Genomic DNA, 72,089 nt, shown 5'->3' on the forward strand with positions numbered 1-72,089 from the left:
GTTAAAGCCAACCACAGATCTGGCGATAATTTTCCAGGACTTCTGAGATCTAAAATTCTCACATTCTATGTGCAGGCAATTGGAAGTGTACGGTTATTCTTATTCCCTGGCCAGGCACTATTGTTACAGGATATCTGAAACAACTTTCTGCTTTCAATGTCATCTATTAGGTTACTTTCTGGATCAAGAGTCTGATGCCCAGTTGATCATAGGCATGACCACATATGCAACTTTTAATCCATATTAATTAATATTCCTCAATATTCTTCACAATATTAGTCTTTCTAAATAATATCTAGTTGAAAAGGTTAACGCCAAATCAAGTCATATGCATTTGATTCCACTCATTTAGTTAGCCTGAGAAGATAGCTCCTGACAGAAAAATGGGGAGGGGGGAACCATGAAATAAATCTTTGGGTAAGGGCTGCATGAGGCCAACAAGAGCCAGAGACAGGTGAGGGTAAGCCTCAAAAGCCCGTGGTTAGGAAAAATAGTCCCGTGTGTTGATACTCATTTGGCAATTCAGTCACTGAGGGATACCAGTGCTCACTGATGGCCATATTGGCCAGAAGAAACACCCAGAATGTATGTGGCAGCATATGGTATGCGTGACCCACGTGGGTGAGATGCTTTCAAGTTATGAGAAGTTCTCGGGACATAAAGGACAGCATGGTGACTGTAGTTACTATTTCTAGCACGGCATCGAGTACCTGAAGGGTGCTGAGGGACCTGCAGCGTTCTCACCGCACACTCACACAGAGTTAACTCCCTGAGGGGATCGGTGTGTTCATTATCTTGATGTTGGTAATCATTCCCTAAGTACAGATACCAAATCTTCACACTGTACATTGAAATATATACAATTATATTTGTCAATTACTCCTCAGTAAAGTTAAAAAAAAAAAGAAGAAGAATGAGCAAGTCCGATTATACCGGCTTTCTCAAGCCTCTGGTTGCTCCATATCTGTAATTATCACTTTGGCCAAATAAGCCACATGGCTGGACTGAGGAAGAGGGAGAGGCCACTCCAAGGTCCCATGGAAAAGTCTTGGGTCCAGGGAGGGGTAAATAACAGGGCAATTATGAACCCCAGGAGCTTTCACACAAGCCACGGGGCAGGTTAAGGAACTCAGTCTCAATCTCATTTGGTAACTCAGCCCCCGTAAGGCAGGCTCAATAAATGCTTTCTCCTTGTGTAAGTGAATACGTGAATGAAAGAACAGCCCCGCTCTAATGGAGGCTGCGCCATCTTCCTACTTTTTGAAGAAAACATCTGCGTACTTTAGTCTACAAACACAGGGAAGAATAACCATGCACTGCGCTACACAAAATGTTTGTTTTTTCTTTCAGTCCCTATGCTTAATAAAACAACATGATTTCTGGGCACTGTTTATGTGAGAAGGAGGCGGAAACACCCCCCAAACAAGACAGCACTAGAATATTCGGGGGAAGATAACAGATCAAACTGTGCCCAACCCAGCTTCCAGCCTCCACCCAGTGCGGCGCTGGATTAGCTATGCCCCTGTCAGGCAATTATATGGAACCCGTAACATGTCTTCAGTTCCACGCTCATTTTCATAATAAACCTCTGGTTTCACTTTCTCGAGCACTGTTTTCTCTAAGATTTACCATTTGAGAATAACGAACACTAAACAGAACAAGTATTTCTGCTGAGTTAAAGCTCAGCCACTCAGCCCGCATTTTCATGCTTCTATCTCGGTGTCTATAGCTTCCCAACTGAAATCTATGTTTCTTTCCAACAGTAGTTATAGCATCTGTCTGGCTCTAGTCTAATCCTATATTTTTTAGCAGCGCAGGATGGAGGTGGGAATAGAAGCGGCCGGTAAATTCGACTGGAAATGTGTCTTTCAGGGTGTTGCCTCCGTAGAAACAAAAAGAGTATTTTGAGCCTGTTATAAAACACAGGTACGACGGTCTGAAAAGGAGCCACGGAGGTGCGCTCTAATGGGAAGCTCCAACACGCCGCTAATGAAGGAACCACGAAGTTTTGACTTAAAAAAAAAAAAAAAGTATTCTTGTATTAGTGTCTTTCCAAGAATTAGGTGGCCTGGGTCACACTAATCCTACGCGTTTCGACGCCGGGGAGTAGCTGGAAACCCCTCTTCTGTGCCAACTTGTGCTGGAAGTTTTGACCCTTGGGAGCCGGCGGTAGCATGTGATAAACAGCAATCAGCGGCTTCACTCCGGGCCCTGTGGCTTGCCCGTGGGCTCTAATGCCGCCCACCGAGCTACTTTGGAGGTAAATGATGCATTTTTAAATAGCACATTAATATTAAAAAGAGTTCGGTGAGCAGATCAAGGACAAAGCCTGCCATCTCTTCCTAGGAATCGAAGCCTCGTGTAAAACGCATGTCGCTTCCTCATCTCTGTCCGATGGTCCGGCTCTTGAAACACAGACACTGCCCACATGCACGGAGATGAACCCACCGGTTAGTGCCGAACGGTGGCAACGCCGTGAAGATACAGACAGGTGTCTGGTTGTGGTGAGCAGTCTCACCATTTTTTTCCCCCGTGGCAAAAAACGTGTATATTTCCTTTAATATATAAATATTTTAGCCCTTTTCTTCAGAGACAATTTTGTCATCCTATATAAATCTCCTGATGCTTGAATTTCACTATGACTTTTCTCCTGGGGAGGTGGAGAGAAAAATGATCTCTATATTTCCATCCACCTCCCCTCCATAGTCCTTTACAATCTTCTCAGTATATTTTTTTTTTTTGAAGATTTTATTTACTTATTTGAGAGAGAGAGAGAAAGGACGATCAGGGGTGGAGGGGTAGAAGGAGTGAGAGAGAGAGAAGCAGGCTCCCCACTGAGCAGGGAGCCTGATGTGGGGCTGGATCCCAGGACCCTGAGATCATGACCCGAGCTGAAGGTAGATGCTTAACTGACTGAGCCACCCAGGCACCCCCAATCTTCTCAGTATTCTTGTTGTGTGTGTGTGTGTTGTTGTTGTTTTTTTTTTTTAAGCTTTTATTTATTTGTCAGAGAGAGAGAAAGAGAGAGAAATCACAAGCAGGGGGAGTGGCAGGCAGAAGGAGCTGAGAGCCCAATGTGGGACTCCATCCCAGGATGCTGGCATCACAACACGAGTCGAAGGCAGACGCTTAACTGACTGAGCCAACCAGGCGTCCCTCAATCCTCTCAGTATTCTGTTCTTCCTTGACCATGGTTGAGAAACAGAGTGGGCTCCAGCTTACATCTTGCCCTTTGGTATTTTAGGTAGAACCACTTAGAATCTATAAAACGGGCACTGGCCTGACTGTTGAGTGTTGGCTTTTTACCAACAGGAAGTATCTCTCACCCCCTCTGTGTTTGTTGATGGAATAAATATGAAAAAGAAAGTTACATGTGAAAGTCACATACATTTAAAAAATTCTATGCAAATTCGATATTAATTTGAGGGCTTTTACTAGATACTCTCTTTCCACTGCTTCAGGGAATGTGAGGAGGCGAGACAAGTCAGACTAAAGATGATCAGATAGAAAGAGAAGCTGCCACTGGGGAGGTTCTCTAGCAGATCTCGAATGGAAGTTTGTCTGTGTTTTAGGGCTTGAGAACTGTGAAAAGAAGACGGTAGAAGCAGGACTGGAAAAAGAAAGGAATCTAACTGCTTTGCTTTGCAGGCCCAACAAATCTGCGGTCCCCCAAGAGGGGGCTCTGGAGAGAAACCTGCCTGTCAGAATCCCCACTTTGGGCCAAAATGGCCAGGCCGTGATGCCTTCACCTCACTCAGACACCGACGTGGCTGTCACCAGAGGGGCAGCGTGTCCAGTGAATCTTGTCAGCAGAGCAGACCCTGAAGGAACTCACACTGGAGGCGGTCTGCCCACTGCACGAATCTGCCGCCCGTACTCCCTGCAGTGCCTCAGGAAGTCCCTCCCTGAAGGGCCACCCTCCATCTCCATGTCAACCACAGCCTCCGTGACTAAGCCTGAACACCCAAAGCTTGTTGAGTGTGTGCCACAGAACTGGGAGCTAAAGATGGCTATGTTGGTAGACAAAGATGGTCCTGGCTAGTCCCCTAGAAAGCGTCATCAACCATGATGTCTTGAGGAAAAATATTTGTGATGTACTTTGTTTCTGCATCTCAAAAGAAAATGGCAGTAAAGGCTGGGGTGGCAGTGAGAGGACATAACCGCCCTCCCCCCCAAGTCCAACTAGAGTCACTTTTGCCAAAAAGCAAAACCAAACCAAACAATGGAGTTTAAAGCATCTTAAAGCTGGGACTGAACGTGTCCATCACTGAAAGTTGAAAGCTGGAATCTCTCAGCCATGAATTCCATAAGTAATGATGAACATGAATGATGGTAGGTTAAGGAATCAGCCTGTTTCCTTTCAGAGCCTTGCAAAAGAACCTCCCATACATTTGATGTATATTTTATGAGCAATCAAACTTCTTATATCTATATAGATATCTTATATAGATATATCTATATAAGATATCTATATAGATATATCTATATAAGATATCTATATAGATATAAGAAGTTTGATATATCTATATCTATGTAGATATAGATATATAGGCACCTGGGTGGCTCAGTTGGTTAAGCCACTGACTCTTAATTTCAGCTTGGGTCATGATCTTAGGGTCTTGGGATCAAGCCCCGTGTCGAATCCCCTGCTCAGCTGCAGTCTGCTTGTCCCTCTCCCTCTGGACCTTCCCCTGCTGTCTCTCTCTCAAACAAATAAATAAATAAAATCTTTTAAAAAAAGAATATATGTATTTATGTCTGCACATGAATATGGTATATTATATATATCTCAGTGAATGTTAAGCTTGTTGGATTCTAATTAATAACTAAATGGCAAAAGGATTATTTAAAAATTTTCTCTCAAAAGCGATATTATTAGACATGATTGGGAAGCATTTTCTAATATCTCAACCTTGGATTTACTTGTTGCTTATATCCATGACATTGGATCTTCATGGAATTATCACACATCGTTAAACATAACCAGGAAACTCATCAGCTGGTTCATTTTGAGATATCAAGAACATGACATTTAAATATCTCCTATTCTAGATTACACACATCAATATTTGTTGTACCCATTGTTAAACTGAATTTCACCATCAATTCTACAAATGGTAACTTGCTTTTAGGGAGACTGCAGGATGATCTGGTGAATTTGAGGTACACAGAATGAAGGCTAACTAGCTTTCCTAGGTAATATTAGCATCTATGGTGTGTCAGTGGTCATCAGCTGTGTACCAGGGATGTTAATCATCACAGGAATTCCTAAAATCAGTGTTTGTAATGACAGTGTTCCATAAGCACTGTCCTAGCTTAGGAGTCTGGATTTTGATAAAATCTCTTCCCTAGCTCCCACACACATATTTTAAAAAACATTTTTGTGAATTTCACTATACATTGCATTTAATGGTATTTTGGAACATTTGCAGATTATATAGCCAGTATATCTGGAAATAACTCAGGAGAGCTTTGGTTAGTATCTGGGTCCTATGCCTACTGGGCACTAGCTTGGCAAGTTTGGGGACTCAATGGCTCTGACTAGAATATCTGCTGTCTTGGCCTCAGGTAAAGGGATGGTGGAACTGACCTAAGCCCATTTGTTTATTTGCAATTATTAGGGTCTTCTGATACGTATGTGGAGCCTCTAACAATTAAAGGAATGTTTGGGTTCTAAGTATCTATCATAGGCTAAATTGTGTCTCTTACTGCTTTCACATTCATAGGTTAAGGCCCCAAACTCAGTGCCTCAGAATGTGATCATGTTTAGAGACAAGGCCTTTGAAGAGGTGATGACATTAAAAATGAACTCACTAGGTTGGGGCCCTGGACCAGTGTGACTGGCATGGCATCTCCACAAGGAGAGGAGGAGACACCAGGGACAAAGGCACAGAGGAAAGACTATGTGAAGACATATCAAGAAGGTGGCCCTCTGCAGGACAAGGAGAGAGGTCTCAAACGAAGACTACCCTGACAGCTCCTTATTCTTGGACTTGAAACCTCCAGAACTATGAGAAACTTAACTTTGGGTGTTTAAACTACCCTATCTGTGGTATTTTGTTATGGCAGCCAGAGAAAACTCCTTCCCCCAAGGTGGTATAATACAGACAGTGTGTTCTATCGAAAGCCAGTCTCAAACCAAGTAAATATCAGACGTAGGCATAAGAACAGTCATTCAATGTATGTTATAAGCTCAGGTCTTACAGATTTCTTTATGTTGCTGCCTGAAGGGGTCCTAGATGTAGATGAGACATCTATTGGTTGGCACCTAACTTTCTAGTTGGAGGTAAGCAACAAAAAAACCCTACAGTGAGAGGCAGTTGTATGGACTTCTTTGGAATCCTAAGCTTGGGGTCCCCTCACAATGGATGAAGGCTTTAGACCTGGCCAGATTCTTACACTCTGTTCATGAAAGGATGAAAGTACTCTAGAGTATTTCCAGCCAATCCATATATCTTGAACACTACTTATATTAATTTTGATAAAACTTTTTAACATGGACTATGCTGATTAATTGTACCTCTGGGTTGATCAAAAATATAGTTACTGATGTGTAGCCATTTCTAGATACAAGTTTCTTATTTGGATTTTTCAAATGTGAACTCAGCATCTGATTTTGGTATTTAGATGTTAATCAACAGTCCTTAAGGCATAGAGTAAAAAATTGACAGATTTATATATATCACATACCCTATAGTTTATGATCAAGTATTTCTTGTTTTTAGTTTTCAAAAAAACTGACATGTTTCAGACATATAGAAAAAAGTTACAAAAATAAGGCAAAATTTCCTAGATACCCTAACCCTTCAGAGAGATGCATTCTTTCTTCTTTCTCTCTTTCTGTCTCATTCTCTCTTTCTCTCTCACCCCCACTGCCTAAAACACTGCACAGTATATTTTCTAAAAACAAGACATTATCTGCATAACCACAGTAAAATAACCAAAACCAGGAAGTTAACATTAACAAACTATGATTCCTAATTCCATCATTCCTTAAACAGGTGTTAGTTGGGTTTCTACTGCAAGGGAGAGTTTCCCTTTCCTCCAAATATGTCTGTATCAGGAACTCAGAAATGCTTATGTTATCCCATAAGTTATAATATCTTAATATCCTTATCTACCTACCTATCTATCTATCCTTATTTATGTGCCAATCGGCCAATGGAGGTCCCCTTCAAACTAGCTCCCACATTCTTTGAACATGTCCTCATCATTATTTATGCACTTCCTTCCTTTTTTGCATAAGACATTCCAGACTCATCTTGTATACACGTTGACCCCTACACATATTTGCATTTCTGAACCTATATGGAGAAGTATATTAAAGTAAATTGAAAACAATACAAAGTGCCACTTGCCTGTAGCAACCAAAGCAGAATACCTAACTGCTTTCTAAGACCTGCTAACTCCCAACCAGCCCTCTTTCAGTGTGTTACTATTTTATCACCTTTATCCTTTTGGACAAAAAGTTCTTCTCTCTCTCTTTCTCTTTTTTTAAATAAATCTGTAATATCGTTTGTGCCACAATATTAACAGGAGGAGAACTGGTCCACCTTTACCTGAGGGCATTGCCAATTAGTCTCCCAAAATTCCGTTTACGTGGTTGGAGTGATGGGAAGCAGGTCTCCACTGCCTCCCAAATGCTAGAATCTTTTTAATACAACAAATGAAAGGGGAGGGAGGAGCAGTTGCAGTTAGCTTTCCATCAAAAAGCAGATTCAACATTCACCTTCTGATATGTATTATCTGATATTACAGATGACAAGATGGAGAGGTTAACTAATTTCTTCACAGCCCCTCTGCTAGATATATATATATATATATATATATATATATATATATATATATTTATATTATATATATATAATCTGCTAGTTAGTATATCTCAGATGCAAACTCTGGGCATTGGTTCTTTAGCCCAGCAGTGCTCAAAAGCTGATCAGTTTGGGATGTTGTCAAGACCCATTTGGAGGGTCTGTAAGATCAAAACTATTTTACAAGTATACCAAAATGTTTTTTTGCCTTTTTACTCTCCTTCTCTAATGAGTGTGTGGTGGAATTTTCCAGAGGCCACATAAAGAGTAATGATGATGGTATCACTCTGATGATTAATTGAATGTGTGCCCATATATTCCAGAGTTTCCTAAAGTAGTAGTTTTACGGAATGATATTTGAGTTTTAGTGGAGAGATATTCCATGTTCATGGATAGGAAGACTCCATATTTTCAAGGTGTCAATTTTTCCCTGACCTGATCTATTGATTCAGTGCAATCCAATCAAAATCCCAGCAAGTTCTTTTGTAGATGTCAACAAACTGATTTGCAAAGTATATATGGAAGGCTAAAGAGCCAGAATAGCTAGTACAGTCTTAAAGGAGAAAAACAAAGTTGCAGGACCGATGCTATTTGATTTGAAGACTTATTATAAAGCTACTATAATTAAGACATTGGTGAAAGTATGGTGAAAGAATCAATAAGTAGATTAATGGGACAGAATAAAGGGCCCAGAAATAGACCCACATAAATACAGTCAACTGATATTTGATAAAGGTGTAAAATCAATAAAATAAAACAAATAGTTTTACATTTTCAACACATGGTGCTAGAACAACTACACATCCACATTAAAAAAAAAAAAAAGAGGGGCACCTGGGTGCCTCAGTGGGTTAAGCATCTGCCTTTGGCTCAGGTCGTGATCCCAGGGTCCTGGGATTGAGTCCCACATCAGGCTCCCTACTTGGCAGGGAGTCTGCTTCTCTTTCTCCCTCTGCCTGCCGCTCTGTCTACTTGTGCTCTCTCTGTATCTCTTTGTCAAATAAATAAATAAAAATCTTTAAAAATTAAAAAAAAAAAAGAATGTAGACACAGACTTTATATCCTTTACAGAAATTAACTCTAAAGGATCACAAAGCTAAATGTAAAATGCAAAACTATAAAACTTCCAGAGGGTAACATTGGAGAAACACTTGATGACCTTATGGTATGACAGTGCCTTTTTAGATACACCAAAGGCACATCTATGAAAAAATAGATGGGATTCTTTAAATTTAACAACTTCTGCTCTACAAAAGACCATGTCATGAGAGTGAGAAGAAAAGCCACAGGCTGGGAGAAAATATTTGCAAAAGACACATGACAAAGGACTGTTATCCCAAATATACAGAAACTCTTAAAACTCCACAATACAATTATAAAGTGGACCAAAGAGCTTAAACAGGCGCCTTGCCAAAAAAATATACAGACAGCAAATAAGTATCTGAAAAGATGTTCTACATTACATGTCATCGGGGAAATGCAAATCAAAACAAAGATGAGATACCACTACTTAACTAACCATTAGAAAGACCAAATTCTGGAACAGGGATGACACCAAATTCTGGAGAAAGTGTGGAGCAACAGGAACTCTCATTCATTACTAGTGAGAATGCAAAATGTACCGTCACTTTGGAAACAGCTTGGTCATTTTTGAGAAACTAAACATACTCTTATCATACGACCCAACAATTGTGCTCCTTGGTATTACCCAAAGGAATTGAAAACTTATGTGTACATAGAAAGGTTTTGTGGGTATTTAGATAATCAGGGATACACAGATATTTATAGCAGCTTTATTCATAATTGCCAAAATTTAGAAGTAACCAAGATGCTCTTGGTTAGTAGGCAAATAGGCAAATAGATAAATAAATTGTGGTACACCCAGACAATGGGATATTATTCAGCACTAAAAAGAAGCGAGCTATCAAGCCATGAAAAGGCAAGGGGGAAACTTAACTGCATATTACTAAGTCAAAGAAGGCAATCTGAAAAGGCTATATTCTGTATGATTCCAATAATATGGCATTTTGGAAAAAGCCAAACTATGGAGACAGTAAAAAGATCAATGGTTGCCAGGGGTTGTGGGGTGAAGAGGGGCCTGAAGAGGCGGGAGCTTGAGGATCTCCATTATACGTTTGCCCAGACCCATAGAATGTAAGGTTTCAAGACTGAATCCCAATATAAACGATGGATTTGGACCATTTTGATGTGTCAATAAAGATGTATTAATTATGAGGGTCTACCACTCTGGTGGAAGATGTTTATAAGGGGGGAGGCTATGCACGTGCGCAGCAGCTGGCATATGAGAAAGTGTCTCTTTAAAAATGAGAGTTTTCAGAGATAAACTCGGTTTTTTTTTTTATTACTTCTCCCGTAGTCTTACTAGCTATCTTTTTGTATACTAGCTATAAGGTTCCGTGAACCTTAATATTATCTAATATATCAGTATTTTGAAATCCAAAACTTGATTTTCTCTGGAAATCTCACCTTTTCTGGAAACACAAGAAGAAGTTTGTATATGTTGTGGTCTTGTTTCGCAATAATATATGTTTAAATTTCTCTATTTTATATGGAAGTATCACATATCACACCAAAGTTCTACGAGATCTTTGGTAATTGTTTTAGAGTATAAATGAGTCCTGATGGGCGCCTGGGTGCCTCAGTGGGTTAAAGCCTCTGCCTTCGGCTCAGGTCATGATCCCAGAGTCCTGGGATCAAGCCCCGCATCAAGCTCTCAGCTCAGCAGGAAGCCTGCTTCCCCGCTCGCTTAGCCTGACTCTTTGCCTACTTGTGATCTCTCTCTCTGTCAAATAAATAAGTAAAATCTTAAAAAAAAAAAAAATAAAGAAAAAGAAAAGAGTCCTGAAACCAAAAAGTTAAACAATCACTGTTCTAGGACACAAATATGCTTACTTCCAATGTCATATTTTCGTTCCTCTACCTCTTGCCAAAATCATAAAGCTGCCTTTGACTTAGAATTAAATTGTTTTCCAGGATGAAAATTATTCTGAGGAGAAAAATCAAGAGGAAAGAAGAACACTATCCGGGGGTAACATCAAGAAGCTGAAGGGAAATACTAGTTCAGCTAGTTTTCTAGTCTACTAGTAATAGACTGTGTAGCTGGTGGTAGACTTCTTGCTTCAAGCTGCTGGTCCCCGCTTCTCTCTGCTGATGGCAGGGAAGCCCTCTCGCCAACAGGACTGCCACACTAAGGGAAGGGGTAATCCAGTGCTCAATGCGTCCTCACCTGTTTTGCCAAGAGGCAAATGAGCCTCCCTTGCTCCTGTTGTGTGATCAAATGGTGCTAATAAGCCAAGAAACTCTGCAGGTGTTTCAACAAAGCAGCGGCATTTAGAAGATGGCAATGCAAGGTGTTAGGAGGCAGCTAAATGGCCAACTGCACGCAGTGTAACTGTTTGATAATGAGCAGAGGAGAATAGGCTTTGCCTTCAGCCAAACTTTGCAGATCTTAGCTTTGGGACCAATATCCTGAAAGCTCATCCTGTCACAGCTGGCCTATTCTCTAGGAAAAGGAATGTCCGTGGAAGCTCACTGCATTTTGCGCAGTAAAGAGCCCAATATCAACCCATTTTGATAGTTAAGTATAAACGGAGCAGACAGATCAGATTAAGTTCCCCCGACCTCTGAACAAGCAGTTCGTGCCTCTCTCCCTCTGTCTGTCTCTCTTTCTCACTCTTTCTCTCATTTTATCTTAAGAGAAAATGTTCTGGGCTCAGCAGCATTTTCCCAAGTGCCAAACATTTGCAGATACTTTCAGATGTGTGCTAAAGACAGAGCTGGATCTGCTAGCTCCGTAGCTGGGAGGCAAACACACTGCTAGTGGCCCTCTCACTTTCCAAATAATAGAGTGATTCTGCATGTTTTCTCCACTTCTTTCATTCCCAAACATCCAATAAATAGGAAAGTTCTCTTTACTTGCCTGTTTCCAAAATCCAGTCTTGGCTTCCCAAACTGCTATTGAGTTGGGGCACCAACACAGAATGGCTACAGAATTCCCAAGGAACATTAAATTCAAAATGACCTGAGCTACCAGCTTCTGCCAGCTTGGTTAAGAAACCAGATTTGATTCAGTTCCATTACACTCTCCCTGCCCCCCTTCCATCCCCAGCTTCCTGACTTCTGCCCTCTGGACTCCTCCTTACTTTTCCAAACAGACCATATTCATGTCAGCGTCTCCCTGGAAATACGGGGAGGGACAAGCAGGGCCTGTGAGGGGGAAACAGTCGACAGATTGAACCCTTCTTTACACAAACGCCGGCATCTATTCACTTAATTCTTCTGGGCAAGTTTGTTGTATTTGTGAAGCTCAAAAAGATTTCAATTAGTTTCCCCTCCTCTGTTCTTCTCGGGCCCTGCCTCCAGGATTGCTGTTGGAAAGGTGTTTATATTTGGTGAGAGGCCCTGAAGCTCTACTTACTTCCACTTCAGAGTGAAAGATATGTGACAATGTCCAACTTGGTTTGTATTTATTCCGTCCTTCTGCTCACACACCATTCAAGCCCCATCCAAGCCACACCAAATCTCTCAGAGATCTCCACAAGCTTCATCTGAGCTTGGTATTTCAAAGTGTGGTCCTTCCAGCTATCACATAACCAGGGACTCATGAACACATGAGCTACAACTCTGGGCTCCTGACTGAAGACAAACGTTTAAGAGTCAAATGCTTTTAAAGGCCCAGATACTAGTCATCAATGTCTTCTTCTTCTTCTTTTTTTTTTCTTTTTTTTTTAAGATGTTATTTATTTATTTGACAGACAGAGATCACAAGTAGGCCGAGAGGCAGACAGAGAGAGAGGGGAAAGAAGGCTCCCTGCTGAGCAGAGAGCCCGATGTGGGGCTTGATCCCAGGACCCCAGGATCATGACCTGAGCTGAAGGCAGAGGCTTTAACCCACTGAGCCACCCACACGCCCCAGTCATCAATGCCTTTGACAAAGGGCAACAGTGAGAATAAGCATGCTTATTTTCACCTTCAAATACTGACTTTCCTAGGCTTTCCTGCAATGAGGGGCTGCCATACAATGTATCTTTGACCCTTATCATGTAAAGAAAGTTTTCTGGGAAGTTAAGAAGCCCCCAGGAAAGCATTTTTTCCTTCATATAAAAAGACAATGAACAATCAGGCCCATTTGAAACTTTCTTCTTCTCACTGCCTTAAATGCTAACTTCTGGCCAGAAGTGAAGTGGCTATATTATGACCACAAAAGCAATTGTAAGAAAATGACAGCAGAGACAAACCTAATCTCATCAAGACGGAAAAACAATTCCAGTCACCACACAACTTTGCATTCCTTGTTAGGTGAGAAAAGCAAATCTTGACTTGTTTTTATCTGGTGGCCATCCTGAAGCTTGGCTTTCTTAGCTATGATATGCAAGATAAAGGTACATATTTCGTAGGGGTGTGGGCAGGTTTTTCTTTTGAAGTCTGTGAATCACATTGTAAACTACAGAATTCTACACAAATGTAAAAAAAAGGCATTGTTTGGTGAGGGTAGTAGATTGGATTTTTCATCCTTATTCCTAAGTGTTAATTGTGTGTCTATTAAGTCGCGGGGTAATCCTCTAGGTTTTGAAAGGGCACAAAGGACTCAGTCCTTAAGGAGTTTACAATTTATTAAGTGACTCCTTCATGAAATCATCAAATACCTGATATAACACCACAGAGAATAAAACATGGAATTATTAAACTACTAATTGCTAAATTACAAAAAAGTTGAGCTCTAGTTGTACCCGAATTCAACTAATAATCTTTCAGATAATATTACATGCTCACTATGTTCCAAGCATTACTCTAAATATTTTACACGAATTAAGTAACTAGATCCTAGGTTAACGTTGTGAAGAAATATATTACCTCCCACATTTTGCTCATAATAAAATTGAGGGGTACTGGGGTTCTATGTGTTGCCCAAGTTCTCAGGTGGTAAGTGGCAGCGCCAGGACTGACTCTGGCCAGCCTGGCTTAAACCACAGCTCTCGTGGAAAGACCAAAATGTAAGATCACTTGATACTGTAACCCTTGTTCTGTTGCTTACATGGTTTTGTGACCTCAGTCACAGCGCTTATATTTCCTCATCTTTAAAATGAAAATAATAGCTACCTAATGGGTTTGTTTTGAAGATTAAACCAATAATGTATATAAAGCACCGTATGAAGTAACTGGCCCATAATAGAGCATTGTAAATGGTTTCTATTATTGGCCTAGAAGAATAGACTGGAAGTCTCAGGGTCCTTTCCATTAGGGGCAAAGAGGGGAGCCATCCACTGTGAATGTGTTACAGATCTTGAAATTCAAATTAAGTTCATCTCCAAAAATAGTCAAAAGTTTGTAGAAAAATTATTTCTTGGTTACTGTTTCAAGATGGGTAAAGTAAAAATCCTGCTCTCTTATGAGACATTTTTTGAAAAAAATTATGATTTAGCTTGGTGTACGTGATTGTTGGGAAAATCAGTGAGGACATTAGCTGTACCTCATACAAGTAGAGGGACTGAATAGAAGAGGGATCATAATTCATTTATTTGACAAATATTTACTGAGTACATACCCTGTGCTGCATTTGTTTTAGATGCTCTCATCCCCAAACCCCACCTCCACTGCAGAGTTAACTAAGATGCTAGCTTATCAAGGTGTTCCCTTTAAGACTATGTAGAATTCTGCCACACAGAGGTGCATCATTGTTCTCCTAAAGCAGAGAGTGCTGGAGTAGGGGTGTGTGTGTGTGTGTGTGTGTGTGTGTGTGTGTGTGTGTGTGTGTTCATGCACGTGCACACACATGTGTGGTTAGGGATGTGGCAGATTTCATTAATTTACTTCTTTAGATTAGATAACTATTCATCCCAGAAAACCCTGACAGAGAGAGTGAGAGAAACAAACTGGATAGACTTGGACTAAGGGAACTAGTTTCTCAGTAGAGGTCCGAGATGTTTTCCAAGGACAGATAGAGATGGGTAATAAGCACCAGGTGATTCAGAACATCTACAAGGAATCAGAAGGAGAATGTGTTCTGGAGGAAAGATCCCCAGAATGACAAGCTCAGCTACTAATGGGAAATAGAGAGCATTTGAATAAACTACCTGCCTCCTCATGTTAACTATGGGCTATCTATATGGAGGGAGAGGTCTGAGGATGGCTCAATGCTACAATGCTATCCCATCAGAAAAAGACAGATTTCCTTGGAGCACCATGGTGAGAATAGTCTAGAACCAGCACTTGTCCACAGAGGGACAGAAAAAGAATAGCTAGAACCAGTGCTCCAGGTTCTCATTTGTATTTAATTAATTTATAACTTTTGCCTTCTTATGGCTAATGGGAAGGGGTTCTGCCAGAGCTTCCTTCTCTTAATCTTCACATTGGGGGAGCTTCAATTATTTATATAGCAATTAACTCTGAATGGAGAGGAACTCCACTTAATAGATTAACAGGAACTAAAATGGACCTTTTGGCAACAAGTCATAGTGCCAGATTAATAGAGGCCATCTTTGGGTTCTCCACCTCCACCTCTAGGAAGAGAAAAGTTGTTACATAATTAATTAGGACCTCTTTTTCTCAGAGGCCTCCCTCTTCTGTGTGAGCCCCCATATGACTCCTGGCTGAGTCCCTGATCTGAGGAACAAACTTCCAGGCTGTTTCTGTTGCTGAACTAAAGCTCTATCTGCCCTCTCTGCTATGGCCCAATCACATTCCTTCATTCAGGTCATGTGTTTAACTATCCTGGGGGCCACTGATCTAGCCTGTTTAGAGTTTTTGATTTGAACCTGTCAACAAATGTATAGCCAAACCTTGCAACTTGGTGTCACCCGTTCAAATGTAATATGCATTTTATTTTTTATCAACATGGAAACTTTTAATAGAAATGTTGGGGAGATCGGACAAGATGGCATAAGAACACAGTCCGTGTATTGGTACTGAATAAATTTCCAGTTGGAATCAATGTACTAATCAAAACACTATGACTAGTCAGCAAGGAATGAGCCAACCGAAATATAAAATCATTTTCTACACACTTCTTTGTCTTTTCCCCATAGAATATTACCAGAGATTTTGACAAACCTAGATTTAGACAAATCTGTTCCTCTGATTTATGCATTTAAGCGGCCATGCAACAATTGCTATTAAGCACCTACCATATATTAGATCCTTTCCTAGAACACAAGAATAACCCTTAGTGGTTTACTACTGCTACTAAAAATTACAATATCTCTTATCTGCTGTCACTTGTTTTTAATGAACCTGTGAAGGATTCAGTGCTCATGGATTTTTTATATTGTTTACAAGATGGAGATTTAAAAATTAATTTGCAAACTTCTAAGAAATGGATGTGAAAATTATTAACATGTAGTTTCCAGAATGCAAACTTCCTATTTTTTGGTTCTTGAACTTTTGTCTGTTTCCTATTTTCTTGTACCATTCCCATTCCTATATTTAATTTCCACAAAATTCCCCAAAGAATACTGAGAATTCCATAGTCATTTTATGCATGTTTTCTCTCTGTTCCCATATAGTTGCCTCAAAACCAAAGACCTGAGAGCCTTGATCATTGGCATATGCTCTCAGAATAATACTACAGAAATAACACTTTTACACATGCCATATCTCCTAAAAATGTATGGCATATGCTTCCTAATATCTCATGTATTAGTCTCAGATCTCACCGGCTGACTTACAAGAACTTCCAGAAATTAGTTTCTCCTTGACTCTCCAAATTATCCTCACTATTTCTCAATCCTCACTTCCAACATTATTAAGCTGGCTCACATTGTCTGTTTTTATTTCTATGCCTTCTCTCATGTTATTTTCCCACACTGAAATGTACACAAATCCATTCTCCTGTCTATTTAAATACCGACACGTCCTTCAAATTTTTTCTCCTTCATGAAGTCATCACCTGCTATTAACAATACACACTGATCTATCCCTTCCAATACTGATTAGTCACTCACTGTGTGGTTCAACAATTTTCTAATTGTTTCATCTATGCAAGACTCATTTTCTCAGTTACATGTAAATGCCTCAAAATATCTTTGTTTTGCCCCCTGTGCCTGGGAGGGGTTGAATTCTGCTTGCTACAATAGCTTAATTGATGTATAATCAGGTACCAAATATAAGCCATGAAATATAAAGGAAATTTGAAATGCAGCTTCTCAGGATCCCTGAATATTTTAAAGATAGTCTCGTGTAGATCACACCTTCAGATATTTGACTACAATTGTCAATTTCACCCAGCACTTTACATCACATTTGACAGAGTCATTTGCATAACCCATGGTATCCCTTTTCTGTCCTGGAATATGAAAACTCCCCTGGGGACACCTAATGAACCCTTTAATTCTAAAAGTCATATCCAAGCAGGAGGATAAGTTGTATAAGCCCCCAATAATTGTCTCAAAAATCAATACTTTCTTATAGTTTTTGAAATGCAAACAGGCAAAGATAATAGAAACATTTTTCATTGGATATTCAAGACCACTGTGTTCACTGGAATAAAAGATACATATATATATAGACTGGCACACTATGTTCGCTCAATGAGCTATTAATATAGAAAATAAATTGAACTTCTATGAACCATATAGACTGGAATCTGACAGTTACAAACCTATCTAATAAAAATAATTCCAAATTATTCAAAATGTCTCACCGTGGAGGGCTTGAGGTGACCTTGAATGAAAGCTCTAGGCTTGTGCTCCCTGCACAACACTATGTCATAGGTGATGATATGAGGTGACAGGAAGAAGAAAACTGCATTGTGCTGGTGGTCAAAAAAATCACTGAGTAGCTTTAGAGATGGAATAAGTTGAATTTAGATATTACAAACGCTTAAAGGCAGAAAAGTTCAGTGGTAGCAATGACTGAGGCAGAAACTCCTGGAGAGCATCTTAACCTTCAAATGCATTTTCAATCTCACTAGCTCCTTTGCTGAACTCTTGAAACCTCGAGTGAAACCCCAGGAACTTGCTTTCCACACCCTTAGACACAAACGGAGACGTCTGTTTTTCCTAGTCAATTGATGAACAATGGATTGATGTTCAGATATTAGATCTACTCTCTTAGTCTCCCTCACAGATCATTCTGGTTTTTGTTTGGTTGGTTGCTTGGTTATTTAGTCAAGGACAAGATTCAGGTTGACCTACTATGATAAGAGCTGATGAACTTGATCTCATTTCAAATCTTATTTGAAAATCTTGTTTCTGTTTAGCACTGTCAACCCTTTCTTCTCTCCTTTCCAGTGTGTTTTAGTACATTCTCTATAAAACTGTGCTCAATCTTCCACCAGTGGAAATTGAAGTTATACTTTTTACATTGTAGATTCAAAATTAGATGAGAATTCCAAATTTACAAAACCCAGTGGACAGACCTAACACTCATTCTCATGGCAAGTGAGATTTCCTGATGCATTAATATTAAAAAGAAAATAATGGAATGGGGTCAGATGGTATAATATGGAAATTTACACTTTTATGTGGAAACTAGGGATAGGTGAGTGTAGGTGGCAGGTCACTAAGGCCACACACACCTAAAAAACACAGATTTGACTTAAGGCAAGGAAGGATTTATGGGTATGTCTGTGTGTGTGTGTGTGTGTGTGTGTGTGTGTGTGTGTGTTCATGTGGTCTGTGGTAAGAATAGGGTCTGGAAGGTGGGAAAGAAACTAATATAGGTTAAGTACCCACTAAGTGAGAACTGTCAGTTACATACTCAGTATCAGTGCTCAGTGGGGTCAGTAATATATCCCCCACATTACAGAGGAGAAAACAAAGCTCAGAGAAGCTGATCGATTTTCCCAAGGTCAAAATAACTAGTGAATAGTAGAGTTACAGGTTTAACTTAGTTTCTAACAGACTAAAACCCACTCTTTCTAATTATATCATGGTGACCCTAAAGGTGACCCCCCAAAAGTAGAAATAAAAGGATGAAGCATGAATCTTTATAGAGGCAACAAAAATAAAGATAAGGGAGAGGACGTTCAGATGAAAAGAATATTTGGATCTGGAAATTTGTCTTAAAGTCTCAAGTAATGCTTATTTCTTATTTCTACATAAGCAAAGTAAAATAGATCAATTTTTTATTTAAACAACATTTATCCAATAGCTAATCTTAATAGAAGAATGAGGAGATGCTATTTTTCTTTTTTGGTATTTTTCTTAGAGTATTCTGGGATCTGTCTGTTCTAATGATTTAATTCACTTTGCCATTATAAGCAAAGTCTGTACTCATACATAGATTTGGTTTGCTTCTATATAGTTTTTTAAAAATCACATTAAACTCCAACAAATTTCTACATTTTTGTATCTTCAGAATGAATTTGACTAATGTCTTCACTTTTCAACTATTTCTCTTAGTATCAGGAATGCACTCCAACAGTCTTAAAATACGTTACCTGCATGTTTGCCCATCTAGAACCCTGCAAGATAAACTTCAGTTTTAGCCTTTCAAGTCCTTAAGGAGCTTAATGATATTTTAGGGATTTTGTTATTATCTAGGTACAGCCATGAAAAGTACTTTTAAACAGAGTACACAAACCTCCGTGAAGGCTATCATATTTGAAATATGAAGCTCCAAAAAATTAGCCTCTAAAAGGAATTAGACCTACCTGGAGTCCAGAAATCCTCCCTGGGGTTGATTTCAGAGCCTTTACTCAAGAAATATCTAAGCCCTTTGTGGGTGGGGGTAGGGGGGAAAATACTCAGGAATTCTCCTCCCCGGATTTAATGCCCCCAGATTTAAAATGTAAGTATTCGAAGCTGAGCCCTCGAACATCTCCCTTCATTTCTTGACATCTTTATGACCATGTATGGTGCAGTACCTCACTTTGCTGCAATTACTGAGCAGACAGCACTGTAGGCGATGTAAGGTGTTCTTAAGTGCAGCAATCCATTCTGAAGAGATGTACAAACATAAACTCTCAGTCGTGGCAGGCTTCTATGAAACCTGAGTATTATCTGTGAATTTTCTCTCTCTCATTTTTAATCATTCTGTTAGCTCACCTCTAGAACTCAGTGGCCTCATTTACTAATTAATAACCATTATTACTTAGTGGAATTGAAAACTGAAATTACTGCCTGCCTTAAACATAATAAAAATTGGCAATCCATTCAGAGTGTTTTGAGGGGCTGCTCCATTCACTGCACAGCCCTGGCAGCTGGGTAGATGTCATTGTCTGCTCGCTCCACGCCCTCCTCTCCAGATGGGATGGAAGGGACCAGGGGGATGGTCTCTGACACATTCAGTCTAGAAGGGAAACAGTATATATTATGGTATAGACCTGAAGGATCTGATAGACGATATTCCCTCAACCAATAATGACACAGAAACTGTCTCCTTTACTTCACTTGTGCTTGGCCCTCCAAACCCCAGCTTGTCTTCATATCTTCGCATGTGATTTCTAAACTCAAGTGACCCTTCTCAGAAATAGGTGATAAAAGTTCGTTGTCTCAAAATATAACCAAATCAGTTAGTGACCAAGTTAAATCCAGGCGAAATGAAGCAGAAATTATTACCATCAGCATTTTTTTCTTTTTGTATGTGCTTTCAGGGTTGGCCCAGTCAAACCTGTTTAAAGCAACAGTTTGTCCTTCAAACCTATCCTTCTTTTTCCTACTACAGTTTCCAGTAGATGTGCCAATATTACTTGTCATTGCCTTGATCTGGGTTAACGTTCAATCATCATTACAATATGTTTGCATGTTAATGCATAGTTGTTTAATCTGAAGTCTAGTATTCACATATGTCAGGAGAAGTTGAGTTAAGAGACATACAAAAATCCTGTTTCTGCTCTCAGGGAACCCATGACTTACCAGGGAACCCAAGATATGAAGCAACATGAGAAATACCATGAAAAAATACCTGAAGGTGCACAAGAGACCCTTCAAGAACTCAACACCCTTAAGAATTAAGGTCAAATCTGGAAAGTTTGTAACTATACAGAGAAAAGATCATGGCCCCTCAAACCACAAAATCTGATCCACATTTTCATAAGGACCAATCAGGAAGGCAGCCTCCCACAGGAAGACAGGAAGTCAGCAAGAACGCAGAAGCCAAGAGCTAGGAAGGTGTGCCTAAATATGCCACACGCTTAGTGCGGTCACTACTCAGTCAGCTTAGCAGATAATTGACGAGAATGTTAGCCAGTCCTCGAGGTTACCCCATCCTTTTCATACAACCAGGCTAAAGACTGGTGAGTTTGTTGAGAGGTTTTTCTTTGGACTTCCAACAGGTATTGTCATGTCTCTTAAACTCAATCTCATTCAAATGATCAATGAGTCATCTACTGAAGGCCCATAATTTCTCAGTGCACTGAGAGGCCCACCCATAGGGGACACTGCTCTGTTCTCCGTTCCCACTCTTGATCAGAAGTATTAGACAACACCCACTAAAAGAACAAATCCGTTCAAAGAAACGCTTCAGACTTGATCCATTAAAATCTTGCTCCATATCGTGAGAAAAAAACACAAATTCCCATGAACAACTGACGAGTTGTTTATTTGTTTTAGTCCAAAACTGTACACTTTTGTTTCTTTTTTCAGAGACTTATTTATTTTAGAGAGAGAGAGCACGAATGGGAGGGGCAGAGGGAGAGGAAGAGAGAATCTCAAGCAGACTCCCCAGTGAGTGTGGAGCCTGATGAGGGCTCGATCTCGCAACCCTGAGATCACGACCTGAGCTGAAACCAAGAGGCAGATGCTTAACCAACTGGGCCACCTATGTGCCCCCGTATACTTTTATTTCTAATGAAAGAAACACAAAGCTGAGCAAGTATGAATAGGAAGAGAACAAATGCTCAAGCTAATGTTTTCAGTCACAGAAAAGAAGTGAACAGAAGTTAATGACAAGCCTGGAAAACAACATTTTTTTTTTCCTGTTAATATCATTAATGTGACAATCACTAACACCACTAGACTCTAGCCACTCCTTATTTTCAAATGATACCATCACATAATATTCACCAGGAAGTCAATGACAAGTTACATTCTAATCCTACTAAGATCTAGGTACTAAGTACTATTCTAGACCTAAGTACTAATCTTGTATATTCTTTTCACTTGTGAAATTAAGAAGAGGTAACAGAATGGGTATGACAGGCAGTAGTGGTTGCTCAAAAAGTTCTCTCATTCTCCAAATGTTAATTCAAAGAAATTATCGCAAACTAGTCAGTGGATTTGATACTCAGGGTACAGAATTAACACAACGACTATTATATATGGATGAGGGGTTGGCAAACTATGACCCACAGGCCAAATCTGGTCCATAGCCTGTGCTTATAAATAGTTTTATTGGAATACGGCTACACCCATTATATCTAAGGGCCAACAGCAGAGCATGGTAGGAGACAGAGACAGCATACTCTGAAAAATCTAAAATATTTACTGTTTAGCCCTTTATGGAAAAAGTTTGCTGACCTCTGGTATAGATCAAAAATCCTATCTTTGCAATAGCCAAAATCTAAAGTTTTTTTTTTTTTAAATATTTTATTTATTTGACAGAGAGAAATCACAACTAGGCAGAGAGGCAGGCAGAGAGAGAGGAAAGGAAGCAGGCTCCCTGCGGAGCAGAGAACCCGATGTGGGGCTCGATCCCAGGACCCTGAGATCATGACCTGAGCTGAAGGCAGAGGCTTTAACCCACTGAGCCACCCAGGTGCCCCCAAAATCTAAAGTTTTAAAAAACACATTTGGTGGCAGAACTTGAACTTACTTAAAATCTTTTGGGAATAGGGGCACCTGGGTGGCTCAGTTGTTCAGCGTCTGCCTTCAGCTCAAGTCACGATCCCAGGGTTCTGGAATTGAGCCTTGCATCAGGCTCCCTGCTCAGCAGGAAGCCTGCTTCTCCCTCCCCCACTCCCCCTGCTTGTGTTCCCTCTCTTGCTGTGTCTCTCTGTCTGTCAGATGAATAAATAAAATCTTAATTAAAAAAAGAAATCTTTTGGTAATAATAAAGCAACCCTACCTAAAATGATATGAGACTATGGATAACTTTTATTTATCTACCGGGAATATTTATATGATTCACTGTAGAAATACTGATAGGTCTTATTTCAGGGAGTTGTCCCAAATCCCCCTCTCCTCCACCAGAGGGGTATTATAATATTCAGTATACATCTCTGTAAACTCCAGAATATTCTGAATCCTGAAAAATATCAGGCCCCAAGAATTTTGGATTAAATTTAGTGGATCAAAGATGCCAAAACTCTGGAATAAAAGAATATTTTTTAAAAAGGCTTCATTATTGAACATTATCAAGGATATCAGGTCTATCAGATGGGAATGGGAGGCGCGTGAGGGTAAGTGCTACTCAGCACTAAAGTTTGCAGGTGAAACACACAGGTGATCTGAATGGTGTGAATCTTAATACTGAAGCTTGTGGGCATTCATAGTGTGAAAGCGTAAACGGAATACCGCTGCCGTTAACAAGAGGCCTAAATGCTAAAAGAGATAGGAAATACTGCCTCTATTATTATCTAAGGAAAGTAGCATTCTTACTCTCAAGAGTCCTGCAATGTTAACTTCCAGTTCCTTTAAGAGCCTCCGTCCTCTAGGAACACTAATTTTATAATATGAGGAGGCAAACTTTCTACCTAAAGAACTCATGCATTTTGGGAAATGACCAGAGGACGGATTAAAAAGCTTTGCATTTAAATTGTGATTAAAATTTAGTCACTGTCCCAATGCCAACCTCAGGTGCATCTAGAGGGCATTGCGTTCGAGCAACCGAAGAGTTATCGCGGGTGCCTGTGTGTGTGTGTGTGTGTGTGTCCTCCTCATCACCTCAGAGACAAAAAGCTTAGCCAGCAGCACAGTGATGGTGCTTTATGGCAGGTAAACATATGTCCACAAACAGTGGACATAAAAACATAATACATCAATAGGTGCACAAAGTAAGTAGCAGCCTGCGTCATCAGAAAACCAAGAAGAAGGTATTTTCACACAGAATATTTGGATTCCAGAAAGATTATTTCATAGTGCCATGCAATGTTCAGAGGGCCCCGACGCAAACACTGGGGTTGGAGAAGCTCAGAAGCCTAGTCTCACTTTTAATTCACAGTGAAGTAAAAGGTGTTTAGACAAACAAAGCAAAACAACAAAAAAAGTCAACATCAAGAGTCTCTTCCTTGGATGGCCAAAATAAGTAAGACAAAACAAGGGTTAAATTCGGCTTGCTGGGGTCCATACCCCTCCATGTCTGACTGTGGGCAGAACAAAGGGGAATCTGGGTTGCCCCAGCAGTCTTACTGACTTTGGCGAGTGCTTCTACCAAGCGGTAATTTGGCACTACCAGCAGACATCACACCATTCCACATGGCTTCTGACTTGGTATTGTATTCATAGTCTTTCCAAATGTCTCCCTTTCTTTTTAGATCTCAAAGTAATTATGAGAAATGCAGACATAGGAGCATTCGACCTCCGACGGTACCACAGAGCCAAACTGAGAAGTTACGCAGAATCGACACAGGCTGCCAAATCCAGGGTCTCCTTTATTTGTCCAGTCTTCAAAGAAGTCGCGTGCCACACAGACTAATTTAATGAACCATCTGGGTATAGTATACTTTGAAATCTAAGATGAGGCCTTCATGCCAATGCAATTGCATCGATGTTATACAGACATAGGGACACAGGCAGAATTTTCCCCTTTGCTAGCACTCATGTATAAAATATCTCCTGATGGCATTGTCTTGCAATAATTAGCATGTCTACCAAATAGCTCTTTTGGTAGGTGTGTGGATGTAGTGTGTGGCTATGGGGTGTGTGTGTGTGTGTGTGTGTGTATACGTGGCAAAAAGACGATCGACATTAGGGCTCAGGATGATTTAGGGCAGGAATAGGCAAATCTTTTCACTAACGGGCCACATAGTAAACGTTCAAGGCTCTGTAGGCCCTAGTCTATAGTAACTAATCAAGTCAGGTCAAGGATGCAGAAAAGCATCCTTGGACAATATGTAAATGAATGGGTGTGGTCACAATTTGCTGACCTCAGATCTAGGACACAGAGCTCTCTTCGGTATGGGATTGAGGCCAGATCCTGACAGAGTTCAGCATTCCTAAACCCCCCCCCCCCCCCCCCCCCCCCCGCCCCGTTATCTATGTCTCCATAGATAGGGAATACTCTCTATGGGAATCCAATTTAGGGAATCCTAAAACCTCAGGGTAGGTATGATTATGGTACCAGTGCATGCCCTAAAGATTTACATAATTGCAAAAAAAAAAAAAAAGATTGAAAAGATCAAAACTCTGTCTGTAGGGTTTGCATTCATTTCCTATACATTTCCTGTGGAATGTTACTTAACTTTCCTGTACTCCTAATCCTAGATTTGTGAGGTCTGGTATTAACCTCCAGAATAAAAAGCCAGGAAGACACACTGGAAATGAAAGTTGAGCAGTTTTAACGAAGGGTTATTAAATCATAGATTTAGATAAAGGACTGTAAGTCAGGACCCTCATCATGACTTGAAATGAAGGTTTCAATATGTTTTAGAAGTACATAATCCATCTGGATAGAGACAGATAGATGAATGATAGATGGTGACCCATAGAGATGTATACATCCAAATGCCTATTTCCCAGCTCTCTGCTGAGAATCAGCTCTTCCTCAGCACCAGGGAACATTCCTAGAGGCCAGATCTTGTTGTTTCAAGGCCATTCTCCAGAAAAGGAAACCATGAATCCATGAAGGGATAGATAATGCCAAGAGTGAAATTGAGAAGGTGTAAACTTATCTCAGGACCTCTTGTGAGCTAGAAATTAAGAAACGGCTCAAGGAATAACAGGTGTTTGTCAAAAGGATTTAGAAGCAAATTGAAGCAGCCACCCCCTGGCCAAACTGAGAATGATCTGAAAAACAAAATAAACGTAGAATAAAATAAGAATCCATAGGCCTTCACTGATATAAGTGAATGAATAAGTAAATGAGGGAAGGAAGGATTTCTTACAAATGGTAGAATTGCGATTCATAGATAGAGAAAGAATGATCGAGCTGACATCGTAATCATTATTTTAGATAAAAATCGTCAGCGGATACAAAATTAGTAGGTAAAATTATGATGGGAAGGATATATGGATTGTCTCAATGTATTTCCCCACAAGACATTTATTAGTTTTGGAAATTAAAAATAGTGACTTTTGCAGTGGAGAAACCCGGCAGATAATAGCTCAACAAGTGGTCAGTTAGTATGGCTAGTAAGGGAGCAAATCAGTATTACGTGCTTCCTACTATGATGCACTTAGAAACACAGTATCTCTCGTGAAAGTCCTGCCAGAAATGGACATGCATGACCTGAATCGAATTATGAAGAAGCATCAGCAAACTCAAATTAAGGAACGTTTTAGAAAATATCAGGCCTGTGCTCTTCAAAACTGTCAGGTTATGACAACTTTTTTAAAAAAAGATAATGTTTTAAAAGTTAAAGGAAATATAAGAGGTATAGCCACTAAATAAAACACAGGACTCCAGACTGTAAGAAGGCTTTGTTTCTCTTTCTTTGTGAAGGACAATAGCAGGCTAATTGGTACAATTTTATTAAAGTCTGAGGCTTAGATAGTAATGTTGGGTTAATAATGTCTTAATTTTTATAAATACTGTGATATATAAAGAGCCATAAACAAATGTATTTAAATGTTAACATAAGGGAATCTGTGTGGAAAAACATGGAAATTCTTTATACAATATTTGCAACATTCCTGCAAGTCTGAAATTCTTTCAGAAATAAAAAGTTGAAGAAGAAAAAAAAAAAAGAGAGAGGACTCTGGAGTCAGAGTGCTCATGTTTGACCCATGGAATTATTACCTTGTGCAGTGTTATGGGCCAGGTTGTGTCCCCCAACAATTCACATTTTAAAGCCCTAACCCCCAGTACCTCAGAATGTGACTATTTTTTAGAGACAGGGTCTTTGTTTTGATTTTTTTTTAAAGATTTTATTTATGTATTTGACAGGGAGAGAGAGAGAGAAGCACAAGCAGGCGAAGCGGGAGAGGGAGAGGAAGACTCCCCGCTGAGCAAGAAGCGCCACACGAGGCTCGATCCCAGGACCCTGGGATCATGACCTGAGCTGAAGGCAGGTGCATAACCAACTGAGCCACCCAGGAGCCCTGGAGAGAGGGTCTTTAAAGAGGTGGGGTAAAAAAGGTCACTAGTCTTGGCTGTAATCCAGTATGACAGGTGTCCTTACAGGAAGAGGAAATTTGGGCACAAGACGGGTACAAAGAAGAGACCATGTGAAAAAGACTCGGTTTTATATGTGATGAAAGATTTTGTATGTCAAATAAACAAAAACAAAGCAAACAACAGACTTGAGAGGAAAGGCTGTATATATGACAACCGAAACTTGAGAGAGAACTCTAAGCCTTCAAAACAAAACAAACAAATTCCCCGAAGAGGAGATTAAGATGGCTAACAAATGTGGAAAAAATATCTTATGTAACTATTAAAAAAGAAAGGTAAAATGTAAATAAGTCTTTGGGCGTTTGCTTGGTTCTATATTGATTTTTTTCTTTTTTTGGTCTGTATTTCTAGTAAATTTTCAGTAAATGGAGAAATTTTTAAAATTCACTGTTGATAAACATGTGGTTACTTTCTCATACAGTGTTGATTGGAATTAATTTTGCTTAGTATTTTGGAAGAAACCTTTTCTAATAGAAGTTAAAAATACCAAAACGATGTCTATTCTCAGCTCACTTATATCAATTCTAGGAATCTAGCCTACGGAAGTTATCAGAAATGCTAATAAAGATTATACAAAAACACACACATTTCAACATGTTCTTAATAATAATAATGAAACAACCAAATCATCCATCACGTTAATAGAGAAATGATAGGTAAATTCTTAAATATGTAAGCTGAACTGCATGAAATTGCCATTTTACGAGGTCAAAAAATAAAAAGGTTAAATATCAGCAACTTCAAATTATTCAATTTAATATATACTATGGTGTTTTTTGCATTTGTTAAGTAAATTTCTGGAAAAATTGAAATAATAAGAAAATCAGAACACTATAACTTGTTAGTAATATGGTACCGACTATGTACAAAATTCATGGAAAAGAAACCAGAAGGAAGGATGATATCCAAGGCCTCTGAGTGTTGGGATTATGGATGATTTTTATTTCCCTAGATTTACTCTGCTTTCATTAATCTATATGGTAAACCCATATTTGTAGTAAAATAAGGAAAGATAAACAGAATAACTATTTTTTAGCACGTTTTTTCATTCAGATCTTTTAAATATTATCCTTTAGATGGATGAAATACATTCTATGGGCAGAAGTGTCCACACTGTGCTGACAATTACATCATTAAAGAATTAAGGCCTGTGACTTCCCAAGGCACTTTTATAGATTTACATCCATCAAAGTGCACATAGGCTAAGGATAAGGATTCTATCTAGCTATCTCCATGAACTAAGGGCCTGCTGATGTTTTGTTTTGATTCTGTGTTAAAGAACTTGTTTACAGAAAAGTTGGCTGAAGTGAATTTATGAGACTTTTCTATGTGATGATTGACATCTATATTCCTGAATTTACATATTTATGTTCAGACTGGAGATGTTCACCGAGTACATCAGTTTGAACTCTTCCTTCATTCCATCCTTGACATAAAATTATTGAGAATCTGCCATTTAAAAAAAAAGGACTTCAAGTGGTTATATACTCATATTGTTAAGAACTTGCCAGAAAGACTCACCTGGGTGTCATTGCTGATTTCTGTGGGTTTCACTTGGGATCTCTGATCATTCTACATGCAGAGAATCATCCATAATGATGCTCTTACCCTGTATTTTTTTCCAACCAAGTCTACGGTTTTTCTTTTCACCATACTATAGAGCAAACAGAAGTACCACGGTACACGGGACTGCTGTCAAGTTAGAATGAAACAATTCTGCAAAGAAGATCTTACGTTCTAAAGACGTAAGAACTGTTAAGATTATTGTGCTTCTGTTGTTTCCTCTGGATACCGTGAACTAATTCAAAGAGGAGTGGGCTGTGTATTTGGGAGAAGCTACACAATACAAGGAAATTCAGATGGAAATACATAAAGGTGATTTCAGCTATACGATGACGCTTCTTTGCGAGATTATCAAAGATGTCTCTTTGCACGAGAGTTCTTGTGAGATTTCTAATATATAACAGGAGTTGAAATTGTTTTAGGGCGCTCCCGTGGAGTTGCTATGGGCAGGATCTACATTCTGGGTGCCCTTCTCTCCCAACTCACGTGCAATCTTGTTTCATGGATTAGTCCCTCTCCGTTATATCTTTAGTCTGAACGAGCAGTAAAACATACTCAAGTATCTCCTGATTTAAAAATAAATATAAACTTCTTTTGACTGTGGCTTTCCTTTAGCTACAACCTTCTCTCACTTCCTTCACACTCTAACTTCTAGAAAAAAGTGGTTGATCCTTTTACCTCTCATCCCCTCCGAAAAGCACAACCATTATTTCAAGTCCCCATCATTTGTTGAAGGTCCTATATTACCGAAACCCACTGACGCCTTTGGTCTTTAGCCTATTTATCTTCCTGAATTTTAATTCATGAGTTTCAACCTAAATGACCCATATCTTTATTTGCTGAAAGCCATACAAAAAATAATAAAGGAGCTATGAATAAAAGAGAAAACTTTCCTTAATGTCTTTGTTTTCCTATGGTTTTCTTCCCCATTCCTCTCATTCTTCAGTTCTGCCAGAAGCCAAATCACACACACACACACACACACACACACACACACGGTTCCTTTTAGTGCCCATTGTTGTTTGTCATTTCTGAGGGTGAACAAGGGTATAGGGGTATATACATTCCTTTTCCTGCTGATGCAATGGGCCGATGAAAGGAAGGAAGGAATGACAGAATACCCATTTCCGCTGATCAGGGAGGAAATATATATGACCCACACCAGCGGTGATGGAGGGCGTGGCAGTCGGGGTGGGCTCTGCCCTGGTGGAAGAACTAGAAGTTGGTCTCCTCCAGAACAATACGCATCCATGCTAAAGATATGCCACCTACTCTTGGGCACTGGGAATAAAGCAATGAAAAAAGAAAAAATATATTCTGGTGGGAAATTGCTATTCATACCCACAGATCTCAGACTTGCAGACCAGAAATCTGATTAGTGGGCACCCATAGAGGGTTCATCTTCTCGAGCTAGATGTCAGTTAACTAACCCCAGAGAAACTGATGAATGAAACCAGGAAGCTGATGTTATGGAAAATACTTGTTGCTTGGAAGGAAAGTAACTGTTTAGCATGATCCATGCACTCCCTTTCTGTAGTCTATAGTAAGGCTACTTGAAAAAGTCAAACCATAATTGGAAAATTTTTTTGAACTTAAAGATTATCAGCATATTAATTTACAATAAAAATGACCATCCTAATAACCATCCTTTTTCCTCCTTAGAGAACCAAATCTAACCATGGTGAACACGAACGCAAAATAAATGAACCTAGTGAGGAACCAGAGGTTGATAGCATTGGACTTAGCCAGACTCAGCCATCCCACAAGAGAGATAATCCTGCTCAGAGGACTAGAACGTCCAAAGCTGAACCGCCCACATTCCCTCAGTCCTAGATGGACCTTAGATTTCTGTCAGCATCCCTTCTATAAACCTTCTGATTAAGCATATTAGCATTTCTGAAAACAGAAGATGGCAATCGTATCACAGTCCTGTCTTTTAAGCCTGGAAGCCTCTTGAAGACAACTGGGATAAATACAGCTCTGATCCTTATGTGCAGAAGAAAGAATAATAATCAGGGCACAGTCTTATTTGCCTCATGTTCTGTAGGAAAACTTTAAGTCTTAGATAATCTCTTTGAAGATCTTTTTGCCACCTTCAAATGAGCAGCTTGAATTATATGATCAGAGAGAGTTCCCTCTAGTTCTAAAGCAGAGGCAAACTGAAGCTTGTACAACAGATAAGTTCACCTGGGAGAATGATTTGTCCAAGACAGCCAAAGACACTGTGGCAAGATTGTGGCCAGAGAAAGAGTGTGAAGGGCCTAGTGTAAAGAATGAAAAAGAGAGTCAAGTTGGAAATAGAAGGTGATAGTGAAGTCTGGGTGGCGTAGGGCGTTAAACAATCAACTCTTGGTTTCGGCTCAGTTCATGATCTCAGGGTCGTGAGATCGAGCCCCACCATTAGGCTTTGCACTTAGCACAGAGTCTGCTTAGGTTTCTCTCTCCTTCTCCCTCTGCCTCTCCTCTCTGCTTTCTCTCTCTCTAAAATAAATGAATAAATCTTTAAAAAAGAAAACAAAGAAATTGGAGGTAATCAAGTATGAAGAAAGATCTAAAGATGGCCATTTTTTAAAGGATTTTATTTATTTATTATTTGACAGAGAGAGGGCACAAGTAGGCAGAACGGCAGGCAGAGGGAGAGAGAGAAGCAGACTTCCCGCTGAGCAAGGAGCTGGATGTGGGACTCGATCCCAGGATCTTGGGATCATGACCTGAGCCAAAGACAGATGATTAACTGACTGAACCACCCAAGTGCCCCTAAAGATGGCCATTTTGAACTAAGATAGTATATGGACAAATTGGATTTATTTGTTTGTTTACTGTTGGGTCTCAACTCCATCAAACCCAATACTCCTTTCCTAAAACATATATTTTATTGTGTTATACTAAAATAATCAGGTATTTGAAATTACATAGAATCACTGTACATGTCAAATAGGTACACATGCAGACTGAGAAATGCAGGTGGCTTAAATGGTAAATCCAATACCCCAAGTAGACGAGCTATGTGACCGTTAAAACAGTAACTAGTTTCCTGCCATTGATTCCAATGAAACAAAGTATGTTTTCCTTTGACTTACATGGTGACAGTACTCTGATATGCTGAAATTTTGCTGAACACATGAATATTAAAAGCAGAGTTGTACTCTGGGCTGGATTTTTTTTTAAAAGATTTGTTTATTTATTTGAGAGAGAGTGTGTGAGCAGGAGAGGGGCAGAAGCAGAAGGAGAAAATCTCAAGCAGACTCCCTGCTGAGCAGGGAGCCTGATATAGGGCTTGATCTCACGACCCCGAGATCATGACCTGAGCTAAAACCAAGAGTCAGATGCTTAACCAACTGAGCCACCCAGATGCTCCCAGGCCCAGTTAATTGTAGACTCATTACAGGCAGTTGTTGTAGGGAATTCTAATGTTTTATGGGGTAGAGGGAAATTCTTCATTGTGCAAGATCCTCTAGAATCATTGGCCATGATCATTGTCAGAACCAATAATACTTCCTAAGATTTCAAAACATGTTGTCCAAACAAGAGTATCCTCCATCTCTTGCCCATCCCCTCAGTGGGTATTGCTAAGAAATACGCCGTGGGGGAGGATGGGTGTTTAAAGGACTCTTGCAGGCCTGCACACCCCTGAGCTTCAACGTGCATGATGTTATTGTTCTTTGCCACCACGTCTCTCCATTGATTCTCAATCTCCACTTATTCCACTGCTGTCTACATTTTTGAGGAAAAGCCATATTTAGGCTTTATTTGAACAAAGCAAATAAAAAATATCTGTTTGCTCTACTAGGCTTCCCCTAGCTTCCTGGGCCACTCCAAGACACATGGGAGATCTCCCCAACTGACCAATCAATGCTTCCAGCTCACTTGTCATTTAAGCCATAAGAAGTTGGCAGTCTGAATTCCCCCCACAAGTTGAGATTCTAGGAAAAAAATTATGTGTATATATATGTACACACACACACACACACACACACACACACACACACACACACACATATATATATATATATAGGGAGAGATGACAGAGGGGTAGAAAAAGAGGCAGAGAGAGAGACAGAATCTTAAGCAGGCTCCATCTCACAACCCTGAGATCATGACCTGAGCCAAAATCAAGAGTTGCACACTTAGCCAACTGAGCCACCCAGTTGCCCTAGGGAACTGTGGGTAGCAAAAAAGAATATAAGATGCTTATTTTACCATACTATTAGTTTCCTTGAGAGTCTGGCACATTGGCCTATGTTTATTTTCATGACTGTTCAGCTTTCAAGTAGCATAATATGCAAGGGGGTATGTGTCTACATGTGTGTTCATGTCAGTGTCTCTGTTTGCTATGCCATATATTTACGAACTGTAAGGATAATTTACTCTTATGTCAAAGAGTCAATCAATATGGAGCATATTTTTTGCACATTTGCAAATTTTGTCAGGTAACTCAATATGGAGATTTAAAATGAAATGAAAGGAAGAAAAGATGATTAAGGGTATTATCAAATCACCAGTCCCTCTATTCCTTCTGGAATGATCCCTGTTCTGGCCTTTTCCTTGTATAACCTATACCAGGGCACTGTGATATTTTAGTATATATGAGGCAGCTCAGTATGGTCCCAGTACTATACATTCCCAGACAACAGCATTAGATTAAAGAAAAATGTTTAAAATACAACTAATGATCTGAAGAGCAGGTGTTATTTTGGAATTTCTTGGGGTTTTAAGTAGAAACCAGGTGTTACAAGGAAGTGATAATTTGAATATTTGATACATCTTGGCATCTGTCTGCAAGAATCAGACCCAAGAGATGCATTTTGCCCAGTAGAGAGAGTGCTAAAGCTCACAAATACACCATTCATCAGTGGATGTCATCATTCCAATATTGTTAAACAGAGTATAGACTTCTGCATCAGGAAGAGAGGTCTCAGCATCTTGAGAAGTACTAGATTTTTTTTTTTTTAACCTTGAAGGCTGTCCTAAGACACTTACCCAGTGGATGAACAGGACCCTACTCTTTGAGCTTTTAAAGATAAGTTACCAGGAGTCTTGCCACACCCACAAATAGCTCAGTGCCTTGGCATTCCCTGCCAGTCCCTGGTCATCATATCTGAGGTCATGGCTCTAAATCATTATTGTCTTGTACTCTCTATGGCCAGTGCCCTGGGGAATGTTCTGTGTGCAGTAGATACATAATTAATATTTTTCACTGACTCACTGGCTATTCCCACATGCAGGGAAGCAAGTAACCTCAATAAAACCACACTACAGAGGCTGAAAAACTCTCTAGACTTAGTGTTAAATTCCCATTTTTAGTGCGTTTGCTAAAAATAAAACAAACTAAGCTGGCCAGTTTCAGAAGAGCTACCATTTCTCAGGGCTTTTTTGAAACTTTTTCGGAAGCTTTTCTATCATACAAACAGAACCTGCTTCTAAAAATACTTATTCATTCAAGAACACGAAAATCCCACCCACAAGTTCAACAGCCATTTTACTCTGACCAATAAAATCGCCTTCTGTTGAGTGATTTTTTTTTCCCCTCCTCTCTCCTGAATCACAGAATAATATTCCAGGAACCAGAATCCTTTGATTCTTAAAGAAGAAATATTCTCCTACAGAGAGATGCATAGCTTATTTCAGCCCTAGATAATCCTTCCCATTTCTCAAAGATTCATTGAGCAAACATTGTCGTCACTGTTTGTACAAGAAAACATTCTTTTCAAAGGACTTTCAAATAAATAAATAAATCCTAGGGTTTCTCTACAATCACTGAGTCAACTTGCCAAGTCCTCAAATGGTTAAGTTGAGCAGTTTACTTAGAAAGGCTGACAAATTTGCTTCACTTCAAAATATCATTAACACCAATAACACATTTGCCCAAGCCTATTTCTAAGTTGTAAAAAAAGATTGCTACAGATTAAGACCCTTGATATAATGCTATAAGATCCTAACAATGGTATCTTTTATAGTGAAGAGCAACTGCAGACACAAATTGCCCTCTTTCCTGCACCTTTTTCACAAAAATCAATATTAAAGTAGTATCTGCCTTAACTCTCCCATACACTATATGAGAAAAAACCACAGCCGTGCTTAGGACAGTTTAGGTCAATAAAGAATCAATACTGTGGTTGAATCCGTAGAAAGATAAAAGACTTAGAACTCTCTACACAGGGACCCATTGTTTTCTCTCTATTCTGTAGAGCAGGAGAAGAGCAGCACTTGTCTGTGCGTTGCCGGGGGCCGGGGGCGGGGGTGGGCTGGATTTTTTCTTCTCTTTTTTAAGATTGATGTGCATTAAGTGTTGGTGAAAAGTAAAGGGGGCACAGTCCACCCAGGGGGTGAAAAGGGATTGTGGACACTATTCCTTCTATCAGATTGTTGGTTTTTTGGTTTTTTGTTTGTTTGTGGTGTTTTTGTGTTTGTTTGTTGTGTTTTTGTGTGTGTTTGTTTGTTTTTGGTCCCTTCTCTGAGCAGTTCCTTCAAAGGGCCGGCAGCTGGGCAGAGAGGAGCTTATTATACAAATGCACCATGGTAAAGAGGAGGTCAGTTCATCAAGAGACCGGATTAAAATCCTGGCTATGTTGAGTGCTCTTGAATGAGTTACTTTACTTTTCTTAAGCCTCAGTCTACTCATCTGCAATGAAATAAAAGATGACAGTATTACCCAACTTACGACATTGTAATAAACTGTAAATGGCTTACCAGGGTCCTAGGATCTGCGGAACCGAGGTTCTCAGCCCTCTCAAAATTGGAGGGGGTCACATGACCAGTTCTGGCCAATGAATAGTGAAAGGAAGTGACACATGGTACATCAGAGATGAGGAGGCAGACAGCCCATACCTTTCTCTCTTTCCCTGTAACAGCGAACTTGGAGGAAGCCTCCTGTTGAGAGGCGGAGCCGCCCAGCCATGAGCTCAAAGCCACCTACTTCCTTGTCTGAGTCACCACACACAGAGGACAGTTGTCCTGAAGGGTCCCTCAGATCTGTGGTTTTTTTCATGGGAAACAAACATTTCCTATGTTATGCCATTAAGATTTCATACATTTAATTTCACATGTTAAATACATGAAAATTTCTTACCACAATACTCCAGTAATAGCACCCAATGAATGTGTTCACTAAAAAGCTATATTCCAGGCAGGGGAGCAGAGGGGGAAATGAAATAATACAGTGCATTCAGAAATTCTTCACATAGAGGGATTCTGAGAAAAGAATCATAACATAATAGAAATGGAAAGCATTTTTAAAAAATCCAATTTAGGATTCCTGAAAGGGCATCGTGTAGAACATCATCCTGTAAAATGCAAGGAAATTATTCTTTGGTTTAAGAAGTTTAGAAAATGCTGGGGCGCCTGGGTGGCTCAGTGGGTTAAAGCCTCTGCCTTCGGCTCAGGTCATGATCCTCAGGGTCTCTGCTCCGCAGGGAGCCTGCTTCCTCCTCTCTCTCTGCCTGCCTCTCTGCCTAGTTGTGATTTCTCTCTGTCAAATAAATAAAATATTAAAAAAAAAAAGAAGTTTGGAAAATGCTGCCTGTTTAATCTCCTACTTGAAGATTCTTAATGGACATTGAAATTACTAAAGGCTCTGAGAAGTACTACAATAGAGAAATCTGGTCCATTTTGTTTATTCCAAGATTCTCAGGTTTGCTTGACCATAAAATGCTTTTTCCATGTGATACAAGTTAACTTCCTATGGGAGGCCTTGTCACTGTCCTCAGAGAGCTTATCAGAAATTGTTAGTAAACAGTTCCCACTTAGCACTAAAACTCATTAAGGATTAGGTTCTGCTGTACACAACGAGAAGCCTATATAACAGTGGCTTTAATAATATAAGTAATAGCTATTCTTATAGCCGTACGTTGGGATTGTCATAAGCTTTACATACATCTACCCACCTAATCCCCATAACGTCCTCTTTTTTTTTTTTTTTACTTAATTTATTTATTTTTATTTGCTTATTTACAGCATAACAGTGTTCATTGTTTTGGCATCACACCCAGTGCTCCATGCAGTACGTGCCCTCCCTATTACCCACCACCTGGTTCCTCAACCTCCCACCCCACCCCACCCCCTCCCGCCGCCCCTTCATAACCCTCTGGTTGTTTTTCAGAGTCCATAGTCTCTCATGGTTCATCTCCCCTTCCAGTTTCCCTCAACTCCCTCTCCTCTCCATCTCCCCATGTCCTCCATGTTATTTGTTATGCTCCACAAATAAGTGAGACCATATGATACTTGACTCTCTCTGCTTGACTTATTTCACTCAGCATAATTTCTTCCAGTCCTGTACATGTTGCTACAAAAGTTGGGTATTCGTCCTTTCTGATGGAGGCATAATACTCCATTGTGTATATGGACCACATCTTCCTTATCCATTCATCCGTTGAAGGGCATCTTGGTTCTTTCCACAGTTTGGCGACCGTAGCCATTGCTGCAATAAACATTGGGGTACAAATGGCCCTTCTTTTCACTACATCTGTATCTTTGGGGTAAATACCCAGCAGTGCAATTGCAGGGTCATAGGGAAGCTCTATTTTTAATTTCTTCAGGAATCTCCACACTGTTCTCCAAAGTGGCTGCACTAACTTGCATTCCCACCAACAGTGTAAGAGGGTTCCCCTTTCTCCACATCCTCTCCAGCACACGTTGTTTCCTGTCTTGCTAATTTTGGCCATTCTAACTGGTGTTAGGTGGTATCTCAATGTTGTTTTAATTTGAATCTCCCTGATGGCTAGTGATGATGAACATTTTTTCATGTGTCTGATAGCCATTTGTATGTCTTCGTTGGAGAAGTGTCTGTTCATATCTTCTGCCCATTTTTTGATATGATTATCTGTTTTGTGTGTGTTGAGTTTGAGAAGTTCTTTGTAGATCCTGGATATCAACCTTTTGTCTGTACTGTCATTTACAAATATCTTCTCCCATTCCGTGGGTTGCCTCTTTGTTTTGTTGACTGTTTCCTTTGCTGTGCAGAAGCTTTTGATCTTGATGAAGTCCCAAAAGTTCATTTTTGCTTTTGTTTCCTTGGCCTTTGGAGACTTATCTTAAAAGAAGTTGCTGTGGCTGATATCGAAGAGGTTACTGCCTATGTTCTCCTCTAGGATTCTGATGGATTCCTGTCTCACGTTGAGGTCTTTTATCCATTTCGAGTTTATCTTTGTGAACGGTGTAAGAGAATGGTCGAGTTTCATTCTTCTACATATCGCTGTCCAGTTTTCCCAGCACCATTTATTGAAGAGACTGTCTTTTTTCCATTGAATATTTTTTCCTGTTTTGTCGAAGATTATTTGACCATAGAGTTGAGGGTCCATATCTGGGCTCTCCACTCTGTTCCACTGGTCTATGTGTCTGTTTTTATGCCAGTACCACGCTGTCTTGGTGATCACAGCTTTGTAGTAAAGCTTGAAATCGGGTAACGTGATGCCGCCAGTTTTGTTTTTGTTTTTCAACATTTCCTTAGCAATTCGGGGTCTCTTCTGACTCCATACAAATTTTAGGATTATTTGCTCCAGCTCTTTGAAAAATATCGGTGGAATTTTGATCGGAATGGCATTAAAAGTATAGATTGCTCTAGGCAGTATAGACATTTTAACAATGTTTATTCTTCCAATCCAAGAGCATGGAACAGTCTTCCATCTTTTTGTGTCTTCTTCAATTTCTTTCATGAGTGTTCTGTAGTTCCTCGAGTACAGGTCCTTTACTTCTTTGGTTAGGTTTATGCCCAGGTATCTTATGGTTTTTGGTGCTATAGTAAATGGAATCGATTCTCTAATTTCTCTTTCTGTATTTTCATTGTTAGTGTATAAGAAAGCCACTGATTTCTGTACATTGACTTTGTATCCTGCCACGTTACTGAATTGCTGTATGAGTTCTAGTAGTTTGGGGGTGGAGTCTTTGGGGTTTTCCATATAAAGAATCATGTCATCTGCGAAGAGAGAGAGTTTGACTTCTTCCTTGCCAATTTGGATACCTTTTATTTCTCTTTGTTGTCTGATTGCCGTTGCTAGAACTTCTAATACTATGTTGAACAAGAGTGGTGAGAGTGGGCATCCTTGTCGTGTTCCTGATCTCAACGGGAAGGCTGCAAGCTTTTTCCCATTGAGGATGATATTTGCTGTGGGTCTTTCATAGATAGATTTTATGAAGTTCAGGAATGTTCCCTCTATCCCTATACTTTGAAGCGTTTTCATCAGGAACGGATGCTGGATTTTGTCAAATGCTTTTTCTGCATCAATTGAGAGGACCATGTGGTTCTTCTCTCTTCTCTTATTGATGTGTTCTATCACACTGATTGATTTGCGAATGTTGAACCAACCTTGCAACCCAGGGATGAATCCCACCTGGTCATGGTGGATAATCTTTTTAATGTGCTGCTGGATCCTGTTTGCTAGGATCTTGTTGAGAATCTTTGCATCCATATTCATCAGTGATATTGGTCTGAAATTCTCCTTTTTGGTAGGGTCTTTGCCTGGTTTGGGGATCAGGGTAATGCTGGCTTCATAAAAAGAGTCTGGAAGTTTTCCTTCTGCTTCAATTTTTTGGAACAGCTTCAGGAGAATTGGTGTTATTTCTTCTTTGAAAGTTTGGTAGAATTCCCCAGGGAATCCGTCAGGTCCTGGGCTCTTGTTTTTTGGGAGGTTTTTGATCACTGCTTCAATCTCATTACTAGATATCGGTCTATTCAGGTTGTCAATTTCTTCCTGGTTCAATTTTGGGAGTTTGTAGCTTTCCAGGAATGCATCCATTTCATCTAGGTTGCTTAGCTTATTGGCATATAACTGTTGGTAATAATTTCTGATGATTGTTTCTATTTCCTTGGTGTTAGTTGTGATCTCTCCCTTTTCATTCATAATTTTATTAATTTGGGCTTTCTCTCTTTTCTTTTGGATTAGTGTGGCCAATGGTTTATCGATCTTATTAATTCTTTCAAAAAACCAGCTTCTAGTTTCATTGATACGTTCTACTGTATCTCTGGTTTCTACCTCATTGATCTCTGCTCTAATCTTGATTATTTCCCTTCTTGCATGTGGAGTTGGCTTGATTTGTTGTTGATTCTCCAGTTCTTTAAGGTGTAGAGACAGCTGGTGTATTCTGGATTTTTCAATGTTTTTGAGGGAGGCTTGGATGGCTATGTATTTCCCCCTTAGAACCGCCTTTGCCGTATCCCATAGGTTTTGGACCGAGGTGTCTTCATTCTCATTGGTTTCCATGAATTGTTTAAGTTCATCTTTGATCTCCTGGTTGATCCAAGCATTCTTAAGCAAGGTGGTCTTTAGCTTCCAGGTGTTTGAGTTCCTTCTGAACTTTTCCTTGTGATTGAGCTCCAGTTTCAAAGCATTGTGATCGGAGAATATGCAGGGAATAATGTCAGTCTTTTGGTATCGGTTGAGTCCTGCTTTGTGACCCAGTATGTGGTCTATTCTGGAGAAGGTTCCATGTGCACTTGAGAAGAATGAGTATTCTGTTGTTTTAGGGTGGAATGTTCTGTATATGTCTATGAGGTCCATCTGGTCCAATGTTTCATTCAATGCTCTTATTTCTTTATTAATTTTCTGCTTCGATGATCTATTTCTGAGAGAGGCGTATTAAGATCTCCTACTATTATTGTATTCATATCAATATGGCTCTTTATCTTGATTAATAGTTTTCTTACGTAATTGGGTGCTCCCATATTGGGGGCATAGATATTCACAATTGTTAGATCGTCTTGGCGGATAGTCCCTTTAAGAATTATGTAGTGTCCTTCTGTATCTCTGACTACAGTCTTTAGTTTAAAATCTAATTTATCTGATATGAGAATTGCTACTCCGGCCTTCTTTTGAGGCCCATTGGCATGAAAGATGCTTCTCCATCCCTTCACTTTCAGTCTGGGTGTATCCTTAGGTTCAAAATGGGTCTCTTGTAGACAACATATGGATGGGTCCTGTCGTTTTATCCAATCTGCAACCCTGTGTCGTTTTATGGGCGCATTTAGGCCATTCACATTGAGAGTGATTATTGAGAGATAGGTTTTTATTGACATCGTGTTGCCTTTGAAGTCTTTCTGTCTATAGATTGTTTCTATATTTCTGTTCAATGATATTCTTAGGATTTTTTCTCTTTTATAGGACCCCCCTTAATATTTCCTGCAGTGTCGGCTTGGTGGTTGCATAGTCTTTTAAGCCTTGCCAGTCTTGGAAACTCTTTATCTCTCCATCCATTTTAAATGTCAGTCTTGCTGGATAGAGTATTCTTGGTTGCATGTTCTTCTCACTTAGTACTCTGAATATATTTTGCCAGCCCTTCCTGGCTTTCCAGGTCTCTGTGGAAAGGTCTGACGTTATTCTAATGGGCTTTCCTCTGTATGTAAGAAGCTTCTTTGTCCTAGCTGCTTTTAAGAGGGTCTCTCTTGAAACATAATTCCCCATTTTAACTATAAGGTGCCGTGAGGACTTTCGAGAATCTAAAATCTTGGGAGGAGATCTTTCTGCCTCTAGTACATGAACATTGTTTCCATTCGTGAGATTGGGAAAATTTTCATAGACAACTTCTTCCACTATATCTTCTAGACTTCTTTCTTTTTCTTCCCCTTCAGGGATTCCAATAATTCTGACGTTGGAACGTTTCATGGCATCGTTTATTTCCCTGATTCTGTTTTCGTGGCTTCTGAGCTGTTTGTTCCAGGCTTCCTCCTGATCCTTTCTCTCTATCTGTTTGTCCTCCAGATCACTAATTCTATCTTCTGTCTCAGTTACCCTAGCTTTTAGAGAATTTAGATTGGACTGGAACTCATTGAGAGCATTTTGAACATCATCCCTGGTGGCTTTCAGTTCTGCCCTAACATTGTGAACATCATCCCTGGTGGCTTTCAGTTCTGCCCTAATCAATTCTGTTTGGTCATCCATGGCTTTCTCCAACCTAGCTATTGCCTGGATAATTGTTAGTCTGAATTCCTTTTCTGACATATTGTCTATGTCGATAGCCATTAGTTCTGTTGCAGAAGGCCCATCCTCTGTATTTTTCTTCTGTTGGGTATTCCTCCTCCTAGTCATTTTGGTAAGAGATGACTAAACAGATGCAGCTGGACTTATCGATTGTGGTGCAGTCAATGTGCACCCTGGAACGCTTCTGTGCAATCAGGATTCCCCACCCAAATGAGAGAAAAAAGAAAAGAAAAAGAAATAGAGAAGAAGAAAGAAAAAAAAAGGGGAAAGAAAAAAGGAAGAAAAAAAAAAAGAGAGAGAGAGATAGGAAAAAAAAGGAAGATATAAGAGAAGGCTCAGCCCAAATGGGCCACAAGGTAAGATTTGTGGAGTATACAAACAAAAACAGACAGACAAAGAGTGATAAAAGTATATGACAAGAGAAAAAAATATGTATATATAAGCAAAAAAAAAAGGGAAAAACCTCCTCAGAAAGAACCTCAAGTATAAGATTTATATATTGTCAGGACAGACACAAATTCACAGAAACACTGACAGAAGGAAAAATTGGGAGAATGGTTATAGATTCTCAGTGTGGGTGAGGAAGGTTATTTTGATTCTTCCTGAAGGTATCTTGATGTTTTTGTTAAGGAACTCAACTTTCCTAAGTTACAGGGGGATTAGAAACTGGTTTGCCTATAGGGGTAGCATTGATTGGGGAAAGGGGGTTACCTTGAAGTTTAACTCTATATGTATAGTAGAAAATAAAAATTAAAAAAAGAATAAACTAGACTAAACTAAGTTAAAATTAAAAAAATAGAAAAACAAAAGAAAAACACGGGTGTATGTATCAAAAATTTCAGGTTAGAAGGTTATTAAAGAATTTGATGTACTGGACATCTCAGTGTGATGGTAAATAGGTTAAAAAATTATCTGTATGTATAAAAAAAAAGAACCAGAATATTGGTAAAGAGTTAAAAATAAAAGTTGTATTTATGAAGTAGTGGTGGTTGTTCTCTTGTAGTTTTTTTTTTTTTTTTCCTTCCTTCCTGGTTGGTTTTCTGGGGGAGGGGCCTGCCACGTGGGTTTTCAGACAATGATGTTCCCTGAGTTAGGTCCTCCCACTCCCCTCAAGGGGGTGAGCTCTTTTTTTTTCAGGAAACTGGTTTTTTTTTTTCCAGCCTTTTGTTCTCTGGGGGTTTTTATGTTCTTTCATCTGCTTTCTCTCGCCTTGACAGCTTTTGATGGTTTTTGGAGGTTTAGAGGAGAGCAAACAGCACCCCAACCTCCCTCTCAGAGAGAAGCCTCAGACTGTTTTGCAAAAGCTGCTGGCAGAGTCGGTTCTGGGTCACTGTCCCTGGGGATGCAGGAGCTCCTCGTTGTGCCCAAAACCAGGGCAGCGGTGGCTGTCTAGGCAGCTCCAGACTGCCAGAGAGGTTCCGAGCAGAGATCGCCCCCTGAAATTTTCCCGCTGTCCCGGGCTGGGAATGTCTGGTTTTTCCTGCTGCCAGAGCTCCAGGCTAGCGCCTATGAGCACCTATCCCAAGGGAGGGTGTGGGACGCGCGCGTTTCAGGATTGCCGTCAGGCCAGGCTCCCAGCCCCTCACGGGAGACAGACCCCACTCGTTCTCAGGCGCGCTGGCGTTCAGGTGCACTCGCGGCTCAGGGACCGAGACCTGATTTCTCCGCCGCACTCTCTCTGGCTCCGCGCCAGGGGAGGCTGTCCTGGGTCCGGGGACTTAGGTCCCTGATCCTAACCGCCCAGGTTCCCACTATTACCCCCCCCCCACCGCGATCCTTTGCTGTTTGTTTTTTGAGTGCTTTCAACCAGACTCCAAGTTAACGCTGGTCCCCAGACGCAGAGCACTCTCGTGTTGGGGTGTTACTTTCCAATCGGTCACCTCTGGTGGCTCCCTCCCCCTTTTGTTTATCTTCCGATATCAGTCCGATGCTCCCAGTCTGCTTTACCTGCCACTGGCGTCTTCTGCTCCAGTAGAGATCCAGACGTGTATAATTCTGATCTCAGGCTGATTTCATGGGTGGTCGGAGTTCTTTGGTAGGTAATCAGTTCACTTTAGGGTACAGGTTGAAATGGTGCCTCCTCCTACTTCCCCGCCATCTTGCTCCCCCCCAACCTGCTCCCCCATAACGTCCTCTTACACAATAAGAGATCTGAAGGTGCAGGTTCAGGGTTGATGCGGTGACTCAAAGCTTTGAATCTTGGCAATTCTATTGTCCTTCCCTCATATTCGATTGCAAGAGACTGTCTGTGATAGCTCTAGACAGCAGGAAGAGTGAAGACATGCACAAAGCATATAGAGACTCTCCAGAGTTCCCCTCCCTCTTCCTTAAGTTCCTCCTTAAGATATATCTTTAAGTATCTATTTATACCTCGGAGTCAGAATCATGCCCCCTCCTGCCACGGGCTCACGTATCTGCAAAAGAGTCTGAGAAATGCGGGGCTGCATTTTTGTTGTTTCTTTGCACCTGAGCACATTGTTGCCTACAACCCAATGAGTGTTGGAAGGAAGGAGGAGAAAGACAATAAGGAGTTTCTGCCACCGCCCAGGGCATGATCAGCTCTCAATCTCTGCTTTTAGGCATGCCAATACTGTACCTCTCACTGACACTATATGGATGAAAGAGCCGACAAGATGGAGATGTGAGAATAGCATCTCTGGAAAGGGCTGAATATTAAAATAAATAAATAAATAAATAAATAAATAAATAAATAAAAATAATTGTTGAGATTGAAGCCAAGGAAATTCAGACTCTTCTTCATCTTGTTCAGAGCCGTCCCCCAGGGGAGGCCAAGCTCCGTGGGCTGCAGAATGACAGGACTCTGGAGTGATAGTCCTTCTGAAAGCTTAGTTTCATCAGCTTTAAAGAGGGGATCCTAAGAGTCCCTCTGCCTCTAGGTGTGGGGTGAAGATGTTCAATAACTTAATCCGAGTGAAATCCTCACATTAGAGTGTGATCTAGCAAGTGATCAAAAAAGGTGAGCTAAGTTAGTTCTCCTCACACTGGCTTTCAAATACTTACAAATTACTTCATCACAGAGTCCAGTTCAAGGGTGGGATACAGGCTCCACACACAGGAAGCAGCACCTACTACTTCTGGAAAAAAGACCCGAGTGAGCCCAGACACATGACCTTGCTGAGGCAGTGAACCAGAGCAGCCAACGTGGGCATCGTGGCTCATATTAGACTGGGAATTAGAAGGGGGCACACATGCTCCTCCTCTCAACACACTTCCATCCCCCATGGGACACCAATGACACGTATGTGTCCCCTGAGATGTAGGCCTGTGGCATTCCTGGTCAGGATTGGTTTTTCCTTTTGCCTTCTTCCCCGGAGGCTTCTTAAGCAACATTTCAGTCCCAGAGCATGTCACATGCTTTTCCTATTGAATGCCCAAACCTTAGAATAGATTTTCTTTAGGTGTCCATACACTTTCTCCCCCAAGGCTAAGATTTGCAAAAATGTCCCTCACAGCCACTCTTATTCTACGAACTATAAACACGGAGGAATATCCTTCACTGCTACGTTACTGTTTCAGCATGACTAATCAGAGAAAATTGCAACATATTGTTTAGTTATCTAATTAGACAGAATTATTGATTAATTCTCAGCTGAGGGTTCGCAGCTCTGGTGGTACCCACTTTCCCGCCTCTTTCTTTCACCTTCTCTAGTTTCCAGAGAAGTTGAGCTCCTGCACACTGGGGAGAAGAGAGCAGGTGCTATATGTCTGTACATCCTTTTGTTGTCTTTGTGGGCCCTCAGCACTCAGCCCAGGGTAAGTATTTGCTTCCGAAACTGCCACTGCCTCTTCCCTGGGTGCTGGGGCGTTCAAGCCGAAGCTCTGTTCCCGCTGCTGGAACCACAGTGGGATAAGCCCTTCTGCATACCAGTGAGCTGGGTTACATGGGGAGCTTCTGCAACATCCCGTCCCAGGAAATGCCTGTCAGAGGCTGAGGTTAAACAGATGGAAAACTGGGACAAAACTAGACAGCAGTTTTGTCCTGGGGAAAGCAGGAATTAAAGTTACCCCTGGTATGGGCCACGGGAGCTTAGAGGTGGACTGCGGGCTTCTGAGAGACTCACAAATGGATCCAGGTTGAACAGCTTTCCAATTCGGTGGCCTCTGGCAACTTAGCTCATTTTCCTCTCTTAGTTTTGGTTTTCTCATCTCGAAACTTGGGATAATATGTGTAGCCTCATTGGGCTTGGGTGAGGAGTAAATGAGGTGTTAGAACTAAAGCCTAAATGAGGTGACAGGAAAACGATAGCTCTTCATTGGTTGGGTTTTTGGGGGGTTGCTTGTCTGTTTGCTGGAGAACCATAGAGTGACACTTTGAATCTGGGCTCCAAGTAGGAAAGAGAAAAATCGAAAGACGAAAAGTATCTTCATGTTATGGATTCCTGTCTTATGTGTTAAGTAACCCTCATCTTGAGAGAGAAAGAGAGAGAAAAGAAACAGCGCATGTACAGTATCAGGCTCGATATATTTCTGCTGAGGAAACGGGGGTCGTATTCTGTGTAGCCGCGCAGCCCATTGCCTCCTCTTCTCCTGAAGCCCTACTCTGGTCCCTGGGGGGTCCCCCAGGGTCCCAGGGAGTTGGGGCACACTTCATCTCCTTTTGGGTTATAAGTCGCCTGTGACTCCTGCTCCCTTTCTGGCTCACTGCTCTGCAGAATCATGGCTCTTCCAACCACCCCACCCCCTGTTCCCATGCAGCCCTTGCATCAACCCTGCCAACTGGTTTGGGACAGACTTAACATCAAAGTCTTTTATTTGGATTTCCCCTTCATCTCCAACTGACTCCATCCCAAACTCAATTTCCTCTTTCCTCTTTTTCAATTAACTACAGTTGCCCAGAGCTGGGGAGATAGGAGGAGATACTAGGGGCATACATCTGTCATCATTTATCTGATAGTGTATGGGGTATGCTGGCATTCAGATCCCTAATATAGCCTCTTGGACTCAAATAATTCTAGACATATTTGATTTTTGTAAAAGATAGAAACAACACACAATGAGCCTTTACATCAACCACCCAAGGGGGCATTTAGAGAGAATTTCCAATCTATTCATGATCTGTTATTCCCAGCCCCAAAAGTTTCCATGTTATAGCAGAATACCTAGGGACTCCATATGTTATGGGAACACAGCAGAACCAAAATGAGTTGAAAGAAGAATGCATTAGATTCAAACATTGGATGAAACAGTGCCCAAGGAGCCCGTTTCATTGTCTCTACCTGGGACCCTGGGACAAAGCAGCCATCTCAGCCCCATTCAAGTGTGACATTTCTTTTGAATATGACAGTGGCGGCGACCTTGTCATTAACTGATGCTATGAGCAACATTTCAGCTTTCATAATTCAGTTAATTTTCAAGCCACTGGTTACTGAACCCCCAGTATAATTTTCATATAATTAAACCACACACACACACACACACACACACACACACACACACTCACACACTCTCACCCACACAAAACATCCATAAAATTGACAAACAGCAGAGGAAAACAAAACTGAAAACCTAGAAGCAAGATTCAAATCTATTTTTTCGTTTTGTTTCCTTTAGTCCGGGCATGTCCCCATGGAAGGGAAATGGGCAGAAGTCAGTTGGGTTTGAAGGGCATGGGGAGGGGGTGAGGTTTATTTTCCACTCTCTTTTGGATTAGTATGAAAAGGCAAAGGGAAGCTGGGCACTCTTTATTTACTGACCAGTTACTGGTTTCACATACACACGAGGAAAGCCATTTACTGGGTAAAAGAACCTACATTTTCAGGTTAGATGTGAGTTTCAAAATTTTACAGAAAAGTCTCAGGACATTCAGGTTATGTCTTCATTCTGGCAAAGATTTCAATGACAGTTTGAAATTTCAACAGAAATACTTAAATATTTGGGTCACTAAAATCCATAGAATGACTTTTAAGGAAAACAACTGGTTGTTTTGATTTGTAATAGCAGAGGATTGAGTTAATGCTGGAAAAATCAGTATATTGGAAAATGTATGTGTTTGTTTTTATATATAGGTCAGGTGAGTTCTCTTCAATATTTGTCTTCACTATTGTGTTCTCTGAGATTTTTTAGTTTCATGAAAGATAATCCAAAATTCTGAAAAATTCCTTTCTTTCCTAACTGGATACGCTCTTTCCTCCGTTATGTAATCTGATTTTTCTCAAAGTGACTTGTCGCATCAGTATATGCCCTTCTTTCTCTTGACCTTATTTAAATAACATCACAATTTTAGGGTATTTTACCTGTTGCTAAGAGAGATTCAAATTAACATTAGCCTTATGCTGATATTGTGTTTCACACGGAAACTACATATGAAACTCAGGGATTTGAGAGGATGGAAATATTAACCAGTCTGTAAGTCCCTTGAAATCAGTTTTATTTCCTCTCACTGTTTCTTTCTCTGTTTTTCCTCTTCAGTATCTCTCTCTTTTTTAATCTCTCACCTCCATAGGCCCATCTACCCTTTATAATTCCTTATTCACGTTCAGTGGATAGAAAAAAAGAAAAAGTGGAAAATGGGAAATATTTAGAATTAGAATTGTCATTCTAAAATCTTGTGGTCCGACCTCTCTAGTATGTAAATATTTAAACAGAATCTGGCCAGGATTCCCACAATGGGTCAGTTAAAATTCCAGTACAAACCAGGAGCTCTGTTTCAGGGTCGAAGGCAATCACGCAGGCCTGGGCTTCACGCTCTGCTTTTATTTGGAGCCAGCAAATGCGCAGTGTGGTAGAAAGTAGAAGCACCCCAAACCTGCGGGAATTAAAAAGAACTGTAGAGTAGTGAGAATTATTTAATGCATATGTGATAGTGAAAAATGATACACACAGACTTATGAACATTATTTATCTCTGTCCGTGGAATTTCAGGTGATTTTTTTTTTTCTTTTTCTAATACCGTCCGAAGCATAGTATCTCTCCCAAATCAGGAATGAAAAGTGGATATTTTCTTCCTCCACTTTTACCCTTATTTTCTTTGTTTTAACTTAAAGGACCCCTGGGGCCTCCAGTAGGTTTTGGGATCCTGGGAAGAGAGAGACTCTCTTAGAAGAAAAGGGGGAGGAACCCGTAGATCCAGGTCCCAGGCCCACCCGCCTTTCAGCTTCTCTTTTTGGTCTTATTGCTAGGGTTCTTTGCGTCAAAGAATGGCAACCCTGCAAAAGTGAAACAAAGAACCGAACAAAAGGCAGCTGCCCATCTCCCAGACACTCAGCCATCTAAAGGATCCTTGGCTGGGCACTCCCATCTCAGAGGATGGGACTTCCACTTCTTCTGAGAGAAGAGCCCACCGCCTAATGGATCTCAATGTCGGAAAGACTTCCAAGATACCCATCACGCATCTTCCTCTCCTGAATTCCTTCACATTACTCTCAGAGCGCAGCTTCTAGGTGAGATAATTCTCCCCCCTCCTCCAGTCCCAGCCCTTCTTGATTTCAGTAGATGACTATCAGGTGCCCCCAGTCTCTGCTTAGCCAAGCTCTACACATTTAGCTCTTTTAATCTTTCCCCATAAATCAGTCTCTCCAGCTCCTTAATCATTCTTGACAGATGATTTACCCAATAGTTTACCATCAGAATGTGAGATCGTTGTCTTTGAAAGTGTATCAATATAAATTATTTAAAAAAACATTATTAGTATTGAGTCCTTGGGGAGGGAAGGGGGGAGAAAAGGGATAAAGAGCGTTCACGGAGAGAACTGCCATAAGTCTTTAATGAGAGAGCTAGGACAAGAAGTCCAGAGTCTCCTTAAATGAAAATACATAAATGACCACCATGTTACCGAGAGCTCTGAGTCAACACAAGGAAAAGGGTCTTCCACGTCATGGAAAGCAAATGCTATTTCTAAAAGGGGTGGCTGACCATTTACTACTTCGTGTAGTAGTTAAGCCAAGGAACTTTTAAAAAAATTTTACTGCAACTCTGTTAAAGAATGAACAAGTTCTAGTCATAAAAGCCAGCTATATTCCCAGGCAGCGCCTGCCTTACCTTCATGCTTTTGGCAGGGCTGCTTGTGAAGGAGGTGGAGGGAAGAAGAAAAAGAACACTGTAGTTTCTGTTCAGCATTGCATATAAACTTCCCAACATGGCCTAGGAATTTTCAATAGCTTTCTGATCTTTTTACAGCCTGACATCATATTCCTCTACGGTGACATCATGGCTTTTCGGGTTAGGAATCCAATGGCACCAGTATCTAAAAATGTTCCCAACCCATCAAAACTTGGCATTTAATACTTTTCCTTAACAACCTTAAGTTTCCAAAGTTTTCTTTGGGTTTTGAAGACTTCAACCCTAGATCCCAGATAAGTTCTTATGTGTTTACAAACTGTGAGGCCAACCCTGTGAGTAGCACCTTATAAAAGAGGCCTGGCTGGGAAGGTGGCTTGACTGGAGGGAGGTTCAACAGAGTCAGAAAAGAGACAAAACAGTCTGGGTTCAAGAAGTAATGCTTTCTTTTTCTTTTTCTTGAAGTCCAGCAATTTGCACCTCCTTCCCTATTCCCTGTGGGCCTACTCTGACCAATATTTTTCACCACAAGACCAAAAAAAAAAAAAAAATCCAACCTCTCTCATGATGCTACTGCATGAACTTCCCTGAAACAGAGGCCCAGGTCCTTTGTTTCTCAACTACCAACCGTACAGATGGAGATGCTGTATTGCAGGGTCTCACGCAGGGAGAGGGAGATCACTACCCAAATTTTCTTCCCAGAGAGGCAAGTGGGGCTAGAAATCGGGATAGAACACTGACTTCTTTCTCGCTCAGGTCTTTGCTAGAGCTGCCCCTGCAGCTGTCTATGGTAGAATGACTCATTCGTCGGTTTGTTTGTGGTTGTACTTTTGGTTTTCAAATCCATCACGGACAAATATATATCCAACCAAGCATGACCAGTATACCGCGTCACCACGTGCAAGAACCCTACATGAAGTCAACAGCATCTGAACTTACCTCTTCTGTTCCTGCGCTCGAATGTTGTGGCAAGGCCAAATTGCTGCTAACCATTTACTTTCAAGGTCGGGACTTGCCATGTCGGGGGGCAACTCATGGTACATTTCTGAACAGTTTTGAACGAGCAGCCGGATACCATACCCTCTCGCCGTACGAGAGCGGCATCGGCAAACTACATCCGTGGGCCGAATCCCATCCGACACCTGGTTTTGTCAGTGAAGTATAGTCACACCCATCTGCATTTTCTATGGATGCATCCCACTCCCACAGCACAGTTGAGTCGTTACGATGGGTATGTAGCCTGCAAGTGTGAAATATTTCCCATCTGGCCCTTTAAGAAACAGTTTATGGACCCCTGTTGAATGAGGCACACTAAGTAACAAAAAGATGGGGTCCATTTCAGCCAAGCTGACCAGCTATGCTCACATCACCCTCTCCTCTTCCAAGAAGAGATGAGATCTGACACTGGCCGCAAGCTTTTTGTTCCGGCCTGGACTACTCTTCACCAAAGGAAGATACTGAGGTGTTGGCTTTATCTGCCAGTGCACTAGGGAGGATTTACATACTGATTATGAAGAAGAAAGCCTTTCTGGGCCTTCCCCGCGCAGCCGTGCACCCGCATGCCCCCACGCGCGTGTGTGTGTCCTCACCCACATGTGGTGTACAAAAAACATTCCAAGGCTGAACCAAATGACCACAAACTTGCTGTGAGAATAAACAGCTAGAGCTCACTGGCCATGTTCATAAAGAAGTCCTTTTGTTAAAGAAAGCCACTCAGGAAGAGGGAGGGAAGGGGCGGAGAAGAGGTGCACCCTGCCTTTAAGTGGGTCTCTATTGCTCTAATCAGAAACAGCTGTGGCCAGTTTAATGCTATCATAGGGCTCATATAGATGTGACATCACGCAGAACTAAAGCTTGGCCAAGGATTTTTACTGGCGAATACCTTCAACTCTAAGGATTTGGTTACAAATTTGTATGTGGCATGTGTTTTTTGAATGAATTCACAACTGGGAGCCAACACCACCTCACATCCCCTTCTAGTAACTCCGAGGGCTGTAAACAGGGTGGTGGGGGTTTTTAAAGCTTAGAATGAAAATCTTTATTAATTTTAGGCTGAAGAAAAGTAAATGAGTTTGCCATCATTCCAGCTTATTACATGTCTAACTAGAAAGACTTTCATAATCAGACCAGTATCCTGGCCAAGCAGGAGGAACTGGGAGACACTTTATATTCTAATTTCAAACTGCACGGTATCCCAGGTGTACTGTATAGGATTTCCTGTAATTTACCAGCAAAATAAGTAGTATAAAGGAATATGTTTGCCATACTTTACATTTGTATTAATTACCCAGCAGGATAAAGTGATTTCTTTGTGATAGAAAGAGATGTGGATCTACAGGAAAATCACTATATCAAACCAGACAAAACAGACACTTTTATATTGTTAAGCAGTTTGGCTGGATTCAGGATCGGAGTCTGGGAGTGTGTGATTGGTAACATTTTTCTCGTCCTCACTCCGTTTTCTCCAGGAAAGGAGAATGGCCTCTCCAGCTGAAACTTAGCATTCAACCCTGGAAGAGCTGTGCTGGTGGGCTGAGGGTCACCAGGAAGTAGGCGACACGGTGCCCCCCATCAAGCAGTGTAATCTTATTAAAAAAAAAAAAATCAGGGCGCCTGGGTGGCTCAGTGGGTTAAGCCGCTGCCTTCGGCTCAGGTCATGATCTCAGGGTCCTGGGATCGAGTCCCACATCGGGCTCTCTGCTCAGCGGCGAGCCTGCTTCCCTCTCTCTCTCTCTGCCTGCCTCTCTGTCTACTTGTGATCTCTCTCTGTCAAATAAATAAATTAAAAAAAAAAAATCACTCCACAGATGAAGGAGCTGCGCTTGTCGGGATAAGCACTGGGTGACGTATGGAAGTGTCCAATCGCGATATTGTACACCTGAAATTAATAGAACATTGTATGTTAACTATCCTGGAATTAAAATAAAAATTTAAAATTAAGAAAAGAAAAAAGGAAATCACTTAGGGTAATTGCAAAAATCACACCAGAGTTGAGAAGGAAACAGTGTTAAGCAGAACAGATGATGGGTGCCAGAGTTCTGAGGTGGAGGGCGTGCCCCAGGCTGAAGTCACAAAGGAGGGCTTTATGCATAGGACAGAGTTTGGGCAGGCTCTCCCACAAGGAGTACAATCCTGACAGGTCTGGAAGACGGACTTCCAAGCAGTCCAACTGCTTTCCGAAGTAGTTCCAAAGGCAATGGGGAAGGAAGGGTGTATAACCTTTGCCAGGTATGCGCAAAGGGCTTCTGTGGACAATGGGTGGTCAGAGAGGACTCAGCGTGTGGTTCTTGAAAAGGCCTGAAGGGAGAGGGGACTGGGAAATTGACAGCTCTGAGCACAGACTCCACACCAGATCCTTTAAGAGTTAATTTAACTATCACAAGTCTTGCCGTAGGTATCATCATTACCGCCATTTTAGAGATGATGAAACTGATGTTCACAAGAGTTGAATAGCTTACCCAAGGCCATGAGGCAGATAAGTGGAAGACTCCAGCATTCAGAATCAAACTGTTCACTCCAGTGTGTATTTTTATGTGACCCTAAGAGTTCACAACTCTACTTGCCCATGGGAATCATGCTTGGAAATGTAAAACTATAATTAACATTCTACAACCTATGCCAAGAGATTCTGAAGCCACGCTTCTGTGTGAGGGCTTGAGTGAGTTTCACCAGGTGTTTCCGAAGGCCAGGCAGTAGTGTGGACCCTGTCCTGCACATGACCGCCCAACCACCAAGGCGCTCTCTGTATCTATCCTGAAGCCAGCTGTTGCCATCATCAGAGAGCTCTCCCCTCCTGCTCAAATGTTCTTGATAAGCTAGAACTTCCACCAAACCTGGTCTGAGATGAAGCTAAGAAAGACATTTCTGACCTCTGCTCTGGCGTAGGATAGCACCCTAGCCTGGGCTTCACAGAACACAGAGCCTCGGGCAGTGGTGTATATGCTTCTCTTTGATTAGGGAGTGAAGCCCAGGAAGCAAAGTGAATGAAAAAAAAAGACAAGGAGAGTGCTGAGCTGGCCCTGCTGGGAGGTGAGGGTCACTGCTCGTTCCGTGTGGTGGACTTTATTCTACAAGGATGCCTTTTGACCACTGCATCCCATGACACTTAGTTGGTGAGAAGCAGGGGAAAATGGATCTATGGGCTTCTGCCTACCATTGATCAAAGGTTCACTCTGTGGGACATTAGCTTCCCCACACTTTTGAGGCTGTGCACAGGTAAGTTCTCCATTGTCCCGTAGCCTAACACACCTTTGTGCCAGCGGAGGTGGTAGTTGTGTCCAGAAGCTTCATAAGAGAACTGAAACAATCTGATGGCACATGGAAGTGCCTGACTCATATGACAAGGCTTCTCTCCTAATTCCATGATGAGGTCAGTTTCTAATCCGCAGGTGGTGATCTGAAAAATAGCAGTAGTGAAAGAATGAACAAGAAGACACTGAACAGAAAGTTCTGGAGATCAAAATTCGCCTTCTCCTGCCCTCCCAGAACTTCCCTAGGATTTATCAGGGCCTGTTTCAACTTAGACAAACGCGGTAGCCTTTCCTAATTAAATAAGAAACTTTGCTATAGAAAGATCAATACCAGTCCCGTGGAACCATCCCATCCAGGGAAAGGAAGGCCTGGAATAATGTCAGAATGTGCTTTTCCCCATTCCACATTTTCCTATCTCCTCTGCTAAGTAAAGATGTGGGCACTGTGTAAACAGAGGACTAAACATATTATAAAGATAGATTTGCAGAATGTTGAATGAATGAATGAATGAATGAATGAGCCAACTCATGATCCAACCAACCAACCCTGAGTACATATCCATAGCACAAACCAGCGATTCTCAAGCTTTAGCTCGCATCAGAATTCCTGGAAGGCTTTAGTAGAACAGGACCTAGAGATGCTGTCTGACACAGAAGTCGGTTCCCAAATGTTACTGATGTTTCTCTACTCTAGGATCGTACTTTGAGAACAGATGCACAAGCCAACCTGAATCTGTCACTTTTGGTCAAATAACTACAAACCCAAAGGTTATGGGAATAAGTAGAGATTACTTAATTTTTCTGTAATTTACGTTTGACCCGAAAATCTTTTGGCCGAGGATTTTGGCATGAGAGCATTAACCCTTTACTGCTCGGGTGTGGTCCAGGGACCAGCAGCACAGGTGTGTGTGTAATTGGCAAGATCTTGCAGTAACTCTGGGTCATTTCCGAGATCCAGGACCAAAACCGGATTTGTTAACATTGTATTAATTCTAAATTGACCCCCGATCATTCCAATGTTATTTTTTTCTTTTTTTTTTTTGTAAATTAACTAGGTCTTTGAAATTGTGATTAGTTCCTAAGAACCCAAATATCACCTTAGTTTCTTGTCTCTTGTCTCAAAGTCCACCGAGGTCTGGAACCAGAAAGGTGTAGGTTAAAGGTCAAATCCTGTCTCTAGCGCATATTTTTTGGGGGAAGACCGTGACGCTGTTTAAACCAGAGGCTGCCAAACTTGTTCTGTAAAGGCTTCGCAGGCTCTCCAGTCTCCATTGCTCTGCTGTGGTCATGTGAACGCAGTCATAAACAGTGCACACGCTTACAGGTGTCACCGAGGTCCTACGAAGCATTTTTTACAAAAGCAGTAGTGGGCCAGTTTTGGTGCGTGTGCCGTAATTTGCTGGCCTCAGTCGTAAACTCTTTAAGCCCCATTTTCCTTGTCTGTGAAATGGGCTTAGAAAAACCAGCTGGCAGTGTAGATGTGAAGATGGACTAAGAATAATGCATCCAGAAGCATCTGGCAAAAGAGTTCAATATCGTTAAATCCTTTCATCCTTTCCATTTCTCCTTAAATTCAGGTGCAAAGATTAATGCACCATTTTGATTAGACAAGTTCCAGTGAATTTGCTTCCTACACACACACAAATGCACATACACACACATGCACACACATAAAGTCCCCTCCCCACCCCCACTCCCTCACACTTTCTAGAAGCCAGCATATTCCTCCACGCAGTGGTTTGGAGGCACATCCGATCAAAGAAAGGAAGAAAGAACGTTTCGGGTCGCTCGGGGTCTAGGAGGCCTTCCACCACACCCGCGTGCTGAGCAAGCTAGGAAGAACGCAGCGGGGGGCTACGTGAAGGTAAACGTCTGCAAGTTACCAGCCGCTGCCACATTCCCTGAAGACTGGAGGGCAATGAAGCTGGCGCTAATGTGGTGACTGAAGGTGAAGGAGAAAGGCCAGGTTAGGAGCGGGAGATGGGCTGAAGCTCAACAAAAAGGGAGTGAAAGATTAGAGCCAGACAGGACAGGAATGAGCTAAGACAGAAAAGCCTTTTTCCTTAGGGGTGAAGCCTCTCTGGGCGCATATGCCTGTTTGACTTTCCGTCCTGAAACTGGGTGCTTGGGATATCTCATTGGTTCAGAAGTTATTTTAAATACACGGGGCAGAGATGGAGCCTCTTCTATCTTATGATCAGACCAGCTCCAGTGAAGGGTCAACACGAACTTTTTGTCCCGCCCAGAAGACAACGCTTGGCCCAGCGATTGTACACAGGTAAGGACCCGAGCTTTGTCCTGGGGCTTCCTCACAACCCTCACTGAGGGTGGCTCAGCACTTCCTCGGGAAAATCCGCCATGTGGGAAATCTAGACATGTGACCTGGATACCCTGCACTCTCCTAGCCATGTTTGACCAAACAAAAGCCATCTTGCTTTTACCATTCCGACTTTGAGCCACCGTGTGCCCCACACTGGTGCCTCCTCTCCCCCTTTTGTTGGAGGGGCCGTTTTATGTACTTCTTTTCAAGGTCCTAAAAGAACGAAACCAAAGCCCTACCTCCTATCCCTTTTCATGTGCTCTGAACAGTTCTAGAGAGATTTTCTAGAGAAAATAGGGCTTAATTTCTTGGAGGTGTTTTGTTGACAAGAAAATGGAAAGCATGTGTCCCCGCTTCGCTTATTGTACTTCCAAGTAATGAAAGTATTTAAGAAGGTACAATTATGATCTTGGCAAGCACCTGGGGCTCCTGGAACTGTTTTTTCACACTGAATAAACACTGCAGATAATCTGTTTACGTTACACTGTTCTGAAAAGCTATCTACAACAAAAGGCCACAACCATTCTTTAGTTTCCTTTTCTTGAAAGGAAAAAATATATTGCACTAATAATTTGCTGAAAATGATTTCATTGTCTCCATGTTCACTCTAGCCAGAGAGAAACGGATTTTGGTAAAGGAGTTTATGGGTTTCTCTCTCTCTCTCTCTTTTTTTTTTTTTTTCCCTGCCACTTTGAACTGAATAGTGTAATCCAGTTTTTTTTCTAGTTACCTGGAATTCTTCTTGTTAACAATCCCTGGTGACTGAAGATTAGTCACTCACCCTAAAAAAATTAACTATAACCCTCTTTTGAAGAATGCACCCCACATTCATTTCATCTCCTCCATCTGATTGACTAAATGGTATCCTTAGTTTCATTCAAACCTGGTACAGAAAAGAGCAGACAATTCATTTCTCTTTGGGCCAAATAAATAAGAGGTGGTCACAAACCACCAAGTTAGGAAACATAGTCCCCAGAATGCATGTCTGCCGCTTGATCTGGTCAGAACCTTTAGGTTGAGAACTAATCAGCCTAATACAACAGAACACATTAGAAAAGCTAGAAAGAGGACAGGGGAAGAAAAGAATCAATGGCATGTTCATCTGTTTTGCAATGTTGTGAGATTCAGTGAGCAAATTCCAGAAAGGGGGGTCAGGGGAGTAAGCCCTACACCATCACATCTGAGGGGGGTCTCCTCCTTACACAGAGTGCTATATGGCCGATGCCTGCAATCCAAAACCATCGTTTTACTTCTCATTGCATGAGTTTCAAGGTGGGTCGTCTTCTGCCTCCATGTTGCAGCCGTTGGAGGTGGTCTTAATCTTTTCTGGGTGAGAGTGAGTCACTTCTTGTGATTTGTGGTCCATAAGCTATCAGGATTTGAGAAACAGTGAGTGAGACGGAGACAGGGCTCTCCTTCATGTGAAAGTGGTCTTTTCTGTAAGTTCACTCAGATAGGTGTTAGAAATGGATTGTCTGCCCTGCTCAGTGTCCCCTCCCCACTCACTTTCAGGGCATTCAGACAGGGCACAGAGGATGTCCGTGAAGGACAGAAGCTTTTGTTCCAAAGGCCACCACAGGTTCATCCTCCAGAGCTGCCTTCAATCGAACTTCCTTGAGGAATACATTCTCTGTCTTGGCTCTCACTTAGATGTAGGGGCCACTAGAGGAGAGACCACTGGGACTTAAACTCTGCCTCTGTTGCCCTCAGGAAATATGTGGGGGGGACTCCCAGGGTCATAGGTTATGTTTCTAGAGTCATCCACCAGTAAAGGCAGAAAGAATTGAATGTCTTGTGATCTAGTCCATCCTTTTCAGTTTGCCTGCGTGGGGACTGGGGTCTTGAGAGCTGAGGTCACAGCCCCGGGTAATGCTCTGCGGATCCAGACCCGAAGTAGTGTCCTCCTCCTCCACCCTTCTGCTGTTCTTTATTCAATGGTGAGGACTCCCCTGGTGCTGAGAAGCGTTGAGCTCCGGGGTCCCTAAGCCTCTAGCCACTAGGGGGCAAAACCAACCAGCCCTGCAGTCCCAGTAATTCATCCCAGCTGAGCGGCCGGGTCCCTCCAGCCTCATCCCAAGGAGTCTCTTTCCAGGGATGTTTTGAATTAAGAAGTTGCAATAACATTCTCACAGCCCCCTTCAGCTCTGTGGGTTGGCCTCACTGAAGGCTAAAGGAATTCACAGCAGCCCCCTGAACAGCCTGGGGCCTGTTTCACCAACGGCTATAAAGAGAGAAACCTGTTGTCAAAAATGACAGTCTGGTTCTCTCCCTCATCCTAACATTTACTGCGTCCCAGACCATTATCAAAGCCGAGAGACGCAAGAGACTGTCTCTGTTTCCTGTTCCTTCGGGTGTGTGTGGAATGGGAGCCATCCGCTGTCCCTGCCTTTCAGAGCTGAGATAATTAATGCCACCACGTGTACTGTTAGAAGAGTCAGCTTGAGGAGGTACTTTCAGGAGGAAGGCCAAACTGGTGATGCTTTTGTACACTTACGTGGTCCCTCAGTAGGTGCCCGGTATACTTCTATGTGGTGAATAATGAATGCGTAATGACTGAATGATAGATTTGTTCTCAGGACATGGGTAAGTTATGGAATGAAGACTTTATTAGCCCACCTTACAGATGAGAAGTGAAGCAGAAAGTAGCTCCTGTTAGTCTTATTACTAGTAGGCATTCCCCGAGAGCCATGGACACGTCAATGGGCCTTAATTAGAATGGCTCTGTTTGCAGCCCATTTTCACCAAGGGCTTCCCCAGTGTCCTATACAGTCATTAACAGCCAAGCAGACTGCGTGCTTACGTACTCGGACGTTCTGGTCATGCCAGGAGACACTAGTGAACACAACATCCTCCCCAGCTTGGTGTGCAAAGAGGCACTCAAATGCCATTTGCTTCCTCGTCTTTTCAGAAGTTGAAAACTGCATCTCTGATGACTTAGGTGAGGAACGATGTGGCATGGCTGCTTGAAAAAAAAATGGTTGGAAGGACTTAGTTTTATTGATAATAATTAACCATTCTTCAGTTACTGGCAACATATTTTCCATTAGATAAGGTTTGCCAACCGCGCGTTCACCATCTGAGGGATGTCTTTTCTCCCTATGTGGCTCTTGAGGCTTGCCTATCAAATCTTATCCCTGTGTTCTGGCAGGGGGTTAAAGATTAGTGCAGCGCTCAGCCAACCTTCATCCTTGATCAACGATCATTTAACTTATAGGGATTGGGATAATGGCCTATACATCTGGTTGAAAAATAGAATACTGACCTCTTTTTTTTTTTTTTTTTGGAGCTTATCTCCCATCGAGATTATTTCTAAGATAGTTCTTTGGGACAAAGATACTTGGCTGCTTACTTCAAACTCACTGTAGCTTCATTCAACCTACAATGAACGAAAACAAAAAAAAAAACCATAACCTTTCAGAATTGGTCTTCAAGTTTGAGCCATAAGTAAATTCTGATGAGTTTCATTGCTTGTCATAGCATAACCTAGCCTAAACCGACAGCAAGGTAAATACGCAAGCAAGTAATTTTCAGTGGACAAAAGCATAGAAGAGGAAGTGATGAGTGTTGTGTACATTGAGAGAGGTTGGTTAGGGGAGATTTCTCAGGGCAATAGCCGACCTGGGGTAGGAAGTGGAGAGCATGAACAGAGATGTTCCAGGTACAAGGTTGGCAAAGAAATTTCAGGCCAACGGATGACATCTAGAGAATCATGTTTTGTTTGGGGGAATTTTAACTATTTTTATAGACACAGAATGAAGTGTAAGTGGGGAAGTGGAAGGAAATGAGATCTAAAAGGTAGTTAGGACTTAGTGCGTGTATTTCAATTTGCTAGGACAGTTAGGGTTCTCCTGTCGTCCTGGTGTAGTAATAGTTTTCCCTTTTACTCACAAAGACATCCCAGTTTGGATGATAAATTATATGGTCACCCTACTCAAATGCCATGATTATATAAGGCTGGTGTTTATCTGATAGGTGGTGGGGTCAATAAGAAGGAGACAAGCTTAGACTCAGGTTATAGAAATAATCCTTTCACAGCCAAGTTTTGCAGAGACAGCTACATGCCTCCCAAGGTTCTCTCCACCCTTCTTTAAAAATAAGAACCTTGATGCTTAGCAGTTCCAAAGGTATCTAGCTAAAAGATTTGCTTCCTTTGTAGTTCCATGAGGCCATGTGACTAAATTTTGGCCAAAGAGATGTGAGAGAGTTACAGGGAACCTCTGAAAAGTGTCTTTAAGGAGTGAGAGGGTACCCTTAGATGGAGCACAAGTATAGGCTCATGGCATTTGCAATGCAAAACCATAACCCAGAGGGACTCTAGGTCCTTCATGACTTACTGGAGCCACCAGGAGCCCTAGATTGCCTCCTTCAGACCTCTTTTATGTGGGAGATAAACACATTTCTATTTTGTTTAGGCAGTGTTATTTTGGATCTTTCTATAAATGCTGCTGAATGAACCGCTAACCTATAGGTCAATTCTTCACTGAGAGTCCATCACCATCAATCCAGTGGCAAGGTATAAGAAGTAATGATTTTGGTCCAGATCTCAGTCATTCTTTAATTCAACTTTATGAAGGAGTCCCATATTTTGAGAGTTATTGGACCCTCACTGTTAAAACTGATCATTCTCCATTTGTCTCCTTGGGACTTTCCTTCATTGATTAGAACCTGGAAGAGAGGTCACTCCTTTTAGTCAGAAAACTCTCTTAGAAACTTGGCTCTTTGGATTTGGTTTTGTGCATTTTAATAATTCAACTCAAAAAAAATCTATTGTATTTTAAAGTGCCCTCTGTTGGCTATGGAGTGAGAATGATTTTTAATGGGATGGGATGAGCATGGAATACAGAGAAAGCAAAGAGGGAGAAAGAAAGGAGCAGACATTGACTTCTGAAGGAACAACAGCTTTCTCAACTAAATGGCAATCACCGGCAAAGTGCTCTCCTTTGGACAGTTTCACATTCTACTTATGTCACTGGACTGACTACGTAAAAAGAACAAAAGCAAGGAAGTATTCCCTTTAAGCAAGACTCTTGGTCAAAGTAAATGTGTGTGTGTGTGTGTGTGTGTGTGTGTATGTGAGTGTGTATACACAACTTAATATGTACATATTAAAGCAGCCGAAAGAAGAGCTTAACGCAGGCAAGCAGTAAATGTAAAGAAACAAAAGTGGATCTAGACAGATTATATATTAAATAAAAGGCAATGAATAAGCACTGAGTGAAATTTTATATGTGCACATTACACCGAACCAGTCAAAGATTCTGACCCTTTGGCACTGCAGAAATGACGCAGCCATCTTCTTCGTTCTGATGCTTTCAATAAAATCATTCCCAAGAGAGCTGGGGAAAAAATTCGCTCTCTCAATAAAATGTGAAACCGTCAGTATTATGAAAAAGCATACTAATAATTGGATAGTGTTCTGAAGTCGCTTTCATAAAGTCTCCCTTTTCGCTTCCCTCCTCGGGTTTTAATATTGCCCAGTGAGTCCATCAGATCACAGGGGTTTTGTTGGAGATAGAAAGTTGTAGCATTGATTGGTGCCCGTGCGAGGCGCCGGTCAGCAACGTGCATATCAACAGGGGTAACGTGATGAATAATGGGCTGCGTTCCTAAACATGGCCCACCCATAATGAACATGCTCTCGACAGCCTCTAACGTGAAGGAGGGAGTGGAGCTGTTGCCTGGGCCCTCTCCACGGAGGGAAATGTAGGTCCCGAGGACCGGGAGTCTTCACCTCCCATTGCATTGAGCTCTACAAATGCCGGGCCACCCGCTGAACCACTGATGGTTGTTGTGTTGTGAAGGTGGTGTGATGGCGAAGGAAGAGGTTCTGGAAGTTAAAGTCTTGTCCGTGGCGAGGAAACTGCACAGGAATGTGGGATTGGCCCAGAATGTTAAAGGCAAGGGAAGTGTGCAGCAGCATCTAAGATGAATGAAAGTTTGCAGTCACAACAATTAGTACCAGTTGACAAGGTCTTTTAGAAACATGTCAGCAGAGGGAGTCCACATATGGTACCTCTTTTACACCTTTCCAAAGTGGGGAGAAGAGTGGGAGGAGAGGAGGGATGTTGACAGTAAACATTCAAGACAAGGGAGGTGAAGAATTTTTTAAAGGCAAACGTGCGAAAGGCATCCCTTCAGTTTCAGGATAAGGCAAAAGGAGTGAGCACTGTTGGTCTCACCAGCTGTCAGCCTCACGGGTTCTCTGCGTCCCTCTCCACTCACCACTGTCCTGCAAGGCAGAGTGCCCATGGCATGGCCCATTCAGTCACTGATTCAAGCACCTTGATGATTTGGCCAATGGTTTCGCTGAGCTCTTCATCTTCCACATCCTCCTCCATCCCTCAAGGGATCCACTCCCAAATCCCCGGGCTGATCAAGACATTCATTCAAGGGCAGGGCTGAGAACGCACTGAGAATTACACTCCACCCCATTTCCAACAGATAAAGTCAAGATGAAACACACCTGCAGTACGTCTGAAAAGGGAGAGGGATCAATGTGATGTGTGTGTCGGGATGAGGGCATTCTGACAATGGCAGAGATGCGGAAGCAGTCGACTGCAGACCGAGCAGACATGGGAGAGTCCCAGGCTGGTTTTAGCTCTCGCAATTTGAGTCAGCTGCTCCCCAGGGAGGACGGAACTTCTTCCCATGTTGCACTCCCAAGGTGGGGCCCAAGTTGGTATGCTCCAATTTTTGATATTTTGATGATCATGATGATTTCACTACCAACAACAATAGTGAGAAGAGTTAACAAAGAGGGCAGTTGGGCTAGAGAAGTTTGGAGACAGAGAGGAGGAGCAGGAGGAGGTGTTTCTGGGACGAATGGAGAAACAAGCCATTTCCCTCTCTCTTCCCAACCGCTCTGCGGCATGAGGAATTATGCTCGGGCATCTCCCCACGCACTGAAGTGCCGGCAAAGAGTGAAAGCATTAGGTGAAGTACTCTTAAATTTTTAAGCCAATAGTGCGGTCAGATTTTGGATTCCAAGTTGTTTTATCCCTTCTACTCCTGGGGTCACATGGTCTGTTTATGCCTCTTCCTTGCAGGTCTCCAGGGTGTTTGTCCAAGTCTATAAACTCTGACTCCTGAAATAATAGTGCTTGGAGGTAATATGTCCTTGAGGGAAGGCTTTAATCAATGCTTCCATTGGAACTACAAGAACTGAACTGATAAACCTTCAAGTAGAAAGAAGGACTGTTTAACATGACTCCACTTGTTTAAAGGTGCACTTACTCTTCCGGAAGAAGACCTGAAAAAGTGCCGACAGCTCAACTTCTTTCCTTGGGCTTTACTTTCCTTGTCAGCTCTCAAGCCCAACCAAGAAACCCAGGGAGCACAATCTTTTTCCTTACCGATCAGAAGACTGACTCATCCACTTGTGTGAAGGAAAACAAAGTGAATGCCGGGAGGAATGCCAGGCACATGGCAGGGTTTGCCTGTGACCTAAAAGAGAAGTGGTTGTTCCCAGAGAGGAGGGGTTGGAACACAGCCCCTCTGTTGTTGGCCGTCTCCACCAGTGAAAACTGAAGTCGAGTACTCTTTGTCACATAGACCCTCTGAAACAGAGCAGCCGTGAGAGGAAAGTTTTTACAAGGGTGCCTCTCAAGAAACAGCTGTCCGCGAGAGTCATGGGGGACCCGCGTGGAGCCTGAAGAAAAAAATCTTTTCCTTTGTCTTTCCAGGTGACGATAGCTACTCCTGCGTCAGACTCAGCAGAGGGCCATGTGGACCTCTGGGTTTCGATCCATAAGACATGGCATTTGGACAGGGCAGTGCCTCTGAAGTTATGTTCTTCAGGGCAGCAGTCCTACTGGATGCCTAGTGGAAAAGGAACACACAGATTATAGGACCTGAGGGGAAATCAGAGACCTCCTCCTGCTGTGTGCCAAAACCAAACAATTTAGGAAAGTCACTGAAACTTTTAGCTCTGGTTTCTTTTTTCTGAAACTGAAGTTGGAAGATGGAAAGTGAACATTGATTCACTAAGGTCCCTTTATAGGTAGGTGCTCATGACTAAAATGTTGTCATTTGCTCCATAGATACAAGTTTTGTCTATGTCCTTGGGGGAGAATTAAATGCTCTTCCTAGGAAATATCAGTATCCTCAGTGTACATACACATTGGCTTTTGCAGTTCTTCTCACCAAGAAACCCTGAGCCCAGACATTCAGGGATATGTAGGGGGACTGATGCTTTTCAAGGGACAGCAAAACATCTGCCTTGTTTCCTATTATAAAATGGAAAATAGGGAGTCTACCCACTTCAAGAAATGTTTGTTTTGTTCCTATTGTGTTCAGGGCTCTGAGTCAGTTCTGATGACACCATCTTGCATTTTCAAAGCACTTCAAATGATCTGAAACTATGTCAGCATTAGGTCTAGATAGGATCCTCAGAGAAATTCTCTGAGGAGGAAGACCAGGGATTATGACTCCAGTGTTACCTGGGGAAGCAGAAGCCCACACCCTGGAGGAGTCCCCACAGATCTTGCCCGGTGTGTGTCTGAGCTAGGGCTGGTCTCCAGCTCACTTGGTTCAAATCCACTGTGCTTTCTTCTCTCTTGCCCCTTATTCAGATCACCATTAGATGCCTTTCTGGGAGGGGAGAGTTTACAAAACAGTAAATTATCTTCAAGCTAAATTTGAGTCAACCAGTTTTATGATTTTTGTTGCTGTTTTTTATTAAAACAAACAAACAAACAAACATTGTTGTTGTTTTAATTTGTTTGGTTTTTCTAAATGGATCCACTTGAACAGAGAGTTTGAATTATTCAAAATGGTTTAACCCAAGCCCAAGCCCGAGTTTCCTTAATATCTACAGATCAGAGAAATGTGGAATGAGGGGGCTTGGAGAATGGAAGGCAGATAATCCATAGGTGAGGGGGGACCCGGGGCTGGGGCCTGCTATGGCTCAGCCACTTTAGCATCGACACGAGAACCAAACTCATTAGTCTGATAAACATCACAGCCACCCAAAGAAACAGAGGGGGGGAGGTCAGCTTGCCCTGGGATGACAGATAGAAAACCCAGAGACAGAGGCTTTCTAAAGACATGGGCCGTTGATAACACAGCCAATGATAACAGTTGAGACTTCCACGTGGCACCCTTGGCGCTCAAAACAGAACCCCAACTTCATTTCCAGAAATTTTTGCTTTCTCTTTAAAAAAAAACACAAAAAAAAAACACCACTCCGGGCCTTTAAAAAAAAAAAAAAGGAAATCAAACTGCTTAACTGCTTCCCTCTAGGCAGGTGCATGCCTGCGTGGCAGCACACTTACAGACACACACACACACACACACACTCACAGTCATTTAACAAGGATGAGAGGGCACGATCCCAAAGGCTTTCCAACCTCCTGTCCAAGGAGAGTTCCCAGCTAGCCTAATCACTCTGGCAACAGCACACCTGAGCATTTCCCTCTCGGCACAAAGGAGGAGAGAGGCACTGGGAAGCTAGTTCTGTTGGGCAAACAGTATCCGAGGCTACTCCAGCCCGTAGACGCTCTCCCACTGAAGGGGCCTTAACAAGCAAGTTGGAGAAATCATCCCTTCGAAGGTTCAAATGTGACTCTGTCACTCCTTTGAAGTAGCTAAGTTGTAGAGTCTGTTCTCCATCAAATTTTTTCAAATAATAATAAAATTTGAAAATTATGATAATTATGTGTTCCGTACGCTGGATAGGGGCAGACTACAGCAAAGCATATTTTCTAATGTAATTAAGGCTTTCAGCAGATCCCTCCCAACTGCAATTGTTATTTCAAAAGTGAATTAATAAATCATGTCCAGCCTGCACAGAATAGAAATCTGTCTTGGGTATTCTTGTTGTAACCTGCAAACTGGGACTCAGAACAGAAAGAGAGAAGCTAGAAGGAAGGTCTACCGGGTTGGCCTGTGCTGAGTTCCAACCTTGGATAAACTTTTGGGGAGAAGGTTTCAGCTCCGACATCTGGAACCATTTCTAAGCTTTATTGCAAACAATATGCAAATAGTCTTTCCCCCATGTTCACTTATGGTTCCCTACGCTAAACTCGAAGCAATTAAATCTGACTCCTGGATGCCCAGGGGACTGAGATCTCCTGTGGTTTAGACAGAGCACTTTAGCTATCATGATGAATTAGTGTAAGGCCTGGTAATGTACCTTTGAGTATGAGAGGCCTTTTAAGGCTCTTGGAGGTCAAGCCTGTGGCTGTATAAAGTACATTTTCCCTTGGCAGACCAGAGACTCTGACGGCATGCACGGTTATATTTCTAGTCATCACAGGTTCCAGATTCTAAATGTCCAAAATCACTATTCTGCTTCTCTGGACAGCGGATGCTTCGGGCCTGTGACGATGCAAGGCAAATATTTACCCAGAAGGCCTGGCAGGACCTCTGTGTGCTTGGTGAAAGAGGATTGTGTCAGCTCTGAAGAGAAGTATCATTTTTCTTGTTGTCCGAGCATGGAAAGGGTGCAAAACTGAAGGCCAGGGACCACTTATTGGAAATCTTCCTCCCTGGACCTGCGTGGGTTCTAGCCAGGGGATACTCTGCTGATCTCCCATGAAAAGAAAAGGGGGGCAAGCATGAATGTGGTCCAGAGGCCTCCCTGGTAGGTGATGGAGTGAAGAGATACTGAACACGGGCCACAGGGCATTGTCTCTTGTGATGATCCCCCTCCCAGCAGTTCGGTCTTATGCAAATTTGCATTTCTTTTGGGTATTAATTCACATTGCTCAGATGGGAGAATTGAAGAACCATTTTGGTGGTTTTTTCCAGGAGCAAAACATGAGACTCTCTTTCCTCGGCAGGGTAGTTTTGCTAGTCTTTGATTTGAGTTTGGTCCACAGAGATGCATCAGTGAGGGAGACTGAAATCAGCACCTTGCTCCCCGGCTCTTTCAGTGTCTCCTTCGTTGACCTCCTGCACCCTCCTAGCTGTGCGACCTTTGGCAATTTCCTTAGCCAGTCTGAATCTCTATTTCCTATCCATAAAATGGGATGACGGTGGAGCTTGCCTTAGAGAGTGGTTGTGAGCTTTAAATGAAGAACACACGTGTTCAGAAAGTACAAGATATTATGAGACTGACGTGCTACCTACGGTGCTAACGAGGCATCTCAGAAAGTACTAATATTATTGGTATCTATAGATTGAGCATTCCTTAGGATCTGCCCTGTACATTCTTGCCTCTGTATTTTTCACTGTAGTAGTTTCCTATGGCTGCTGTGCTACAAACTGAGCAGTGTGAACAGCAGAAATCTATTGTCCCATGGCTCTGGAGCCTGGAGTCTGAGGTCAAGGGGTTGGCAGAGGCCACGCTCCCTCTGAAAGCCCTAGGGAAAGATTGCTCCCCGCCCCTCTCCTAGCTTCTGATGGTTCTTTGGGTTGAGACAGCAGAACTCCAGTCTTCACCTGGTATTCTCTGTGTGTGTGTGTGTGTGTATCCACATTTCTTTTCATAAGGATACCAGTTATTCTGGATTAGGCACCCCCCCCCGCCCACACACACCAGTATGACCTCTTCTAATCTACTTGCATCTATGAGATCCTTCTTCCAAATAAGGTCACATTGTAAGGTACTGAGGATTAGGACTTCAACATATGAATTTGGGGGATGGGGACACCATTCAACCTGTAACAGGAACAGTCACAGACCTCATCTTAAAGCAAACACCTCTCCCAATCTTCTTCAACTTCTAAGCTCCTTTGAGACACCAGTTAATTTCTTCAGCCTTCTTTGTGCATGCCCATCAGGGCTCAAACAACCTGGGTTGAAGGCAGGTTGACGCCTGCCTGCATTAGAGTAAATGCAATGAGCCTCCTGGTCAACCAGAGCTCCCAGCTTGAGGAGGCCACAGAAGCTGAGTCATGGGGAGTCTATGGAGGTGACCCAGGAGAAGCTGCTGTGACCCGCTAAGTATCAAAATTTCCTTGATTAGTCATTACACAGGTATGGGAAATGAGGGACCCTGGGCAGCTGCCATCCTCCTGTCTGTATTTAATTTAAATTGCCATCAAGTGCAAAACAGACGCAGAGAGGAGAGCTCTGCTTCCTCGCACAAATGTTCAGAGGAGGTATCGGTTGGGCAGCACTATTTAGTGAGAAAGGCTTGACATCAAATCGCTCTGATGTTTAGCGCTAAATTATCGATCCTTAGAGCATCAGAAGCTGCTGACAATGAAGCCATGTGAGAGTCATGTGAGAGCTGGCTGGCCGGCCCTAATAGAGGCAACTCACAAGAATCAGAAAACCTGAGAAACACTCACCAGTAGATAGTCAGCCACCTAAGTGGCCTAATGAAGTGTTTGGCTTTAAGATCCTGCTTTAAATTAATGGTTTATTTCCTAAACACTTTGTCCAATATAGAGATACATATGCATGTATTAGACAAAGTATTTAGACAAACTCTAGAGAGAGAGACACAGCTACATAGATAAAGATGTCATTGTTGATGTTTTTTATTGAAAAAAAATACTGGCTCTTTTATACTCTTTTTTTTTTTTTTTAATATTTTATTTATTTGACAGAGAGAAATCACAACTAGGCAGAGAGGCAGGCAGAGAGAGAGGAGGAAGCAGGCTCCCCGCGGAGCAGAGAGCCCAATGCGGGGCTCGATCCCAGAACCCTGAGATCATGACCTGTGGCTCTTTTATACTCTTAAAAACAAAGTGTGCTGAAAAATTATGCAAGAGGTACCTGCTCTCTCGTGGGACACCCTCATTAAATGGTATCTATCTCAATGAAACCCAGGGGTCAAAGCTGAAAATCCTGTGAAGATGGGGCCAGTCCAATCAGATATCTAAAAGAACATACTATAATCTGCTGCCCCGTGGGGGAGGGGGGGTCACAGTTCCACACCAACATGAAGTGGGGAAACCCAGCCATTTCTCCTACATGCTGAAACAATGAGCCTTTCCTGTGTAGTAAAAAGAGATGGAGTCTCAGGAAAACCTCATGGCAAGCCAAGACCTTCGGGAGAAGTTCGAGGAGAACAGGTGAGAGACAGTGGATGAGCCCTGGCTTTAATTTATAACAAACCCAGGATGGGAGGAAAATGGAAAATATCAGTAGGCTCCTTCAATTATGTTTATGACTTTCTTCCTTTGTTTTTTGAAGTTGATTGATTGAAAACTCCTCTGAGCCATTTAACAAAGCATTACTTACATTAAGCTTGGGAAAAATACCAAAGAGAATAGCACTTTGATTCCACTAATAACCTCTTACCTTATTAAAGTAGAAATTAAAAAAAAATCTAATTACCTCTTTGCCAGACTTCTGACTTATTCATGTTTGCTTTTTGCCCTGTGTAAAGTGTTCCCTGACATTGATACAAGATGTTTTTAGCTGTATTAATGTAGTGTAAGTTTAGTGGTAGGATCAGAAAATCAAAAGAAACAGATAAAAATTTCATTTTTCTCTGAGACAAAGAGATATGTTTATTTCTGTCTCAGACAGCATCCTGAAGCCGGTGTGGGGTCATTCAAAGCCAGAACAGTCCTCTGCATCAGAAGCCCTGGTTCTCTTTCCCATCGAGGGTTTTGCTCTTGTTCACTATCCAAGAAGACTTCCACCATAGTCAGCAAGGAGGCAGAAAAAAGAGAAGAAGATGCACATCTCTTTTCTTTAAGGACACGTCCTGGGAATTGTATGCCTCACTTTCCCTCCCACACAGTTGGTCAACATTAAGTCACATGGCCATACTTCATTGTAAAGGAGACTGGGAGGTGTATATATTTTTTAAGATTTTATTTATTTATTTGAGAGAGAGAGAAAGATAGAATGTGCACATGAGTGGAGGGAGGGACACAAGGAGAGTGAGAATCCCAAGCAGACTCCACACTGGGAGTCCTGATTCAGGACTCGATCCCAGGACCCTGGGATCATGACCCGAGCTGAAGGCAGACGCTCAACCTATTGAGCTGCCCAGGCGCCCCAGGGAGTAGTAGTTTTTATTTCAGGCAACGAAATGGCCAGCTGAAAATCTGGAGTCGCCTCTTTATCTCTGGTTTTTAGTCATTTGATTATGATGTATCTAGGCACATTTTTTTCTTCCTATTATCCCTCTTGGGATGTTCTAAACTTCTTGATTCTGAAAATGTATGTCCTCTGCCAAACTTCAGACCTGGTCAGCTGTTATTTCTTCATATAGTTTTCCTAGCTCTTTCCCCCTACCTGAGACTACAATTACATGTGTATTTGATCTTTTGTTATGACAAACATACCTGGCAGATACTGTGGGTTTGATTCCAGACAACTGCAAAAAAGCGAGTAATCGCCATACAGAAACTCAGAAGAATTTTTTGGTTTCCCAGTGCATGTAAAAGTTATGTTTACATCATACTGTGGTCTATTAAGTGTGAGTGGCATTATGTTTAAAAAGTGTACATATCTTAATTAAAAATACCTTACTGCTAAAAAATGCTAACCATCATCTGAGCTTTCATCAAGTCGTAATCACTGATCACAGACCACCGTAACACATTTAATCAAAGAAAGCTTGAAATATTGCAAGACATGGAGACATGAGGTGAGCAAATGCCGTTGGCGAAGTACCCCCAATAGACTCACTTGAGACAGGGTTGCCACAAACCTTCGATTTGTAAAAGACACAGCATTTGCAAAGCGCAATAAAGCAAAACAAGGTATGCCCATACACTACCTGCACCTGAGACTTATTTTCTAAATCTTTTGTTCTCTCTGTTCTTCACACTTGATCATTTCTAATCCCCTGTTTATCAGTTCACCAAATCTCCTTTATTGTCTATTTATATTTCTCTTTCATATATTAGAATTAATTATAAGTATATAGTCTTCTTTATAATTGTGCATAATTATAATTTTCGATTCCAGATTCCTGGTCATCAAAGGTTTGTTTATTTCCCGGTTCTTTGTATGTCAAATAATTTTGAAGTGTATTCCAAATATTATAAATATTCTATTATAAAGACATTGGATTCTCTTTTATCCCCCCAGAAAGATAAGTTGTTTTTGTTTGCTTTAGAGGGCATTTGAGTGGGCCAGATTCAAACCGAAAATTCTGTGTCTTGAGCTCTTGAGTTCAGTTCTTTAATATTTGGCTGGACTCTATTTTGGCCATGCATGGTTAAGAGGAAAGTCAGGGATTTGGGCAGATTCTAGGCACAGAAATTGAAGTCCCTTCTCCCTTTCTTTTTTCTGGGATGGACCCCTACTTTGCAGTTGCTGTGTTTGCCTCAAACTCTTTCTTCTGTTCTTCTGTGTCAAAACCCTGTAGGTTTTCGACTAGAGTTTAAGAGACTTACTCAGTGCCAACTGTGATTTGCCCTTAGTCTAAAAGCTATAAAAAAATTGGCAAATCAACTTGCCATTCTCTTTTTCACAGTGTCAACTTCCCCCAGAATCCACCTGCTTTGTTCAATCTCCAGTGCCTTTGAGTCATTGTATGTATGTTTTGTCCATAGTTTATAGTTGTTAACTGAGAGAGTCAGCCAGTAGAACTTACTCAGCCATCCCAGATATGGAAACACATCTGAAGTTTTGACTGGAAGACTGGGGGAGCATACTTATTGGGGGATAACTACCAGTCTCTACCCACAACGGTCTTCCCAACATTTGTGCTTCTTCTATAGAACATTCTTATACTTTTGTATCCTGCCCAATTTTTCAAAGAAATTTACCACTAAGTCTTTATAATGAAACACAAAGGCTTGCTTTGTGATGCATGTGTTTCCTAAATTTGGTACATAAAGCTTATTATTTTTGAAGTAAAAACTTTAAGAGTTTTATCTTGTATATGGCAGTAGGATAACCCAGGAAACAGTTTCTTTCTACAATACACAACACTTTGATTGTTTAGACAGACTATACCAGTTGATAATCATATTCTCAGAGTCATAAGGCTTTCTCCCTGAGATCAACCTTAGGCATAACTAGAGAATAAAGATTAACACTCTAGATATTGCTAACATCAAAATTATACAGACAGTCTAAGAACAATTATTAGCTTTTCTACCCAATGCCATATTGTTTATAGTAGCTTATTCAACAAATCAAACAGAGAGCATTGTTATATAATTATGAATGCATTATGCTACTGGA

This window comes from Meles meles, chromosome 15 (genome assembly GCF_922984935.1).
Source record: "Meles meles chromosome 15, mMelMel3.1 paternal haplotype, whole genome shotgun sequence".
Lineage (NCBI taxonomy): Eukaryota > Metazoa > Chordata > Mammalia > Carnivora > Mustelidae > Meles > Meles meles.